Source organism: Lolium rigidum, chromosome 2 (assembly GCF_022539505.1).
Source record: "Lolium rigidum isolate FL_2022 chromosome 2, APGP_CSIRO_Lrig_0.1, whole genome shotgun sequence".
NCBI lineage: Eukaryota > Viridiplantae > Streptophyta > Magnoliopsida > Poales > Poaceae > Lolium > Lolium rigidum.
The window spans coordinates 274,449,781-274,521,869 of NC_061509.1; the positions used below are offsets into that span (position 1 = coordinate 274,449,781).

Sequence of the window (72,089 nt, forward strand, 5' to 3'; positions counted from 1 at the left end):
TGAACCGGCGCCGGCTCCCTCCAGGCGGGACCACCACAAGTCGGCTGAGCACAAGCCGGCAGACGCCGCCTCCAATGGCAGCCGGTGGGACAACTACCGCGGCAAGCGTCACGGCGACCAGCCGGACCGCCGGTACGGCTCCGCCCACATGGCCGCCGTGGCAGACAACGCGACAGGCGGCAGCCGCCGCCAGAAGCAAGACCGGCAATGGAAGCCGAAGTACACCTTCGAGCAGATGCTCGACTCGCCGTGCAAGTACCACAGCGGCAAGAACCCCTCCAACCACACCACCCGCGACTGCCACTTCATGAAGCGGCTGACAAGCGGTGAACCCCTCCCGCCTCCACCCCCGCCCCTCCAGCCGGCGCGGAGAACGCCAACCTCGAGCACCACGAGGCTAACCAAGTGCACCATGGCCGATATCTGGCCGAAGATGCTACCTACATCATCTTCACCTCCGAGCCCGAGGACAAGACGAGCCGGCAGAGCCGTTCCCTCGAGGTCAACGCGGTCATACCGCCGGTCCCCCAGTACCTAAACTGGTCAGAGCAGGCCATCACTTTTGATCGCCGCGACACACCGGCTGTCCTGCCGAAGCCGGGCAGCTACGCCATGGTCCTCGACCCCACCATTGGCACGACTCGGCGCAGCGTGCGTTTTTCGCGCGTCCTCATCGACGGCGGCAGCAGCATCAACATCCTCTACCGCGACACCGCCCGCAAGCTAGGCATCCAGGAAGCCGAGCTGCGTCCCACCCCCACCGTCTTCCATGGCATCGTGCCGGGCCACTGCTGCCAGCCGATTGGCCGGATCACGCTGGAGGTGATGTTCGGGAAGCCGGATCACTTCCGCACCGAGAAGATCGAGTTCGAGGTGGTGGACCTCGTGAGTCCCTACCACGCGCTCCTGGGCAGGCCGGCCTTGACCAAGTTCATGGCGGTGCCCCACTATGGGTACCTGAAGATGAAGCTGCCTGGCCCCAAGGGGGTCATCACCATAGCCGGCGACTATCGCCACTCCATGGACTGCGCCACGCAGAGCTCCAAGATGGCCCAGACGCTGGTCATCGCCACCGAGAAGCAGCTCATCCACGACGCTGTCGCCCTCGCCAAGGCCGCACAGACAGACTTGCCGGCTACAGGCAACCCGGCTGGGACGACTCACTTCCAGCCGGCCGACAACACCAAGAAGATCCTGATGGACCCGGCGCAGCCGGACAAGTACGTCACCATCGGTGCCGGCTTGAGCAGGAAATAGGAAAGCGAGCTCACCAGCTTCCTCCGTGAGAATCGGGACATCTTCGCATGGACTCCAAGAGACATGCCGGGTGTGCCGAGGGAGTTGGCTGAGCACCACCTCCACGTCCGGCCTGAAGCCAAGCCGGTGAAGCAGCCTCTCAGGCGCTTCGCCGAAGAAAGAAGGAAGGCCATCGGTGAAGAAATCGCACGGCTGCTGGCAGCCGGCTTCATCATGGAAGTGCTGCACCCGGACTGGTTGGCGAACCCGGTCCTGGTTTTGAAGAAGAACGGCTCCTGGCGCATGTGTATCGACTACACCAGCCTGAACAAGGCGTGCCCGAAGGACCCCTTCCCCCTGCCGCGCATAGATCAAGTCATAGACTCGACTGCCGGCTGTGAACTGTTGTCTTTTCTAGATGCCTATTCAGGCTACCACCAGATTCCTTTGAATCCGGATGATCAAATAAAGACTTCGTTCATTACCCCGTATGGGGCTTATTGCTACACGACTATGCCGTTCGGCTTGAAAAATGCAGGCGCCACCTACCAAAGGTGCATGCAAAAATGCTTGCAGGATCAAATTGGCAGAAACGTTCACGCATATGTGGATGATGTCGTTGTAAAGACCAAGGAGACGACTACCCTCCTTGATGACCTGAGAGAAACCTTCACCAATCTGCGAAGATTTCGGATGAAGCTCAACCCGGCCAAGTGCACATCCGGCGTGCCGTCTGGCCAGCTCCTTGGCTACCTCGTCTCTCAGCGAGGGATCGAAGCCAACCCGGAGAAGATCAGTGCCTCGGAGAAGATGGAACTGCCGCAAGTGCCTCAAGGACATCCAGAAGTTCGCTGGCTGCCTGGCCTCCTTGAGCCGCTTCGTTAGCCGGCTGGGGGAGAAGGCACTGCCCCTGTACCAATTGATGAAGAAGGCGGACAAGTTCGTCTGGTCACCGCAGGCGGATGAAGCCTTCCGTGACCTGAAGCGCGTGCTCTCAACCGCGCCAATCCTCGCAACGCCGGCTTCAATGGAGCCGATGCTGTTGTACATCGCAGCCACCAACCGAGTGGTTAGCGTTGTCCTGGTGGTGGAGCGCAAAGAAGCCGGCAGGGAGCAGCTGGTTCAGCGTCCAGTCTACTACCTCAGTGAAGTGCTCTCCCAGTCGAAGCAAAACTACCCCCACTACCAGAAGGTCACCTACGGCGTATACATGGCGGCCAAGAAGCTCAAGCACTACTTCCAAGAGCACCCCATCAAGGTGGTCGCCACAGCGCCCTTGGCGGAAATCATTGGCAGCAAAGACGCCAACGGCCGGGTTGCCAAGTGGGCCCTGGAGCTAGCCGCCCACACCATCCTCTACGAGCCGCGCACGGCCATCAAGTCGCAGATCCTCGCGGACTTCTTCGTCGACTGGGCCGAGATGCAATACTTGCCGCCGGTGCCGGATTCCACACATTGGAAGATGCACTTTGACGGCTCGAAGATGCGCAACGGCTTGGGAGCCGGCATCGTCATCACCTCTCCCAAGGGAGACCGGCTGGACTACGTCCTGCAGATCCACTTCGCCGCTTCCAACAATGTGGCGGAGTATGAAGCGCTCATTCATGGGCTGAAGCTGGCCAAGGAGATTGGCGTGCGTCGCATACTCTGCTTCGGCGACTCCTACTTGGTTATACAGCAAGCATCTGGCGACTGGGACGCGAAGGACGCCAACATGGCCTCGTACCGCTTCCATGTCCAACAGCTATCCGGCTTCTTCGACGGCTGCGAATTCCACCATGTGCCACGAGCAAACAACGAGGCGGCTGATGCCTTGTCCAAGATTGGCTCAACCCGGCAAGCCATTCCGCCGGGTGTCGCCTTGGCTGTTCTCAAGAAGCCGTCCATCACACCGTCACCGGACTCGGATTCAATATTCGTGCCGGCTGACCCGGGGGCTGCTCAGCCGAACCCGGGGGCTTCACCGCCCAAGTCGGGGGCTAACAAGCCAAACCCACCGGCTACCATGCCGAACCCGGGGACTTCCCAGTCCAACCCGGGGGCTTCATCGCCAAACTTGGGGGCTAGCAAGCCGAACCCGCCGGCTAGCAAGCCGAACCCGGCGACCATGCAGTCGAACCCGGAAGCTCCCGCGCAGGAGGCCTTGTTGGTTAGCGTATTCGAGATAAGATGCGTACCTTCATGGGCACAAGAATTCCTCTCCTACCTCACCGACGGTGTGCTGCCTGATGATAGAGTCCGGGCCGGGCAGATTGAGAGAAGGGCCAAGGCCTATACAATCATCAACCACCAGCTGTACAAACGCAGCGTAAGTGGGGTGTTCCAGCGGTGCGTCGAGCCGGCTGGAGGGATTGAACTCCTGCGGGAAATCCATCAAGGAGAGTGCGGACATCACGCCTCATCCAGAGCCATAGTGGCCAAAGCTTTCCGGCACGGTTTTTACTGGCCGACTGCGCTCAGAGACGCAGAAGAGCTGGTGAAGAAGTGCAACGGCTGTCAGCGCTTCGCAAAGAAGAGGCACCAGCCGGCTTCCGCCTTGAAAACCATCCCCATCACATGGCCGTTTGCCGTATGGGGCTTGGACATGGTGGGCCCATTCAGAACAGCGCGAGGCGGCATGACTCATCTCTTGGTGATGATTGACAAATTCACTAAGTGGATCGAAGCCAAGCCAATCAAGAAGCTGGACGGCTCCACAGCCATCACATTCCTCAAGGAAATCATCGTGAGGTTCGGCTACCCCCATAGCATCATCACCGACAACGGCAGCAACTTCTCCCAAGGCATCTTCTCTCGCTATTGCGGGGAAATGGGGATCCGGATGGCCCTAGCCTCCGTGGCGCACCCGGAGTCTAACGGACAAGTGGAGAAGGCTAACGGCCTGGTCCTAGCCGGCATCCGGCCCCGGCTGGTGGAGCCGCTCGAGCGAGCAGGCGGCTGCTGGATTGAAGAGTTGCCCAATGTCTTTGTGGAGCCTGCGAACAACTACAAACCGCTCAGTCGGCTTCACACCATTCTTCCTCGTATACGGGGCCGAAGCCGTCCTGCCGACTGATATCGAGCACGACGCGCCAAGGATCAAGCTCTACACAGAAGCGGAAGCCAAAGAAGCTCGCGAAGATGGAGTCGACTTGGTCGAAGAGGCCCGGCTGCTAGCCACGTCCAGATCTACTATTTACCAGCAGAGCATCCGACGCTATCACAGCCGGAAGGTCCAGCCCTTAGCATTTCGAGAAGGAGACCTAGTGCTCCGGCTGATCCAGCGGACAGCCGGATAGCATAAACTGTCATCCCCATGGGAGGGTCCCTTCATCGTGAGCAAGGCGATGAGGCAATGATTCCTACTATCTCATAGATGCCCAAGAGGCTAGAGAAAACAAGCCGGACAAGGCTGACGAGGAGACTAAACGTCCCTGGAATGACAACTTGCTCCGCCCATTTTACACTTGAGAGCAGGAATGTATGTATCCCTTGTACTCCTTTTGTAAGCTATGAAAAAGCATGCGCCAAGAGCGCCATCTCCGACAAGTTTTTCGCGTACTCTACTTTGTTTCGCCAGTTGGCTTACACCCTCTCACGTGGCCGGCTAAGTAACGTGATCCGGTTTCCGACAGCCGGCCTCCGATCCGACTACGGACCGCAACCCGGCTGTCCAGGTGGCGGGAGTAAGGCCTAGGGAGCCGGCACGCGAAAGACGACTAAGGGAAAGAGTGAAAGCGAATTGACTTATAACTTTTCATAAAAGTGCCGGATTGCCGAACTCGGCTCGTTCGGCTGAAATCACGTCGGCCTCACCCAGCGGCCCGCTCTTGATCCGGCGACGGATCGCAAGTCGGACGTACGATCGGCAAGAGCAAAGCCAAAGAGTGGGGCGGATGGGAAAAAGCGAACAAGTCGAAAGAAAGCAAGTCGGCACGCAAATGATTAACAAACACATTAAAGTGTAACATAATAAAAGGATAATAAAATTCATACATATGCACCCGGCATTCCGGGGATTTAACGAATTGTTTTTCAAAAGCAACACCTAAAGACAGGTACATCTAAGCACCGGCTGGATTAGAACCAGCCGGGGGAGCATCAGCGGAGCCGGCTGCCGGGTCATCCTCAGGCGCGTCCTTCGCCTCCTCGTCTTCCATCTCCTCGTCCTCGTCTTCAGACGGCGGGTTCGGGTCCGGGATGAAGAGGCCCTTGTCGACGAAGTCGGCAATGGCGCAGGCTTGGGCAAGCCGGGCGGTCTTGATCTCAGCCGGGAGAGCATCCTCCACGCCGGCCCACCGATACTCAAGCTGCCCAAGATCCACCTCGCTGTACCAGGAGAGCACGAAGGACAGCACCATGTCGGCCCCAGCGCGCGTGGCAGACTCCTTCCAGTCGAGGAAGCGATCGGGCGCCCGCTCCAGCCAGGCGATGAGGTTGGAGAGATCCTGCGGCAACGTCTCCGCTGGCCACAGCAGCTGGATCAGCTCCTCAGCCGCCTTCCGGAGCTCCCAGCCGAGCTTGGTGATGGGATCGACGCGGGCGGCCATGGATGCTATATAATCCTCCATGGTAAAGTACTCCGCGCTTCCCTCGCCAGTCGCCCGCCGCCTAGCATCGCGCGCAGCGCCAACGGCTGCTAGCGCCGCATCGTGCGCTTCCGGGAAGGCCGCTGCAAAGGAGAAGTGCGTCAGAAATCTGTCAAAGCCGAAAAAGCTGAAAAATGCAAATTTTCGAAGTCCTAAAGTAGGCCTGGCGGGCCGGCTGCCCCCAGCCCGAAGATGGAGATTTCGAAGAATAAAAAGCCTGGCGGCAGCCGGCACGAACCGACTGCCCCCAGTCCGAAGATGGAAATAGCGAGAAAACCAAAGTTTCCGCTGCCGGCCGCCTGCCCAAGCCGGCAGCCGACAGCCGACAGCGGAAAGCCAGCAAAGGGGAAGGAAAGAGAACAATAAAAAAGGCCTACCTGCCAAGCCGCGATCAAGCGCGCCAATCTCCTCCACCCAGCGTTTGGCGGTGGCCGACACCTCCGCAGACTTGGTGGTCACCTCCTCCTGAAGCGCAAGCCGCTGCTTCTCAACCTCATGCAGCCGCTTGCTCAGGTCGTCCACCTTCTCCTTCTCAGCCGTCCTGAGGAGGGCAAGCTCCTTGAGGTGGTTCTCCTCAAGCCGGCGCAGCCGCCCGGCTCCCCATCAGCCACCTTGAGCTTGGCGGCAGCAGCCCGGCCCGCCTCCTCGCTCTCCGCGCACTGAGCGCGGGCGGCCCGAAGGTCCGCCTCCAGCTGCGGGACCCTGGCGGCTTCAGCTGTAAGACAGCCAGAAAAAGCGTCAGCCAACCAAGATCAAACAAGATATCAAGTCAAATGGAGAAAACCTTACCCTTGACGGCCTCCAGCTCGCGAGCCAAGTCGGCCCGCTCAAGCTTGGCCTTGTGGTAGCGGGTCACGACGCGGTTGTACAGGACAGTACGCCGCTCCGTAACCGCCTAAGGAAAAAGAGAATCAGTCAACCAGACGAAACCCGGACCGGCTCCAAGCAGCCGGCCCACGCCTCGGAGGGCTACCAGGATAATAACCAAATTGCAAAAAGGCGAAGTACTTACCTTGCTGGCTTCCTCCAGCTTGGTGAGGTTGGCTGCGGTCTCAGCAGCCCTGGCCTTGAGGTTGGCCTGGAAGCCGGAGAAGAACATCTTCACCGACGCCACGCCTGGGTTCCCCTCCCGGCTGGTCACCTCGTAGGAGTCCGCGCTGAGCCACGCCTGCTCCATAGTGCTAGCCGAGCCAAGGCTGGAGTCGGAGGCGGATGCCACATGCAGAAGCCGGGTACCCTTGGCCACGTGAAGGCCCTCCAACGGCGCCGACGGGCCCTCCATCCTCACCAACACGCGCGAGCCGGTGTCCTCCGTGCGCGCCGGCTCGTCCCTTGCCGGCTCCTGCCTGGCCGGCTCCTCCCTTGTCGGCTCCGAAGATGGAGGCGCTCCGGGCGAAGCAGTCGGCCCGGTCGGGGCAGCCGTATCCGGCGCCTGAGGTGCCCCCTCCGGGCTCTCCTCCAACACCACCACGGCCGGGCGCGCCACCACCGCTCCCGGTCAAGGCGGCGCAGCCCACCGGCTCCGGCCCGGTCGCGGGCGGCATGCCCCTGCCGGCTCCGGCCGGCTGGGTCCAGAGACGAGCGCGGCGCGGGAACATATCGTCCGGAGTCGGGCGGCGCGTCGGCTCACCCCGTGCGCCGCGGCCGGCGCGCTGAAGCCGAGGCACAGCGAAAGAAGGCGCCCCTGCGGGAGCGGAGTGCCCGCGGGCGGCCACGGACGACCGGTGGCGGCGTGGGCGCGCGCACCGAAGGCTGCGGCGTCGGCTCCCTCCTTTGTCGCGGAGGCGGCGACACGAAGCGGGGAGCCTGCCGGGAGCCGCCGCCCTGGGTGAACTTGATGGGAGCCCTAGTCGAACAAATAAGAAAAAGATGAGTATAAAGAGAAAGGAAAGAAAAGGAATCAAACAAGAAGAGAAGGAAAACTCACCCGGCTTGCTCCGGAACCTTCTTCGGCTGCAGCCGGCGCTGCTTCTTCACCTTCGCCTCCAAGGCGGCGGTGGAGGAGCGGTCGCCGACCCGCTTCTTCCCCTTGGGCGCCAAAGTCGCCGTGGTGCTAGGCGGCCTCGCGCGCAGAGGCACTGCGGGGATCGGCCCCGTGGTGGACGTCGCCGGCTCGTCGTCCTCCTGCTGCTCTGGCGAAGGAGGCGGATTGTGCTCCCCTTGGCCGCCTTGGTCAGGCGCCTGCGGCAGATCGTCGTCGCTAGCCTGGTCGCCGGCTTGGTCAGCCGGATCGGCGTGATCCGGCGTCCACCTCCTTCTCGCCAGGTCGCCGTCCTCAACGTTCTGGCGGTCGAAGAGCTAGAAGACAGAAGAGATATAAGTAAGCCGCAAGCCGGGAGTTGGCAAAAAGCTAAGTCGGCCACGCGGCCGCAAGCCGGAAGTCGGCCAAAACAACGAAACTTACCAGCTCAGGCGGCGAATCCCGGTTGCTGGGCACCAGCCCATAGTTCCAGGCGTCCGGCATGTTGGCCTTGGTGACGTTGTTCACCCGGCGGGCCACCTGGGCCTTGGAGAGCTCCGCATTGGACGTCCGGGTTGGATCGAACCGGCCGGACATGTGCCCAATCTTGTGGGTGCGCAGCTGAAGCGGCAGCACCCGGCGCTCGGCGACGGTGCAGAGGAGATCCTCGGCAGTCAGCCCGCCCGCGACGGCGGCCCCCAGGAAGTCCCAGAGCTGGCTCACCTCCGCGTCCGGGTCCGTTGTTCGGGCGTTGTAGCCCCAGTTGATCCGGCCGACTGGAGGAGCCGGATTGTACTCCGGCAGGTTGATCCGGTCGAAGCCCGGATTCTCGTTGCGCACGTAGAAGAACGACATCTGCCAGTTCTTCACCGAGTCGACAGTCGGAATCTTGGGGAAAGGCGTACCCGGCCGGGAGTAGATCGAGGCGGCGCTGCAGGTCCGCAGATGGCCGTCGGTCGTTTGCGCCTTGATGAAGAAGAGGCGGCTCCAGAAGTCGATGTCCGGCCACAAGCCGGCATATGCCTCCATGAAAGCCACGTAGCAGCTGAGGAGGATGCAGGCGTTGGCCGGAAGGTGGTGCGGCTGCAGGCCGAAGTAGTCGAGGAATTGGCGGAAGAAGTTGGACGCCGGCAGGCCCAACCCGCGGTCGAAATGCGCGCCGAAGACGACGCGCTCGCCGGGCTCCGGCTTGGGCTCCACCTCCGCGCCGGGCGCCCTCGTGGTCACCGTCGACGGGATCCGGCGGAGGCGCACCAGACGCTCAATGTTGTTGACATAGGCATCCCAAATGGGCCTACCGAAGATAGTACCCGAGGTTTACTGAAGGCCCACTACCCAAAGAATAAGAAGATTCGGGAGCCCAAGATGTATTTAAGGAAAGATAGAGTTGTAATAGGAAGGGTTATTTGTAATCTTGCGGGATGAGTTAGAAACCTTCCCGGACTATGTAACTTGTACTACACGAATCCCTCGGCTCCGCCTCCTATATAAGGGGGAGTCGAGGGACGCAGAGAATCGAATCATTGTTTACAAACCCTAGTTTTCATAGTCGTCGAGTACTTTTCGGCTGAAACCTTCGAGATCTACTTGCCCTCTACTTCCAACTAAACCCTAGCCTACAATCCATAGGCATTGATAAGTTGATACCTTGTCAATTGGCGCCGTATGTGGGAATTAGAGGCGTAAGGATCTGATCTCGATGGCACGTTCAAGATCTTCGACATCGTCAACCGCAAGCAACGCAATGGATCGAGGTAAACAGATCGCTGCTGGTCCTGTCGATTTTGTTCCTCACCCACCCTCCCGTTTGGATGCATATGCGTATCTGGCGGAGCCCATGGAGATGCCGTTCGGAAGGTTTCATTTTCGCGTCGAGAAGGAAGGATCGTATCGTGTCGAAATTCCGATTTCGTCGGGATCGTCGGCGGTCGATTCCGATTTTTCAAGCTATACATCGTCAACCGAGTCAGGAGAAGAAGAAACTTCGTCGACACACTACGTCAGCACCAGAGCAAGAGAGAAACTCGCCAAGATCTTCAGCGACATGTCGTTTGAGTCATCTGCGGACTCATATATAGCGATGGCTCAAGCGATGTCGACGATTACGACTTCATCGACAAATCTATCACAGTGGGCAAGGTCTTCATCAATCTCAATGATGATGTCACCAAACCCAACATAGATCTGAATACAAAATATCATCAGATTTATGCCATTGAAGATCAAGAGGAAACGTCGGAGGCTTTCGACGATCTGGGAAATCCATACGTCGATCCCTCCAATCTGCGACAAGGTCTGGGCAATAAATACGTCGGGCCGCAGCCGCGAGACAGAGTTCAACTTTCGCAAGCAGCATGGGATAGAGCCGCGAGAGCTATGAACGGTTCAGAACCAATGGCCACCACAGCCACACCAGAGGAATTGCAAGCATATCAATATAGGCTCGCACGAGCTGCAAGAGAATTGGAAAAACAGACAGCTGAGTTAAACAGAAGAAAGGAGGCAGCTTCTGCATCTAGCAGGAGAAGGGCAGATCTAAGTCGACAATCTAGAACTTCGGGTGATAGCCACAGGGAGGCGCGGAACAGAGCAAGATCAAGGTTGCAACATATACCCGAGGCAGAAAGAGAGCACTTGGTCCAAAACCTCGACATGTCCTTTATGTCGATAGATACAAGAGGAAACATCATCCCTAAGACACCAGAGGCTGGGTATATGGCGACACATGCTTTTATCCTGGCATCTAAACCACCTCCAGGTGATCCAAGGGAAACACTATACAATATGGCGGTAGCAGGAGTTGGAGCTATGGGGATAGCGTTTGTATCAACGCCTCCCGAAGGAGCAGCAAGGCAAAATAGTCCACGACCTGCAGCAGCAACGGCGGCAGCACCGAAGGACCAAGTGGAGCAAGAGACACGACGAGCACGGGCAAGGGTCGACGGAGCGCGGCAAAGCAGAAGGGAACAGCGGCAATCCCCAGAGCTTAACGACGAAGATATGTGTGGCCTGCCGTGTTTCACGAGGAGAGTCCGAAAAACTCGAGTCCCTTCGAGATTCAAGTTACCCGACAACTTCAAGAAGTTCGACGGCCTTCAAGATCCGAGAGGATTGGCTAGTTGATTATCTCGAGACGAGTGAAGCTCACGGGAGGAACCGGGGCAACAGCTATGCAAAGCATCCAGGTGCATTTGAGTGGAGCCGCACGATCTTGGATATAGAAACTTACTCCGGGGTCTATCGACAGGCTAGGAAAGTTTCGAGGACGTGTTCGTCAAGAACTTCAGATCCACGTGCAAAAAACCTGCGTCGTTAGAGGAGTTGAGAGCATGTCGACAAAAGCCAGATGAGCCAATGAGAAATTATATCCAAAGGTGGAACATCATCAAAAACTCGGCAGAAAATATATCTGACGAGAGAGCAATAGATGCGTTTGTCGCAGGAATCAGGCGTGGAGATTTTGTCGAGGACTTGGGAAGGACCAATCCAAAGACGAGTATCCGCGTTAATGGAGATAGCAAACAGATGGGCAGATGGAGAAGATGCTGTCCACAACAAACGGCACAGGTCGCCGAGAGGAGGACCGTGGTCGAAATTACCAACCGAGGCGACGATTTCCTCGGCAGTACCCGAACTATGACGCTCCAGGGCAAATTTCGGCAGGTTTTCGGGCAAACACAGGAGGAAACAATAGAGATGATTATCAGAGAAGCAGTGAGCAGCGAGGCGATAACAGGGACGATTCTCGCAACAGGCAAAATAGCGGGCCTAGGTTCCCGAGGCCTTTCGTGTCCCCTGAAGAGATGATGAATGGGCCATGTCAGATGCACTTTTTCCTTGACAGTAATGGTAAAAGACAGTCAGGGCACCTGCAGAAAGACTGTCGAAATTTTCAGGCAATGCTAAGGTATGCAGAGCACGCTAACGCGCGGGTAACACAGAGAAATCCTCGAGAACCCAGGAGCGAGATTCACTTGCCACCACCTCCCGCGATTACAGACGACAATCGGCATCAGCTCAGAATAGCGGCAACACCTCCACCACCACCTTATGTCGATCCTAACTCCAACGGAGCGGTGTCGATGATTCAGAAGGGAAGGCCATCCAATAGAGCTCGAGAAAGTAATCTCACGACGAGTGTTTATGGCAGAAAAAATGCCTCCACCAACGGTCGAGTATCTTAATTGGTCGGGACAAGATATTGGCTTCACCATAGCAGATCATCCGCAGCAAGTTCCTCGACCGGGGCGGTCGGCACTTATTACGCCGGCGGTTATTGCGGGATTTGATGTCTCTCGAGTGTTCATAGACGGCGGCAGCAGCCTAAACCTTATGTATGCAGATACATTGAGGAAGATGAACATATCCTTAGCAAACTTGAAGCCAACAGACACAAGGTTCCACGGCATCACACCGGAGAAACCAAGTTATCCATTGGGGAAGATCAATCTCGACGTTCAGTTTGGAACCCTAGAAAATTATAGAATCGAGAGGCTGGAATTTGAAGTCGTGGATTTTCCGTCGCAATACCACGCTCTGTTGGGACGACCAGCATATGCTAGATTTATGGCGGTGCCACATTATACATACCTGTTGTGGAGGTTGCCTGGACCAAAGGGACCAATCACAGTCAAAGGAAGCTTTGCCTTAGCCGATAAGTGCGATAAGGATTTTCACCGGTTATCAGAAACTTTCGGGATGCAAGCTGAGTACCTGGCGTCAAGAAGTATGACTGACTATGACGTGCTGCCAGACGTTGGAAGGCCAAACAAAGAATCAACTTTCAATACCGAGAAAAATTCTAAGGAGGTGCAGATTCACCCGACAGACCCGAAAAAGACGACATCTATCGCAAACGACATGGATATCGCATAGGAAAGCGCGCTCGTCGAGTTCCTCCGTGAGAACTGGAAAATCTTCGCATGGTGTCCAGCTGACATGCCAGGAGTACCCAGGGAACTTGCCGAGCACCACCTAAACTTGGACCCATTAGCGAGACCAATCAAACAACCTTTGCGGCGTTTTTCGGAACCAAACCGCAAAGCCATGCTGTCAGAAATCAATCGACTACGAGAAGCTGGTTTTATCAAAGAGATATTCACAGAAGCCACATGGGTAGCAAATCCTGTGTTGGTGCCGAAGAAAAACACTAAGGTCCTTCGCATGTGCGTCGACTTTACGTGTCTCAATAAACATTGTCCAAAGGATCACTTTCCCCTCCCGAGGATCGATCAAATTATCGACTCCACGGCTGGATGTGAACGTCTTTCCTTCCTGGATGCATATTCTGGTTATAACCAGATCAGATTGAAAGAAGAAGATGAAGTAAAGACCGCGTTTATTACACCATACGGCGTGTTTTGCTACAGAACAATGCCCTTTGGTCTAAAAAATGCGGGAGCAACATATCAGAGGATGATGCAGAAGTGTTTGGCGACACAGATTGGGAAGAACGTGCAAGTATACATCGATGATGTCGTCATAACATCAAAAAGGGGGCAACGCTGATCGAGGATCTCAAGGAAACCTTCGACAACCTTGACAAGTTCTGCCTCAAACTGAACCCGACGAAGTGTTCTTTCGGCGTCCCAGCGAGGAGAACTTCACGGGGTTTCTAGTTTCAGCAAGAGGGATTGAAGCAAATCCCGATAAAATACAAGCTATCGTAACAATGAGGAAGCCAACAAAGTTGAAAGAAATACAGCGAGTTAGCGGGCGAGTCGCGGCCTTGAGCGGATTCGTCGCCAGGCTAGGGGAAAAAGCGCTGCCATTTTACGCCCTCATAAAGCAAGGAGATAAATTCCAGTGGAACGAAGAAGCGGACAGAGCTTTTGAGGACCTCAAACGCAAAATCTCGACACCTCCCATCTTGGTGGCGCCAAAAGAGAAGGAGCCTTTGTTACTGTATATTGCGGCCACACCCCAGGTAGTAAGCACAGTCCTTGTCGTTGAAAGGGAGGAAGAAGGAAAACTCCACGGAGTGCAGAGGCCAGTATACTTCGTCAGCGAAGTTTTATCGCCATCAAAACAGAGGTACCCTCAGTACCAAAAGCTAGCATATGGAGTGTTCACAACAGCACGAAAATTGCGCCACTATTTTTCGGCACACCCGATCATAGTGGTCAATGAAGCTCCCTTGTCAAATATACTAAACAATCCAGAAGCTACGGGTCGTGTCTCCCTTTGGGGAATAGAACTTTCCCCTCGGGACATCACGTATGAAAAAATAAAAGCAATCAAGTCGCAAGTTCTGCCAGACTTCATCGCAGAGTGGATGGAGCTGCAAAACACAGGACCCCCAGACTTGTCGAGAACCTGGACCATGAACTTTGATGGGTCCAAAAGACTAGAAGGAGCTGGCGTAGGAGTAGTACTCATATCACCTGAAGGCGACAAGTTGAAGTACATCCTTCGGATGACGTTCCCTAACGCATCTAACAATGAAGCAGAATATGAAGCCCTCATACACGGGATGAAGATGGCGAAAGCTTGCGGTGCAACTCGTCTAAAAATCTTTGGCGACTCACAATTGGTGGCTCAGCAAGTTATGAACCAATGTGATGCAGTCAATGATAGCATGGTAGCATACAAGGAGGTGTATAATGAGCTCGAGAAGTTATTTGATGGATGCGAGGTAAATCACATCAGTAGATTGAGCAACGATGAAGCTGACGTCCTCACAAACATCGGGTCGCAGTATTTTGGGAAGAAATAGCGGAGAGATCCACGAAGCCAAAAAGGTGCAGAAAAAAGCAAAAGAAGAGAAAACTTCGACACCCCTCACAGAAACCACGGAGGATGAAGAGGACCAAGAGCTTGTAATGATGGTACAAGTTCCTTGGATGCAAGCATATATATCATACATCCTCAGGAAAGAAATACCCGATGATCCAGTTGAGGCAAGGCGAGTAATTCGACGCTCTAAAGCTTTCACGGTGATCAAAGGAGAATTGTACAAGCGAAGTATTTCAGGCGTCCTGCAAAGGTGTGTTACACCCGAAGAAGGAAGAATAATTCGAAGGATGTACACGAAGGAATATGTGGCCACCACGCGAGTAGTCGAGCTATTGCAGCCAAGGTTTTTCGGGCAGGATTCTATTGGTTGACAGCAATCGAGGACGCCAAGGAAATAGTAAGAACTTGCGACGCGTGTCAAAGGTTTGCCGCGAAACCTCATTCTCCGACGGCAGAACTAACACCAATACCATTGTCGTGGCCCTTTGCCCAATGGGGACTTGATATGGTGGGCAAGTTACACAAATCCTGGCCGGGAGGAAAGGAGTACATGCTAGTAGGCTGTCGACAAATTTACAAAGTGGATAGAAGCGAAGCCGATAAATTCACCAGACGGAGCATCCGCAGTAAAATTCATAAAAGGCCTCGTCTTCAGATTTGGAGTGCCCCATAGCATCGTCACAGACAATGGCAGCAACTTCACATCCCACGAATTCAAAGATTATTGCAAAGAAGTGGGTATCAAGTTACACTTTGCGTCAGTTGCGCACCCGCAGACCAACGGCCAAGTCGAGAAAGCTAATGGAATCATCTGCAACGGCATTAAGAAACGCTTATTAGCGCCACTGGAGAAAGCTCGACACACCTGGCCAGAGGAGCTGCCCAGTGTATTATGGAGCATACGAACAACACCAAACACAACAACACAAGAAACTCCGTTCTTCTTGGTTCATGGAGCGAAGCGATATTACCAATCGAGATAGAGCATGACTCTCCACGAGTCGTAGAATATGATGAAGAGGTGTCGAGAAAAGCGCTAGAAGATGACGTCGATGCACTTGATGAAGCTAGAGATGAAGTACTTGTCTCGGGTAACCAAATACCAACGGGACTTGAAGAATTACCACGATCGACGTTTGCGGCCAAGATCTTTTCGGGTGGGAGACCTAGTTCTTCGGCTCACGCAAAAAAGTCATGAAAAACTCGAGTCACCATGGCTTGGCCCTTACATTGTCACGGAAGTAATCGGAGGAGGAGCATACGGGATAAAGGACAAGAAGACAGGGGTGGAGGAGCAAAACCCCTGGAACGTGGCGCAACTCGGGCGGTTCTACGCCTAGAGTTGAAATATAGTCCTTGTAAAACTTCAATGTACTTGAAACGCCCGCGAGTTTTCAGACTCACTCTTTTCCTTTTTCGGGGCACCGAGTGGGGCCGGGAAAGGTTTTTAATGAGGCGGGCTCGCGGTGCTGCAATATAATAAAGATAGTGTCAATATAACTTTTCTTTATCGACACGCTCAAAATCTTCGACCCGACGAATTTCAATATAGTTCCTCCAAAAAAGAAAAGCCTCGCCTTGGTATTAAAATACCTCGCGAGTCAATACAAATACAAAATAGTACTCAACAAAGAAGCTCGGGGGCTGATATTCGCCAAAACTACATATTGAATAAATGCCTTGGTTCAAAACCTCGCAATACACAAATACAGTAAATAGCCACCGAAAGACTCGGGGGCTAGACAAATATAGAAATATGATGATTGCTTCACAATATAATCACAATCATGGGTTACTAAGAAGAGTTATCTACCAAAGGAAAATAATTAGTCATGATTCAATATGTCATCAAGGGTAATTCCGTTTTCTTCAGGAGCAGCGCCAAGAAAATCAGCATAATGACCATCTGCAAAAAAGTCGGCATCCATCCGAAGAAGGTCTTCAATCATTTCTTCGGCTATAGGCGAAACCTTCGTGTTAATTCGGTCGACACCAACTCTTCGGCGCCTTACCTTCTCATGAACTTTCGCAACAACTTGGGTCGGGTCAAGCTTTGAGTGGCGGATCCGAAGCATGATAAGGGCAAATCGGCGCCGGCTACCGGTTGAGCTCGACAAAATCATGGATCTTGTGGGCATCCTTAAATTTCCCCATTAACTCGGGAAGAGTTTGTGGTTGAATGTTCCGAGGAAACATGGAGTTATAAACCATAGACAGGGTCCTGGTACAGAAGTCAAGGAAGTCGCGAGTTTGAGAGGTGCGATCCTGAAATCTGACAATCTGGCGGGTCCTCTGCGGGGTAGCCCAAAACAGAGAACCATGGTCAAGGGCAAGGTTAACAAGGAGGTTCGTCCTAGTATTTACCCTCTCTTCTTCGGCAACAGCATCAGTAAAGGAACCTATTAAAACAACAGAGCAGAAAACTTTAAGAGACGCAACATGAAGATGGAAGATATCGGAGGATGAAACAAGCATACCCGACATATCCGCACTGGCTTCATTCATTAACTCGAGCATGAAATTTTCTCGAGTAGTCGCCTTTTCAGCCTCGGAAGCAGCGATTTCCTTAGCAGCCACGGCCTCGCGAGCTTGCTGAAGTGCAATTTCTTCGGCTTCAGATGACTTACGAGACTTTTCCATCATCACAAGTGTTTGCTTCTTTGCATACTGAAGTTGCTGCCGAAGTTCATCCAATTCTTGCAGCAAGGAATCTTCGACAGGTGTAGTATCAGCAAGAGCTCTCCTTGAGCGAGAAGAAGAAGGCGAAACATTGGAAGGAGCGGAAGATGGAGTATAGTTATCAAATACCAACTGAAATTTAATAAAACAAGACAACATCAATCAACAAGCAAAGATAGAGTTTTCATTAATCTTTCGGAATAGTTACAAAGGCCTTACAGTGGAGCTAATGAAGTACATATCGCCAAATAACTACTTTGGCGACAAGAGCAAAAGAAACAGAGAAAGAAAAACAAAGAGGCATGCAACTAGACCTCCGGCCTTGATGAGCTAGGAGTTGAAGCTGGTTTGATCCCGAGATAGGCCAAGATTTTCTTCGTGTTGGGCTTGGCTGCCTTAATCAGCGACCTCCATCTTGACTGCTCTATCTGATCGGTGTCGCCAACTTTCATCCAATCAACAGTTTGTTGGCTGTCAGCAACCAGGGCAACAGTGCTTTCGACAACAATCTTCATATTTTCCTGGCGCATCTTCAGTCCAAGTCCTCTGATGAATTGAAGCTCTTGGCAAGGGCAAGGAAAGTCGGGGGTTCCTCTTTCTTCGGGAAGAAGTAGGGGAACAGCGTCGACAATCCTGCACTAGCATTTGCCACGCCTTCACGAATTTCGGATCCATGAAGCTCCAGATAAGAAAGTGCGTCGAGGAGAGGATCATTGTCGGGATTCTCCAGATCAAACTCTTGGTTTGTTTGGCCTGCCACAGGAAATAAACGTTGATCAAAAAACAAGAAACAGCAAGTCCACTAAAAAATAGAAGGGGTCGATAATATTACTTTGAGTGCGTCGACTTTGTGATTTCAGGCGCTTGAGGATCCCCTGCTCACGAGTAGCCTGTGCAGCTTTATGCTCGTTTAAAGCAGTTTCAGCATCCTCAAGTCTTTTCTGCAGTTCCTCGACACTAGCAGCTTTTGCCTTGGCTTCATCAGCCTCTGCTTTGGCTTCGCCAGCAACAAGTTCGGCTTTCTTGCGGGCCGCTTCACTTTGCTCTAGTTTCTGAGCAAGTGCGTCGGCACGCTTGTTGGCCTCTGCAAGTTTCTCTGTCGAAATAAAAAAGAAAAACAAGAAAGGTCAAAAAAGTCGCGACAAATGACAGGAGCAAGATGTCAAAAACAACGACAGCAAAAAAGTTATTACCTTCAGCTCTGTTGGCATACTCACGGTACCCAATGAATTGGGATCCGATGCGGATAAGCTCTTTGATCATGGGCTGTCAAAAAAGAACAAAGAAAGAAAAATATCAGTATGAAAACAGAGTGAAGGTGTAAAAAAGCAAAATAGAGGAAATATAGACAGCGGCAAGAAAATGAAAAAACTTACATCATCCAAGAGCAGGGTCGAAGAGCTGCCCAATTGAGGGGCAGGTTCAAGAATTGTTTCAATCCTTGTCCTTTTTGGTGAAGGAGCAAGGGGGCTTGATGGCGGAGTAGTGGTGACGACGTTTCGTTGAGGAGGCGAGGATTCTTCTCCTTCAACTAGCGTGTCCGAGGCAAGTAAAGTATGTGACGTGCTCGTCCGAGGAGCCACGTCAACAGTTGGTACTTCTTCCTCGTCATCACTGTGATTAAAAATCGACAGCATAAAAAGCAAGACAAGATAAACATTTCGAGTACAGAAATAAGGAGAAATAAAAATGACTTACGAGCTGATGAGGGATTCAATGCAAGGATCATAAGCTGCCTTCGGATGAGAAGGAACAACTTCTTCGGCTTTGGAAGTGCCGGAGTCTTTGACATCATTCCTTTTCCTTTTGCCTTTCGGGGAGACAGCGGGAGGAGGAGATTGTGCCGACGTAGTACCTTCGGAAGAACCCGCAGATTTTCGAGAATCCACGGGTTCATTCACAAAAGATGGAGCTTCCTGATTGTCATCGAGTGACAATGGCCCTTTCTTCGACTTCTCCACCTTCGGGGAGAGGAGGAAGCGAGACAAGGTCCGGATGATTACGTGCAAAACAAAACATGGAGCAATATCGAAATAAAGTTACAAAAAAGATAGCAAAGCAACAACAAGACAATTAGACAAAGAGTACCTCGGGAAGTGGATTGGCGGCGGCGAATGGCGTCACTCGACAAGAAGAAGGGACAGCGTCTTTTTTGTTGAGAGATGAAATTTTTCGGACAAGTCTTTCTAAGTCCTTGACCTCCAAATTCACCGACAGCCGATCTACATCCTTGTCGCCGGCATATTTCCAGAGAGGATGCTTGCGAGCCTGAAGCGGCTGCACCCTGGTCCTAAGAAAATATGCAGTGATTTGGATACCAGATAACTCCTTGCCGCGAGTATTTTGCAACTCGTGGATACGAGCCATCAAGGTCTCTGTCGACGCCCTTTCTTCTTCGGTGGCCTCCGCGTCCCATGAGCGGTGGCGAAAGATTTTTTCGGCGCCATCAAAAGGAGGGATGTTGTCTTCTGCACATCCGTGGTTCTCCTCCTGAATGTACAACCACTTCTTGCGCCATCCTTGAACTGAGTCAGGAAGCTTGACGTCGAAGTAGTCGACAGTAGGACGAACAGAAATTACAACGCCGCCTATATTATAGGCGACATTGGGCGAGCCATTGCGGCGGCAGAAGAAAATGCGCTTCCATAGCGCCCAGTTAGGCTGGACGCCAAGGAAGGCCTCGCACAAAGTGATGAAAATAGAGATGTGGAGGATATAATTTGGCGTAAGGTGGTGGAGTTGCAAACCATAGACAAAAAGAAGTCCACGGAGAAAAGGATGGATGGGGGCGGAGAGACCGCGGATGAGGTGGTCGACAAAGCTTACCCGGTACCCCATTGGAGGGGTTGGGTAGCTCTCCTCGCTGGGGAAGCGCAATGCCTGGGGTTTCTTGGTGATCCCCAGCTTCTTCAGCATGTTGACGTCTTGAGTGGAAATTTTGGATCTTTCCCACTCCGACGTTCCAAGATCCACGGCGGCCATGGAGGATTCCAGCGTGCTTTGCCTGGTCAACCGGCGAGGTGGCATCAACAATGGCGCAGGATTCGCAGTTTGGAGGTGAGGAGTTCAGGAGATTGTGGATTGCAAGGGGAAGTGCAGATGAGAGAATGAAGACGGCGCGGGCGGAAGTGTCCAAGGAGGAAGAAGATGAATTTATATAGGGGTGCGGTGAAACGATGAACCGTTGGATAAGGAAAATGTGTGACAGATGATAGCCACGTGGCATCAAGGGTAAATAAGTAATTCAACGTCGCGGAAGTTACGGTGCGTGTGCCAGAAAAAGTGGAGGACGTGTGTCCCACACTTGCACGACGTGTCAAGATAGTGGATTAATTGGGCCCGCATGGCGGCGAGAAAAGGCTTGTCGCAAATTTTTGACAAGCAATCGTGGCTATCGTCAGCAACAACGTCATCTTGACAGAGGGAAAAATTCGACTCAACAGCTTCATAAAAGGCGACACGGAAAAATAATGATTGAGCCTTTGATCAAATACAAGTTTCTGATCAAATGCTCGGGGGCTACTTTGGAAAAAAGAAAAAGATCTAGAAAGACAAAATAGAAGTGGCATGAGCCTATGATCAAATACAAATATTTGTTCATAGCCTCGGGGGCTACTCCCATCGGGAGCGCTGTTCGCGCACCCGAGGAATTATAAAACGTCGACAGATGAAAAAGAATATAGCGACATGAGGCGTGGAGCCTACAACCAAGAACAAATCCTTGGCTGTAGCCTCGGGGGCTACTCCCATCGGGAACGCTGTTCGCGTGCCCGATGAAATTATAAAAGAAAGAAAGAAAGAGAAAAAAAGAAAGATAGAAGAACAAAAGAGTATATTTCGAGTTATAACTAACTCTACATATACTCCCATCGGGAGAGCAATATAAGTCATCTTTGACTCGATAAAATGTGCCATTCCAACAGCCGGAAAAGCACTCGACAATATATTCTCAGAACGCCAAAGTTGCGATCAATTTCTGAATGCCGCAAATTTGCGAAGGTAAGACCCCGGATCCGTTCGCCGGGCGTGGCATCGCCGAAGACTGCGCTCTGCTACCTTTATCCGTATCAACAGATACGAAGAAAAATCCTAACGGACGCGTTAGGTACTCGATAAATTTTACTGGGACTCGACAGAATGGTAAGACCTTAAGCGGCGCCTGTCGAAGTTTACACCAGTATCCCGAGGTCATGTCCAGGGACGTGATCTTGAAGTAGGTTTTTGCGGATTGCCACGAGAGCAATTAACTTGTACCTGATCCGTCAGATGAACTAGCCCCAACTACCATTATCCCTGTACAATATAGAATTTTATGTGAAGAAATATAGAAAAAGTTGAAGCTGTCAAATAAAAATAAATGGTGGAGATTTTCCCTGACTCTACGATTCAAGCAAAATCTCGGGGGCTACTGACATAGGCATCCCAAATGGGCCTGCCGAAGATAGTACCCGAGGTTTACTGAAGGCCCACTACCCGAAGAATAAGAAGATTCGGGAGCCCAAGATGTATTTAAGGAAAGATAGAGTTGTAATAGGAAGGGTTATTTGTAATCTTGCGGGATGAGTTAGAAACCTTCCCGGACTATGTAACTTGTACTACACGAATCCCTCGGCTCCGCCTCCTATATAAGGGGGAGTCGAGGGACGCAGAGAGAATCGAATCATTGTTTACAAACCCTAGTTTTCATAGTCGTCGAGTACTTTTCGGCCGAAACCTTCGAGATCTACTTGCCCTCTACTTCCAACTAAACCCTAGCCTACAATCCATAGGCATTGATAAGTTGATACCTTGTCAGTCGTCCTCCCTCATGTAAGATCCCCTCCAAGACCCGCTCGCGCCGGCCATTGATGAAGAGGAGGAGGAAGAAGACCAAGAAAGGCGGAAGGGTGAAGAAGAACCTCGCGACGGCGGCGACGGCGGCGGCGGAGGACGCACCGTTGAAACGCGAGGCCCCGTGGCGCCGGCTCGTCGGAGTAGCGGCGGCGGATCGGCGGAGATGTGCTCGCCGGAGTTCGCCAGTGAGAAACGCTCGCGGGGCAGCAAGAGCTCGAGCGTGAAGAAGAGAGCGCGAGGAGAAGAAGTGCGGGGAGGACGAAGTGGGCAGTGGCCGCCTCGGTACCCTCCCCCGCGGCATTTACAGCCGCGCGCAGCGGACGGTTGGCCTCCAGGTGGCAGTCGTGGCCACGTCGCCTGGATTTATTGCGCCATAACTTCCCCCATGACCGCTGCAGTTACCGGAAACCGCCACACCACGTCCCCCACGACCGCACCGGATCCGGAGGAGACAGTGATGTGACCAGACGAACCGGCAGCAGCAGCCTGACGTCAGACCAGTCAAGTCGGGCGCAGGACCCGAGGCGGCGGAGACTCCGGCGCACTCAAGCCGGAGCCGGACATTAAATTCAATCCGGCCCCAAACTTTCCTAGCAAGGCGGAGACATCACCAAAACTTGTGAAAAAGCAAAAGCTGCAGAAGTGAAAATAGCGGCCGGCTAGGAGCAGCCAGCCGAAACGAGCCGGATGAGGGCGCAGCCGGCTGAATGGAAATTCTCAGTCGGCCCCTCCGAGTGCCTGATGTCTACGGGAGCTTCTATTCTTGTAGACAGTGTTGGGCCTCCAAGAGCAGAGGTTTGTAGAACAGCAGCAAGTTTCCCTTAAGTGGATCACCCAAGGTTTATTGATCTCAGGGAGGAAGAGGTCAAAGATATCCCTCTCATGCAACCCTGCAACCACAAAGCAAGAAGTCTCTTGTGTCCCCAACACACCTAATAGGTGCACTAGTTCGGCGAAGAGATAGTGAAATACAGGTGGTATAAATAAGTAGTAGCAGTAGCAACGGCGCCAGAAAAGTGCTTGCTGGCGTGTAGTTAATGGTGGTAATATTGCGGATAGTACAGATGCGATGAGAACCGTAAACAAGCAGCGATAGCGATATTTAGGAACAAGGCCTAGGGATTATACTTTCACTAGTGGACACTCTCAACATTGATCACATAAATAAATAGATAGATGCTAGACTCTACACCCTCTTGTTGGATGATGAACACCACTAATTGTGTAGGATTACACGAACCCTCAATGCCGGAGTTAACAAGCTCCACAATATTCAATGTTCATATTTAAATAACCTTAGAGTGCAAGATAGATCAACATAACCAAACAGATCACATCAATACCATCATAGTAATAGTTAACTTCACAATCTACAAGAGATCACAATCATAAACTACGCCAAGTACTACATGATGCACACACTCGCCACCTTTACACCATGCAGGAGGAATAGAGTACTTTAATAACATCACTAGAGTAGCACATAGATGAATAGTGATACAAAACTCATATGAATCTCAATCATGTAAAGCATCTCATGAGATCATTGTATTGAAGTACATATGAGAGAGATTAACCACATAGCTACCGGTACAGCCCCGAGCCTCGATGGAGAACTACTCCCTCCTCATGGGAGACAGTAGCGGTGATGAAGATGGCGGTGGAGTCGATGGAGGAGCCTTCCGGGGGCACTTCCCCGTCCCGGCGGCGTGCCGGAACAGAGACTCCTGTCCCCCAGATCTTGGCTTCGTGATGGTGGCGGCTCTGGAAGGTTTCTCGTACCGTGGCTTTTCCGTCTCGAGGTTTTAGGTTGAGGGGGCTCAAATAGGCGAAGAGGCGGCGTCAGAGGGTCGAAGAGGCGGTGAGATGATAGGGCGGCGTGGCCAGGGCCTGGGCCGCACCGGCCTACCTCCTGGGCCCACCAGGGCTCCCCTCTGGCGACTCTCGGGTGTTCTGGAAGCTTCGTGGAAAAATAGGATGCTCGGCGTTGATTTCGTCCGATTCCGAGAATATTTCCTTACTAGGATTTGTGAAACCAAAAACAGCAGAAAACAGGAACTGGCCCTTCGGCATCTCGTCAATAGGTTAGTTCCGGAAAATGCATAAATATGACATAAAGTATGCATAAAACATGTAGGTATCATCAATAATGTGGCATGGAACATAAGAAATTATCGATACGTCGGAGACGTATCAGCATCCCCAAGCTTAGTTTCGCTCGTCCCGAGCAGGTAAACGATAACAAAGATAATTTCTGGAGTGACATGCCATCATAACCTTGATCATACTATTGTAAACATATGTAATGAATGCAGCGATCAAAGCAATGGTAAATGACATGAGTAAACAAATGAATCATATAGCAAAGACTTTTCATGAATAGTACTTCAAGACAAGCATCAATAAGTCTTGCATAAGAGTTAACTCATAAAGCAATAATTCAAAGTAAAGGTATTGAAGCAACACAAAGGAAGATTAAGTTTCAGCGGTTGCTTTCAACTTATAACATGTATATCTCATGGATAGTTGTCAATGCAAAGCAATATAACAAGTGCAATATGCAAGTATGTAAGAATCAATGCACAGCTTCACACAAGTGTTTGCTTCTTGAGGTGGAGAGAAATAGGTGAACTGACTCAACAATAAAAGTAAAAGAATGGTCCTTCAAAGAGGAAAGCATCGATTGCTATATTTGTGCTAGAGCTTTGGTTTTGAAAACAAGAAACAATTTTGTCAACGGTAGTAATAAGGCATATGTGTTATGTAAATTATATCCTACAAGTTGCAAGCCTCATGCATAGTATACTAATAGTGCCCGCACCTTGTCCTAATTAGCTCGGATTACCTGGATTATCATCGCAATGCATATGTTTTAACCAAGTGTCACAAAGGGGTACCTCTATGCCGCCTGTACAAAGGTCTAAGGAGAAAGCTCGCATTGGATTTCTCGCTATTGATTATTCTCAACTTAGACATCCATACCGGGACAACATAGACAACGGATAATGGACTCCTCTTTTATGCATAAGCATTCAACAATTATTAATTTTCTCATATGAGATTGAGGATATTTGTCCAAAACTGAAACTTCCACCATGGATCATGGCTTTAGTTAGCGGCCCAATGTTCTTCTCTAACATTATGCATGCTCTAACCATTTTAGTGGTAAATCTCCCTTACTTCGGACAAGACGGACATGCATAGCAACTCACATGATATTCAACAAAGAGTAGTTGATGGCGTCCCCAGGAACATGGTTATCGCACAACAAGCAACTTAATAAGAGATAAAGTGCATAAGTACATATTCAATACCACAATAGTTTTTAGGCTATTTGTCCCATGAGCTATATATTGCAAAGGTAGAGGATAGAAATTTAAAGGTAGCACTCAAGCAATTTACTTTGGAATGGCGGAGAAATACCATGTAGTAGGTAGGTATGGTGGACACAAATGGCATAGTGTTTGGCTCAAGGATTTTGGATGCATGAGAAGTATTCCCTCTCGATACAAGGTTTAGGCTAGCAAGGTTATTTGAAACAAACACAAGTATGAATCAGTGCAGCAAAACTCACATAAAAGACATATTGTAAACATTATAAGACTCTACACCGTCTTCCTTGTTGTTCAAACTCTTACTAGAAATTATCTAGACCTTAGAGAGACCAATTATGCAAACCAAATTTTAGCAAGCTCTATGTATTTCTTCATTAATAGGTGCAAAGTATATGATGCAAGAGCTTAAACATGAGCACAACAATTGCCAAGTATCAAATTATTCAAGACATTCTACCAATTACTACATGTAGCATTTCCCGTTTCCAACCATATAACAATTAACGAAGCAGTTTCAACCTTCGCCATGAAAATTAAAAGCTAAGAACACATGTGTTCATATGAACCAGCGGAGCGTGTCTCTCTCCCACACAAGCATTTATTCAAACAAAAACAAAAACGAAAGCAAACAGACGCTCCAAGTAAAGTACATAAGATGTGACCGAATAAAAATGTAGTTTCAAGAGAAGGAACCTGATAATTTGTCGATGAAGAAGGGGATGCCTTGGGCATACCCAAGCTTAGATGCTTGAGTCCTCTTGAAATATGCAGGGATGAACCACCGGAGTATCCCCAAGCTTAGACTTTTCACTCTTCTTGATCGTAGTATATCATCCTCCTCTCTTGACCCTTGAAAACTTCCTTCACACCAAACTCGAAACAAACTCATTAGAGGGTTAGTGCATAATCAAAAACTCACATGTTCAGAGGTGACACAATTATTCTTAACACTTCTGGACATTGCTCAAAGCTACTGGAAGTCAATGGAACAAAAAAATCCATCCCACATAGCAAAAGAAGCAATGCGAAATAAAAGGCAGAATCTGTCAAAACAGAACAGTCCGTAAAGACGAATTTTAAAGGGGCACCAGACTTGCTCAAATGAAAATTCTCAAATTGAATGAAAGTTGCGTACATATCTGAGGATCACTCACGTAAATTGGCATAATTTTCTGAGTTACCTACAGAGAATTTTGCCCAGATTCGTGACAGAAAAGAAATCTGTTTCTGCGCAGTAATCTAAATCTAGTATGAACCTTACTATCAACGACTTTACTTGGCACAACAAAACACAAAACTAAGATAAGGAGAGGTTGCTACAGTAGTAAACAACTTCCAAGACACAAATATAAAATGGAGTTACTGTAGCAAAATAACACATGGGTTATCTCCCAAGAAGTTCTTTCTTTATAGCCGTTAAGATGCGCTCAACGAGTTTTAATGATGCATTCGCGAGAAATAGTATTTGAAGCAAAAAGAGAGCATCAAGAGGCAAATTCAAAACACATTTAAGTCTAACCCACTTCCTATGCAAAGGAATCTTATACACAAATGAATTCATGAAGAACAAAGTGACAAGCATAAGAGGATAAAACACGAGTAACTTCAAGATTCTCAACATAAAGAGGGGAAACTTAATATTATTAAGATGCATATAACCATATTTCCCTCTCTCATAATAACTTTTAGTAGCATCATTGATGAAATCCACAATATACCCATCACTTAAAACATTCTTATCATGGTTCATATGCATAAAAGTATCATTAATTTTGGCATAAGAAGAATTCTTCTCATTAATAGTAATTGGAGCAAGATTATTATCAAGAATTTGAACATGGTAAACAAGTTGCATATTAAGGGAATTGTTTTTGGTAATCCAATCATGACTATGACAAGTTTCATAAGGATAGTTATAACCTATATCATAGCATTCTTTATAATAATCATCAAAGGTCGGAGGCACGGTGTCATCATAAGAAATAGAATAGTTATCTTTCACGATCGGTTTATCCGTGTCCATACCATCATTGTTATTAGAAGGAGATGTATCAAACACATAATGATCAGTAGCAAAAGGATTTTCAAACACCTCTTCCCCAAGCTTAGAGCTTTCTATATCATTATGGGAGGAAGCATGGATAGCACTGACACTATGGCAATTATTATCATCATTTTCAGGATTAGTTTCCCAGAGATTTGCAATATCAAAAGCAGTGTGCTCATTCAAATCATGATCACTAATGTATGTAAAGAGCATAGGAAGATCATCGTATTTAGATTCATTATCATAATAATCATTAGGAGCAACATACTTACGGTTACCTAGCGTTATCTCGTTCACGCGGGAATATGCCGTTACCTCTTTCTTTTTATTCTCCTTCTTCTTCTTCTTCTTCTTCTTCTTCTTCTTATTCTTCTTCTCTTCCTTCTCCTCGTTCCCTTCTTTAGGAGGAAGAGGCTTGAAGGGTGTCTTGTCCGCATAACCTGATTTACTTTTAGAAACAATAGAAGAAACTTGGGAGGATCCCTCCTTTTCATTAATTAGTTGAAAACACACAGCGGTCCTATCATATTTTGGCAAGGTGTCATCTTCTAAAATATTTTGTATGTAAGTATTTGTATGGCTATTATCAATGCAATAAGAAAAACACCCATGCAGGACATCATCAATATCAAGATCATTGATATCTAACAAAGAAATTTTCCTTGATAATCTTCACACCACAAAAATAAAGTGAGTTCATCATGCTGATTAGGAGTAATTTCATTATCACAATACAAATTTGCAGCACTCATTGGGTTCAAATTATCATTGGAGGAGCATTGAAAATTAAAATGACCCACTATATGGCAAAGTTCACAAATAAAAGGATAGAGGGCACACACTTTTTTACCGAGATCATCTAGAGCCCTCAACCACTTTCTAGTTTTTTCATTAATATGATGGATACAATATTCATCTTTGATTTGATTAATTCCACAAGGTCTATGCATTCCACAAAAATTAACATGCTTATAGGAAATAGCATTCTTAGGAGTTTGAGCATGCTTATTGCAATCATTAACAACAATTTCATTCTTCATACAAAGCTCTTTAAAAGGTTCATGATACTTATCAAAATTCTTTTTAGGCAATTCAAAATGAGAAGCAAAGGCTTTATAAAGATTTGCAGCAACTTGAGAGTCAAGACCATAAGTAGCACTCATATTTCGGAATTTATCAGTATTCATAAAAGCTTCAACGCATTCATAATCATAATTTATACCTAGACTCTTTACCTTCATTGTTCTCCCATCCTTCAGCGTTCTCCTCAATCCGATCAAGAAGATCCCACCTAGCTTCAACCTCCTTGCTTGTGAAAGATCCCTCCGAACAGGCATCCAGATAGTCCTTGTGTTGTCCTAAAAGCCTCGCATAAAAATTGTTAACAATAACATTACGGGGGAGCTCATGAGTGGGACATTTGAGCATTAGTGATTTCAATCTCCCCCACGCTTGAGAAATACTCTCTCCATCACGAGGATAAAAGTTATAAATATAATTCCTATCAATATGCACTTCATGAGGAGGATAAAATTTAGAATAAAAGAGAGATGCAATTTCCTCCCAACCAAGAGAATGACTATTCTCCAACAATTTATACCAATGCGCCGCTTTACCGGACAGCGAAACGAGAGAATAGCTTCTTCCTCACTTCATCCATAGAGATACCTGCACACTTGAATAACCCGCATAATTCATGCAAAAACAGTAAATGATCTTCAGGATGGACAGTTCCATCCCCTTCATAGCGGTTATCCATAACACGTTCAATAATTTTCATGGGTATCTTGAAAGAAGTACTTGCAGGTAGGTGGATTTAAAATATCGGAAGCATCATTAGAGTTATCGCATATGGGAGATAAAGCATTATCAGAGCAAAATATTTCTTCAAAAGCTGAAGAGCAAAAAAGATTATTTTTATATAAACTAGCTTCCCCAAGCTTAGACTTATTCATAGCATTAGTAGTGATTGCGTTCATACTAATAACATTGCTACTAGCATGCAATTGAGGCTCCATAGGTTCTTTAATTTTCGCATCACACAATTCATGTCCTAACTTAGGAAATAAATCAAAAAGCTCATAGTTGTATTCCATTATGCCTAACTAGTGTAAAACAAGAAACAAAAAGATGCAATTGCAGGATCTAAAGGAAATAGCTTCGAGCACACACACAATGGCGCCAGAAAATGCATGTTACACTGGAACCGGAGTATGAGTGCCTTTTACCTTTCCTCCCGGCAACGGCGCCGGAAAAGTGCTTGATGTCTACGGGAGCTTCTATTCTTGTAGATAGTGTTGGGCCTCCAAGAGCAGAGGTTTGTAAAACGGCGAGCAAGTTTCCCTTAAGTGGATCACCCAAGGTTTATCGATCTCGGGGAGGAAGAGGTCAAAGATATCCCTCTCATGCAACCCTGCAACCACAAAGCAAGAAGTCTCTTGTGTCCCCAACACACCTAATAGGTGCACTAGTTCGGCGAAGAGATAGTGAAATACAGGTGGTATAAATAAGTAGTAGCAGTAGCAACGGCGCCAGAAAAGTGCTTGCTGGCGTGTAGTTAATGGTGGTAATATTGCGGATAGTACAGATGCAGTAGAACCGTAAACAAGCAGCGATAGCAGTATTTAGGAACAAGGCCTAGGGATTATACTTTCACTAGTGGACACTCTCAACATTGATCACATAAATAAATAGATAGATGCTAGACTCTACACCCTCTTGTTGGATGATGAACACCACTAATTGTGTAGGATTACATGAACCCTCAATGCCGGAGTTAACAAGCTCCACAATATTCAATGTTCATATTTAAATAACCTTAGAGTGCAAGATAGATCAACATAACCAAACAGATCACATCAATACCATCATAGTAATAGTTAACTTCACAATCTACAAGAGATCACAATCATAAACTACGCCAAGTACTACATGATGCACACACTGCCACCTTTACACCATGCAGGAGGAATAGAGTACTTTAATAACATCACTAGAGTAGCACATAGATGAATAGTGATACAAAACTCATATGAATCTCAATCATGTAAAGCATCTCATGAGATCATTGTATTGAAGTACATAGGAGAGAGATTAACCACATAGCTACCGGTACATCCCCGAGCCTCGATGGAGAACTACTCCCTCCTCATGGGAGACAGCAGCGGTGATGAAGATGGCGGTGGAGTCGATGGAGGAGCCTTCCGGGGGCATTTCCCCGTCCCGGCGGCGTGCCGGAACAGAGACTCCTGTCCCCCAGATCTTGGCTTCGCGATGGCGGCGGCTCTGGAAGGTTTCTCGTACCGTGGCTTTTCCGTGTCGAGGTTTTAGGTCGAGGGGGCTTAAATAGACGAAGAGGCGGCGTCAGAGGGTCGAAGAGGCGGTGAGATGACAGGGCGGCGCGGCCAGGGCCTGGGCCACGCCGGCCTACCTCCTGGGCCCACCAGGGCTCCCCTCTGGCGACTCTCGGGTGTTCTGGAAGCTTCGTGGAAAAATAGGATGCTAGGCGTTGATTTCGTCCGATTCCGAGAATATTTCCTTACTAGGATTTGTGAAACCAAAAACAGCAGAAAACAGGAACTGGCCCTTCGGCATCTCGTCAATAGGTTAGTTCCAGAAAATGCATAAATATGACATAAAGTATGCATAAAACATGTAGGTATCATCAATAATGTGGCATGGAACATAAGAAATTATCGATACGTCGGAGACGTATCAGTGCCGTCAAGTATATTCGAGAGATCAAAAAGCCAGGAAAACCTGCCTAGGTCCCTCTAAACGCAGGACCTTGCCAGCTTCGGGGGCTAATGTCGGGGGGAAGACCCCGGGTAGGGCAATGGACGCGGAGCAGCCGGCTGGCCACTGGCCGGCTCGCGGCAAAGGCCGGCTGAGGAGCAGCCGGCTGGAGCCGTGGCCGGCTGGTCCGGAAGCCGGCTGGCTCTAGGTCCTAGTCGGCCTGGCTACGGCCACCGATGCTGTAGCTGGGCCGGCTTCTACAAGTCATATCCGACTGGGGGTCTGTACCTCAGACCGACTCGAGGCTGGCGAGTCTTGCACTAGAATGAACCGGGTAGGTGGTCCGGGTTCGTAAGTCCACGCTGACTTCATCTCCCGTAAAGCGCGGGGCACTGTGGAGCAATAGTGCCACGCGCCGGACAGGCCATCATGGCGTACGTCAATCCGTACTGGCTACAGTGCTTGACGGCGACAGGGACACTTCCTCTCCATACCGCTGACTTCGGCAGCCGGATGGGACAGGCCATGAGGCCTCAACGGCTCCCGACGTCGGTGCCTCGGGAAGGAGCGGAAGCCGGAGCCGGCCAAGCCGGCCAGTAGACTATAGGGTCTTTTATGTAAAGTGCCGGTGCCTATATAAGCCGCACTACCCCCTCTCGTGCAGGGGATCGATCATTCTTACTCCATTTCCACCCTTAGCGCTGCCCTGTGAGAGAGATCATCATCTCCCTTAGCCTCCCAGGAGCAGCCGGACACAGCTCTAGGAGCAACATTGTATTGTGTGATCACCTTATACACTCATAGCAGGAGTAGAGGTGTTACCTCCATCGGAGGGCCTCGAACCTGGGTACGTCGCCGTGTCGCTCGTCCCCATACCCGCATCCGGATACCGCCGTGAGATCTCCTAGGAACCACCTTCGTTAGCCACCCTATGGCATATGCCGTGACGATACCACGACACGGACGCGCGGGCGCGGTTTGGGTCGCGCGGTTGGAGATGCCCTAACACAGTTGATGAGGCATGTGAGAGCATCTATAGGGTCATTTTGGTCTTGGACTACACATCTGAATGTCACCACAATTGCACCGATTTCTGCATTTGAATGGGGTCACACGCGCCAATCAGCTCGCTTAAGCAAAAGTTCATTCAGAGAAAAGAGTGAATGTGAAATTCTCAGTATTCATTTTGTTAGTGTGAATGTGTGATAACCGCAATAAAATATCATTATGGTGTTGTGAGGCATCTGTGGCCATTGGAGCCACTAATTTGTGTGACCTGTGTCTGACTGTCAGCTCCATGTCTCCATCCGCAATTCCGCATACATGCGACGGCACAGGGCACATGAATAACGTATGACAATGTTGTGCTTCCTTTGCAGCGCGATCGCCGTGGTCTCCCTGGTCTGCCCTTCGATTCTCTATGCTCGGTTTGGTGAGGGATGGGAAGCAATGTGGCTCGGACGTGGCGGATGTCGATCAGGCGTAAGATCAATAACGGAACGTTCGTCAAACATATTTCCCCTTTTCTTTTTTTCCTTGACCTGTTGTATTTTCTGAATTTATGTCTTTTTCTTCAGTCTAGCACACACTGTCTTTTTTTTTTTGAAACACTGTCTATTTAGGGCATCTCCAGCGGCGCGACGCAAACGGACGCTGAGCGACCGTTTGTGTCCGCCGTGACCGGAAATGCATCTGGGGCCTGTTCCAGCAGGGCGACGCAAAGTGACCGGGCCGTCCGCGGAGACGCAAACCTGGCCCAAATATGCGCCAGGTTTGCGTCGCGGCGGACGCTCGGCGGTCGCTCCAAGCGTCCGCTCGCGTCCCCACGGGCCCTCATGGCAGCGACCTAGGTTCAATCGGCCTCCAATTCACAACCGCCGGCGACCAACCGCCGCAATGGAGCGCCGAACCGCCGCGGAAGAGCAACCGCCGGCCTCTTCGTTTTACGCGCAGCCGTTAATCCGCGCACATTATAACCCCGCGTCTACGGTAATTCAAGTTCAACCGCCTCCTTCTTCTTCCTCTTCTTCTTCTCCAACACCGGCACGCCATGAGCGACTACACGCTGCCGTCCGACTCGGACAGCGAGGGCAAGTCGCCCGGATTCCTGCATTGGTGGGAATCGCCGGCGACGGCAAGCGATCCGGGCTCCACGCCCAGCTACCACTACAAGAAATCTGCCATAATATGACGTTTTTTTTATGACTGGAAATCAAAATGTCATAACTTTATGACGTTCCTAGCTTTGACCGTCCTTGGCCACTCGGGGGGGCAAAACCCTAGAAAATCGTGACGTTATTGGGCAAAAACGTCATTGGCAATTTAGGTCAAAACGTCATTAGCAGGCAAAAAAAATCTAGCCAATCAGAAGCCAGGAAACAACCTACCAAGGATCAGCCCCAGATTTGGATCTCAACCGTCCAATGAATCCAACGCACCAAACATGAACCGAAATTGCTGCGCTCGATTTTCCCATTGGCGCCTAAAAATTTTGGGCACGCGCGCCCCGACCAGTCCAAACCACTCCAACAAAACTGACCCAGACCGCGCCGCCCCAAGACTACCCGCGCAAAATTACCCCAAATCCAACCCCATCCGCACCCCCGGCTAGGGTTCGAGCCGCCGCCGGCCACTCCAGGCGAGCCGCCGCCGGCCACTCCAGGCGCGCCCCCGGCCTCTCCCGCCGCACCCCGGCTTCTCCCGCCGCACCCCCGGCCTCTCCCGCCGCACCCCCGGCTTCTCCCGCCGCGCCAGGCTCCTCCACGCCGGCCGGGGCTCGCCGCTTCCCCGCGCCGTAGGGACGCGGGCTCCTCGCCGCCAGGTTCACCGCAGCGGAGCTCCGTCCCCTCCCCCCCAGACCCACGCCGCCCCTGCATCCCCGCGCCTCCGCGAAACCCTAGAGGAGCGGCTGCTTGTCCGGCGTCGAAGACCACCGCCCTCTGCTGGCCCTCGCCGGCGGACGCCGTCCGGGCCCATGATAGGCCCTCCTCCGTCTTGAGCTTTACCAGCCACGGCCTCCCATGGCGACGGCAGGGCGAGAAAGCAACATCAGCGGCACAGGATGAAGACGGCGCTGGATCTTCTTAACGGCGTCCGTGTCGAGCTCGCCGGCCACGGTAATCTACCGATCCCCTCTCCTCTCCGGCACCTGTACATCGATTTAGTCTTGCTCAAGTCCGCTCCCGTGCAGCAAATGAAGAGGAGCTCAAGGCCGGCCTCCCCCTGCCCGTGTGTTGTCGTCGGCACAGCCAAGGACAGGCGGCGCATCGACGCTGGCATCCACCCGACCTGCTGCTTCCGGCTCTGGCAGCGAGGGCAACTTCAGCCTCGGAGCCAGGGGCGACAAGATCTGCATAGTCCGCACCGACCAACACAATGACGCGCAAGTAGTACACACTCATCCCCAAGGTCGATTATTAGCTCCTTTTCTGTGTTCTTTGCTTGAATTGATTTGCTGTGTTCTGAAAGCATACTTGTGTTGTTACATTATTATCTGTAGAATTTCATGCTTCAGAATGTGAACCTGCTCATATTACCTATTCATTCAGAAAAATTGGAGCAGCTTGTTAGTAATTAGAAAATTAACAGCTTGTTACCTTCTGAATGTGTTGTTTAGTTATACAGTCTGATGCTTAAGATTACAGCACTACAAGTTAGTAAAATGTGTTGGTTCTTGTTTATGGGCTAGTCAAGAACATAAAATTCGTTCTCAGTTGCCCTCTCCTACAGCAGCGTCGTGCTAAATCGGAAGGTCTCACTTTCTCTCTCGGTGACTCCCTGTTTTCTGTGGACTGCACCGTGTATGTCTGCATAGGAATTTGTTTTGTTTTTTCCTTACTAGTAGTTTGCTGTGACATTAAGATGTTGTGTTCTGGTTTCATCATACGTAATTTTCTATCCAATGAAAAGATAATTGGATGATATATTGATTGGCTATGAGGACATACCAGATTTATTAATGAGTTCTGGATCTGGAACCTCCTCCATGGCGATTATTTATGCTATTATTCGAGCTTGTGTTTCTACTCTTCCAGGAACTTAGAATTCATGATGGCTTCGATTTATTTGCTTCCTGGCATTACTTTTGCTGATGCTAGTGACATCCCTGCATTTTTCTTTGGCATCACTTTTGCTGATGCCTTTCTAAATTAGCGACGTCTATTTATTTCCTCGGCAAAGTAACTCATGCAATTACCTGAGTGCAAGCCAGAGGTGGTATCGGCGGTGATTTTTCCTTCGCAGACTCTAGAGTTAGACTCATTTAAATCCTATGTTTTTCTATTTCGACATGTTGATGAGCATACTGCAAATCAAAGAGGTTGTCGACATGGAAGAATCAACTCTTACTACCATGGCCCCTTGCTGGTGGGATGCTAAATGAAGATCTTGTATGCATGTTAATTCCATGTCGTTCTTGATTGTCCTGGTACAAATTATCTCTGACCAACTCAGGCTAGCTCTTGATTGATTTTAATTGCTGGTTATGTTAATTCCATGTCATTCCTGTTTGTCCTGGTACAAATTATCTGACATAATTAGAGTTATCATTTATCTTGCTTGTTTTGAACTTGCTTGCACCTGTGGTATTGAGTTAGTTAGCTGCTGTTTTAATATATATGAACAAAACTGACCCAATAGAATTAGCTCTGTAGGTGTGTCAATGAAAAATATATATGAATTATTCTTTATGAACTTTTGGAGCTCATTAGAAGCTTGTGCTTTCCAGTCAATTGATTGCAATAATAACTGTGTGCAAAATTATGAATTGTTATTTATTCATGCACAAGGTAAAGATTAAATAATGAAACCACAATTGCCAAACATTTTGATGGGTTTATTCATAACTTATTGGCCCATGTGCTGATATCTTTAGTACATGTAAGTTGATGAATACTAGGTTTAAGTCCAGCTATCTCTTATCATATTGATTTCTATTGTTTGGATACATTATGCAAGAAGCTCAAGAGAAAGAAAGAAATACGAATTGTTCTGTATGAACTTTTGGAGTTCATTAGAAGCTTGTGCTTCCCTGTCAATAGGTTGCAATAACCGTGTTCATCTTTTCTTGTAGTTTATTTGAAAGATTTCTTCTAATTGCAGAATTGGTCAGCTAGTGGGCTACTTGAGAAAATGAAGGGACTTTCTGAAAGAAGGAAGCTGGAAGATTTGACAATTGGCCCAGTCCTTACTGTGAGTGACCATCTTTATTGATTAATCTGTTATCATGTACTATTTTAGTAGATCTATTGTCATGCTGTTGTTTTTGGTAGCATTTGTTCAAAACTTGAGCTGAGCTATAAAGAGCCAGCTAACAGCAATTGTTTCCTGATACTTTGGTAGTTGTGATAATCCAAACATCCAGTAGTTTGTCAAATAAGAAAACTGAATTTACATCAAATAAGATGAACAAGAAAGGAACTTGTCTTTGCACAGTATAATATGTATGTAGAAAAGAACATGTACTCATTTAACACCTACTAATTTGTTCTAAACTGTTGGTGCGGTTGCCCAACTGGATGACAGTACAGTAAGTTTCAGGAATGAATGCAAGTCGATCAGTACCATCTAACAATTTATTCTAACTTAATTGGATGTTCCCTCTGTATTCATGTCGAAGCATATGAACTAGAATGGGACGATGGATCAACATGACGCCTTGACCCATGCCACTTGCGTCCTAGTTTATCGTTTGGTTTCAAGTTTCAACACAGAATGAATTTATCACCCTTTTCTGCTCATTCAGGTTACAATGCCGAGGAAGTGTCAAAGGCAGCTGCACAGGCAAAGAAGAAATCCAAAATTCTGAAGCCAATCGTGAGGCAAGACCCTCCGATCATCCACGAGAACAGGAGGGGGCTGCTGAACTCTCTTGTATATGAATCTGTTGTTAGTGTCTTTCTTGTATATATATCTGATTTGTGAAAATATTGTAATATATTCAGTTACTGCTCTTATATGGATGATTTCATCATGTGTTGATGTTTATATATTGTCTAATCTTGTTAATATAAACCTGACCAACCCAAGAATAAATGGATCGTAAAAGGCTAAGGCCCAAATAGAGAAAGGCTGTAAAAATGGTGAGGCCCAAAATAGAAAAAGGGTGCAAAACGGCTAAGGCCCAAAACAGAAATGGACCAAAACAAAGGCCAATGCTTATGGTAAAAGGCTGGAATTATTGGGCTCGGCCCATGTAGAATACAGAATTGGACCGGGCTGATTTTGAATTAAGACATTTTGGTTTCGTCATAATTTTGCCACGTCGGATTGCCACGCTGGACTCGGGGGCAGGTGCCCATGACGTTTTGGGAACGTCATGCCGTCAATGACATTTTAAAACGTCACAAAGCTCTACGACGTTTTCAAGTGGAATGTCTTAAGCAGTCACTGCTGACTCCCAGCTTTCGACGTTTTGAAAAGCGTCACCGTAACGTCACAAGTAGCCATTATTGACGTTTCAGTGACACCTCTATTTTGTCAACTTATGGCAGATTTCTTGTAGTGTACCCTACCTCCACACCGAGTGAGGACGAGGAGGAGGGAGGCGGCAATGGCACCGAAGGCCAGGAGGAGGACGAAGGCGGCGCTGCCAGCGACGCCGACGACGAGGAGGAGGGCCAGGAGGAGGAGGAGGACTCCGACACCAAGGCGGACGACAAGGCGGCGGCAACGAAGAAGTCCAAGGCGCTGGCGCGGGTGGCGCGTCGTCGTCCGTTCACCGACGACGACGACGAAGACGACATTTCTTCCAACTTCAAGTCCTCGACGGGCGCGTCGTCCTCCAGTTCGGACGACGAGGTGACAAACAAGAGGCGGAGGAGTTTCCACGACGACGACGACGCAGGGCCTTCGAAGAAGAAGGCCAAAAAATAGTTTTAGTTTATATGTTTTTCAATTTATTCTTATTTGTATGTTAAATATGTTTGAATCTAGTCGATTGACGTATCCGGTTAATTGTTTAGGCTATAATCTATTCGATTTGACCAACATGACATCATGAGTTCGTCTTTTTCGCGTTTAACTTGATCATTCAACTATAAAAGTAGCACAAAAAAAAAAGTTACATGTCCAAAATGCGTCGGACCACTGGAGGCAGCCCCCGACGCAAACGGACATTTCGCCTCTTGCGGTCAATTTGGCGTCCGTGGGGCGACGCAAACGGACGCTCGCAGCCACTTTTGAGCGTCCGTTTGCGTCGCGCCGCTGGAGATGCCCTTATTGTCGGTCTAAATGAGGAAGACTGAAGTTTTCTTCCAAACCTAACACTGTCCCAGGACAGGTGAAGTTGGTTGCCGGCACGCTGCCTCAATTCCTCTTTGCGGGCAGGCATTCTCCTGTGAGGTCTCATTCACGTCCAGTGTTTTATTTTCCTGTTCTAGTGGAAAGGTCGTTCGTGCAGAATCCGAGCATATATGCTTGTCTGTTGCTACCTGTAACAGCTACTTACCTGCAAAAACTGCAGCCATGTGAGGTACTGCGTATCGAACCTCTTTGGTTTCATAGAGCAAAAGAAACCAGCTAGGAATCAGAATCTGGTTTTGAAATTAGAAACAAGAAGATACTGTTTAACAGAGCATCGAACATAACAGATTTGACTATTTCCATCATTGTATTGTATCGCATCCAGGATTTTCAAGTATCATGTTTGACAACTGAAACAGTATTTTGCTTAGGAAATAAAAACAGTCTTTAGGGCATCTCTAAGAGCATTTCCAGCCGCGTACCCCAAAGTGATCCCAAACGGCACCGGATCGAGTGTTTGGGGGACGCGTTTTCTTCGTGCCACGTTTGGGGGACGCCGCTCCCCAGCCGCTCCCCCAAACGCAGCCCCAAACTTGTTTTCACATTAAAATACTCCTTTTTTTATTTTTTTATTTTCATTTCACTAAAGAGGAGAAACACTATACAAACTAATACATATTTGGGAACATGATTTTCCACAAACTAAGACATAGTTTGAAACATGGTTTCCACAAACTAATACATAGTTAAAAGATTGCAAAATAAGAAAACCTAACTAGTGTTGGCATTCCAGATTTCGTATGTTCGCTGCCAAGAAAGAACACTCACTCTCTCAGTAACCTAAACTGGAAAATCCAGCTGGTAATGATATACAGAAATCTCAGTGACAATTTTCGCTGCGAAGAAAGAACACTCGGCGTGTTCAATCGTCCTCCTCTTCGTCGTCGCCGGGTAGTGCCGGCGGCAGGACGTGTCGTCGAACACCTTCACGCTCATATCCACGTCGCTTAGGTAGGAGAATGTGAGCACGCAGCCGGCTTGGAGGTCGTGGTAGCGTGCTAACTTCTCCCAGCCGCTGTGGAGGTATATCTTGCCGCGCCCATCGAAGAGTACGTCCACGGGCCACCGGCAGCAGCCGCAGCCAGCCTCCCGCGGATGTAGTGCGACAAAACTCGTTGCCGGCGACGAACTTGTCTGGCAACTTTTGGATGCCGAGTGGGTCGCCATTGAGGACAATGACGAACTTGAACAACACTTGGTGCTCTTGCTGCAGAGACGACGATGAAGTTGACGATGTTGTAGGCGACGGCGATCGTCAGCTCTTGGTGCTCCAGCACGGCCACGGTGACGACCACGCCCGCGACCTCGGCCTCTGCCTCTGCCTCTACCAGCCATGGCCCACGGCTTTTGAGATGGTGGCGGCTAGGATTGGGGAGAGAGACGTTAGGGTTTGTGTGTGAGGGACGATGCGAGAGCGCCCCTTTTTATAGGCCGGAGGGAGGCGGGGCCGCGGTGGCGCTCATTAACGCCGGCACGGAGAGCTAGGCGCGATGAGACGCATCGCCGCGCCTCTACGGAAACTGCACCGTCGTTGTGTGCCAATAACTTCCGTCGCGAGGTAGGCGACGGTTAGGTTAAACTTGAATGTGCCGCTGACGCGTTGGGACCGCGTCTCCTCGCCTCACTTTTCGTTGTGTCCGGCGTGCCCGGAGCGTACCCTATGGACCGGGACGGGCTCGGGGCGCCGGACAGGCGGACACCGTATTGGGCCACGCTGGATGGCAGGAGGCTTTGGGGCGCGCAACTGGAAACAAAAAATTGTCTAGCGGGCCCAAATACCTTTAGGGGATGTTTTGAGGTACGCGGCTGGAGATGCTCTAACCGATCCCCAATACAGCCGTAGAGGAGCAAATTTGCGCCGCTAACGGCCGAAATCGACTCTAACCGAAGCCCAAAACAGCTAGAGGAGCTGAAATAAGAGAGTGACACCTTAAAAAGAGAGGCCCCTCTCCCATATTTCCTCTTCGCCCAACTCGGTTCCAAAAACTTGAGCTCCCGCCAAGCAGCCGTCCTCCCGCCCAAATTCACCGCCCGTCGTTGCAGGCGCCATAGATCTCCCCTCCCTCGGCCGGAATGGCACCGGAGCTTGTCCCGGGATGTCCGCCGGAGTTTTCCGCCGGCGAAACGCCGCCCGATTCTTTAAAAAAAAAAGGGAAACGCTGCCTGATTCGACCCTCACGACGTCATCGATGCCGCGGAAGAGGTTAGGCAATACCGGCATGGTGCGGCCGGTGGCGATTCCCACCAAGGCCACCGGCAAAGTCCTCGGCCGTGGGCAAGCCGCCCCTAGTGTCGGTGTTGAGCGGCCCGCGGTCGCGGAAGGCGGAAGCCGACGGCGGCGGTGGAAGCACATTCGCAGTCGGTGGCGGAGAAGAAGAAGAGGAAGGCCGCAGCGACATCGACCTCGACGCCTACACGCAAGGCCAAGGCTTCGCCGGCGTTCTCGACGACCACGCCTTGTCCGTCCCAGAGTCGCGGGGGTTGATGAAATGCCCGAGTCTCAATCAAGTGCGACCAAGATTGGGGTGGTCGAATTCATGTCTCCATTAGATTCTTCAGACATTCTCTTGTGAGGTCTCATTCACGTTCAGTGTTTTGTTTTCCTGTTCTAATGGAAAGGTCGTTCGTGCAGAATCCGAGCATGTATGCTTGTCTGTTGCTACCTGTAACAGCTACTTACCTGCCAAAACTGCAGCCATGTGAGGCACCGCGTATCGAACCTGTTTGGTTTCATAGAGTAAAAGAAACCAGCTGGGAATCAGAATCTGGTTTTGAAATCAGAAACAAGAAGATATCATCGAACATAACAAAATCGCCCCTTTCATGATTGAACTGTATCGCATCCAGGATTTTCAAGTATCATGTTTGACAACTGAAACTGTATTTTGCTTGAGAAATTAATAAAACAGGTCTGCCATATGTTTACACGCTCTGAAAGGGAAACACTGGAAAAGAAAGAAGGAAAAGTAGTATATATATTTTATATATTCATTCGTAGTATTACAAGATGCCTGTAGCACAAGGTTTGCAGATGCATAGCCGAAATCTCACAGGAAAAAAACATTCTCAGAATCTAGCGTCACGTGGTGGTCAATGAGAGGCTCAGAGCAAAATCTTGAGACGCTTCACCGACCGCGCGAAATCCCTGAAAGAATGAATCACAGCAAGATGTCAGTTATTCAGTTATCATCCCCACCGATCGCAGTGAAACGGAAGCGTGAGAAGGGGATGAAGAAGAACTTACTCCCACGGCACGTCGCCGACGAGCATCCAGTCCCCGTCCGCGTCCTCGTAGGTGACCACGAGACCGTCGGCTCCACCTCCACGGCCACCATCCGCGATGGTCTCCTCGTCGCTCGTACCGACGCAGCCTGCCTGGTCGGCGGGGAACATGCGGGCGAGCGTGGCGAGCAGGTCGCCGTAGGAGCCGTGGAGGGAGACGTCCACCTTCCGCCCGATTGCCGCGCCCTCCTTCCGCACCTTCACGTGCCTCCCGCTGCTGGACACCCTGCTGCGCGCCGAGCTCACCGGCGGCCACCCCACCAGCGCGGGCTTCTTGCTGTTCTTGATGATGCTCCCGCCGCCGCTGTTGCTGCTGCTGCTGCTCCCGTCGTCGAACAGCGGCAGCGTCGTGGGCGCGGCGGCGTCCTCCTCGAACGCCTCGCCGAAGCCTCTCTTCCTGTCGGCGAGGAGACGGCCGGTGCTGTTGGGCGGCGCCAGCCCGAGCTCCAGCTCCATGCCGATCGACCGTATCGTGTCGATCACGGCTAGCTGTTGGTTGGCTGCGATTCTTGCACTGGCCGGACCGGAGAGAATATCTTTTACGTCTGATGATCGGTGGTGGCGGGAGTTGTGGGTGGGGGAGAATGAGATGCCGGTGGGGTGGGTGCGCGCGCATATATACCATCGGCGGGAGCGGAGCAGATCGGCATGGAGAATCGGCGGGGGGCAGCGTGTCGGGGGAGCAGGGGACCCAGAGGCGGGCAGCCCTGTCGGCCTGCCTGCCCAATTACGGAGCGAGAGTCTGCTGATTTGCTTTGGTTTCCCGTGGCATACCGACACGGCCGCCACTTTTAATTTGCGTCGTGTCTCGATGGTTATTGGTCGATCGCCTGAATCCGGCCGCGACTTTGCTAGCCTTTTCAAATGGTGAGTGTCATTGTCACTAGAAGCATTTCAGTGTAAAACTGTGTACAGTGGGCTGCCTAGGAGTAGTCTGATACAGCTGCAGTATTTCTAGTGAAAGTTGACTACTGTTGCAGTAGAACACTGAGTGGGATCGGCAGGTCAGGGCGTCGTGTCCGTGGGTATTATCGGTTGGTCACCGTTGAAGCCGGCAGCGGTCGGTGTGCGGGCGTGTGGCGTCTCGGCCGGCCAGTGACGGTGGGTGTTTCTTGTGGGCGGTCGGCGGCACGGCCCATGTGGCGCGCCGGACACGCGGTCAGCAAGTCCCTGTGTAGAAGTCAAGCCGGCTTGCTCCTTGGTGGATATCTCAGTGTGGCCTGACACATTTTTTTCCTTAATATTTTATATTAAATATAATTTTACATATGAGTGAAACTGCAAAAGATACTCCCTCTTTCCATTAATTGATGTCGGAAGGTTCGCCTAAATTTAAATGTATCTATGCACTAAATAGTGTTTAGATACATTTAAATTTAGACAAAACTTCTTTAGACATAAAAAACTAGACATAGGTAGTATTAACTTTAAACCCTAGAAATAGGCTTTGTCAATCTGAAAACAACCAACCATGATCACAACTATGGTGTGGCAGCGCCAGCACGGAATCCCACAAGTCACAGCAAGGTCGTCCCATCGGGCAAGCTCGAACTGCTGGATGGCCATCTTGAAGGAGTCAACGTCATCCAACTCGGGTGGTTGCACGGGGACTCCTCCTACTTGACGGCCACCAACTCTCGAGCGTGTCATCGCGGGGCTCCTCGCCAGTGACACCAATGTCGGCCAGTTACGGCTCCTCGTCCACACCATCGTCGACCTGCTCCCACTCGTCATTGCCGAGGAAGGCGGAGCGGCGTCACTGGTTGAACTCCCGCTTAGGGGACGTGTCCCATGCACTCGAGTTTGGGGAGTAGACCCTCTCCCGACGGTAGTAGATCCCGCTATCGCCGGATCTCTTAACGCTGCACCGGCTTCCCGTGGCATGGGCGGTATCGAAACCCTGCGTGCATTTAGGTGCCACCCGTTAGAGAGGTGGATGTCGAGCCACGCCACTGGCCTCTTCTCGTCTCCCATGGCGCGTAGGTCACCTCCACGGAGACGTACTGCCGGTTGCGCTCCCGTGGCGCGCACATGCAAAGGCGGCGGCGACCCACGATGACGTGGCCCGAACCTCATGGTCATTGTAGCCACCCTTCCACTAAAGCCTCAATTTGCTCATTGTTGCTGCTATCGGTGGTCTGGGGAAATTGTTGCAGATACTAATTTCATTATTTTTGTTGCAGTTAAACGGAAAACACGAGACAAGAATTATGATACTGTACAGTACAAATGAGCAGCTTAGAACTGCAGTGTTCGCACCAGGATTAGTCCGGACGTGTCTAGTGTTTGGTTGTTCGGTCATTCGACAGCCACGTTAGAATGATCGTTTTGGCCATGACTAACTCGCCACGTCGACGATACAACTCGCCATTTGTTTAAGCGCGTGCCCCTAGCACGAGATATTCGTCTCCATCCCACTATCTATTGTTTTGTCCAACTCGTCTCGCTTACTCCAATGCCTTGACATAAATAAACAAACATACACTTTTTTTCCTGCTTTTCTTTCCTAGTAGAGCATAAATGGCAGATCTTTTCCATCAGAAACATTCCACACTCATACGTGCGGTGGCTGCTTGGAGAGGAAGGGAGAATGCAGAATGGGAGATGGAGCTGGGTCGTCGGAAGCTGCCGTATCCGGCGTGTCCCCGGGACAATGGCGGATCTCGTGGGCAGTTTTGTCTACCACCGCTCGGCGTATTCCCGCGCTCCGCGAGGAGATCCTGCTGAATCCTGCCGAGCCGATCGAGCGCCACGTCGACAACACAATTTGCAATTTGTTTAAGCACGTGATCCTAGCCTCCTACCACAAGTCAGGCTGCAAATGGGCACGGACTGTCCACGGCGCCACTACCCGTGCCCACTTATATCGTGTCTAGATGCCCACAAACAGTGTTTCTTTAGTGGGCAATCATGGCCAACGCTCTCCGATTAAGTTCACTTAATTCCTTCGCCTACACTTTCCTTGCTTGCTCCGTAACTGACGGGCAACCACGACCCATTGCTCTCGCCTGGAACACGATGATGGCTGCGCCGACGAATAAGTGCGGGACTAGAAAGAACTTCCCGAGCGCAACCATGCATTGAGCATTTTCCAGAGCCAAGAATATTATAAGAGTTCAACTGCCATATTGGATGGAGTCCAAATGCTCCGTCGACGAACAACATCACGCCAGCCTAGCAAGCTCCATCGTCATCCGCATCAACATGTCGTCGTGCTCCTTCATGGGCCATGACCCGCCTGTCGTTGTCCTCGACGCCAAGAGCTTCCCCGTCATGTTCGATGTCACCAAAGGAGAGAAGTTCCACCAGATACTGGTTACTGAGATACGTGAGGCTGTGACCGACGCTGGCGGTTGTGGCCCCTTAGCTGCTGATCATTGTTTTGGCTTGTTTTAACGAGCTGACATACGCCACAGAAGTAAGCCGACAAAATCAAAATCATGTTTAACTAAACGGCACAAGCGGCAAGCCCACAGACCGCCATGGGCATAACCACTTAAGGCATGTTTGATTAGTATGAAAAATGTAGGAATAGGAAAAATATAGAATTGCAATGTTATGCTCACTCCAATTCTACATAAATTCATACGAACCATTTTTTTATTCCACCATAGAAAAAACAAAGGATTACGAAATTGAGGCATGAGTGGATGTTTGATTTTCTATGAAATCTTGTGCAAAGGATTCTTTAGGAAAAAATTCTATGAAAATTAATCAAACCATAATCATAGGAAAATTTTATATAAAATTTACTCCTACAAAATTTCCATAAAAATCTTTTGAATCAAACAATCTCTACAGGGCGCTAACCACAAGATATTCGTCTCCATCCACTGTTCTTTATTTTGTCCAACTCGTCTACACCCAGGGGAACACTTTCATGTGCCTCGTTTTTTGGGGCATAAAGGGCAGATATTTTTTCCAGTGTTAACAATCGCGTACTAGCAAAGCAGCAGTGGCTTGGAAGAGAAGGGAGATGGAGCTCGGAAGCTGCCGTATCCCCGGGACAATGGCGGATCTCGTGGGCACAGTTTTGTCTAACACCACTCCGTGAGGAGATCCTCCGAATCCTGCCCAGCGCATGCAACGCACACGGATTTAGTTGTATACTTGCTCTACTAGATCATGCAAAATCGGAAAATCCTGAACCAACGGTAGACACGAGCACCCCATAGCTGGAGAACAAAACGGTTAATTGTCTGAAGATACGGGCTTCTCCAAAGACCAGAGAACACATTATATTGAAGCAAAATCTACGTGCATGTGCAGAACATTCCTGTCGGTATCCTCTACTAGGCAACTAGGACATGCAGGTATCATTATCGCTCGGTGGTAGTGATTTCGAGGTGATCGTGTTTTTTTAAATGTTTTGTCACTTTCATTAATTAAGAAGTTTTAGACTATTTTCCTAGCATAAGCCTTAGAACTTTGAATAAAACCTACTCTCCCACTATTATATTACTCAATTTTTTTTTGCATCAGCGAGGCACCATGCTTTCGCCTCTCCTTTAATACGCGCAGTCACTATGACCGCAGGGAATCAAGGTGTCGAAAAACTGTAGCATTTGGCTCTTTCCAAATTTGCCAAGATATAAGCATGACCATTGAAGCCATGGCCTCTCTTTTCCCTTTTGTAGTGCCACCTTTGTGCACCAATTCTCAACAATATCCTCATTGTCCCACTAAGCCACGAAGTTGTCATTGATGTCGCACCATGAGAGGATCCCTTTCTAAATCCTTTTGAATCTACACCTATAAACAAGGCGTGTCGGCGATTCTTGAACTTGGTTTCAGAGGGGCAATTTCCTACAATTTGGCCATCCTCTTTTGTGAATTCTATCTGCCATTCAAATTCTATTTTGCATAATCAATCAAGCAAAAAAATTGCACTTTGGAGGGGCCCAAACTTTCCATATGGCAGCACTCAAGGGTTGTTGAAGTGAGACCTTCAAATTGCATTTTATATGCCGATGATGCTGAGTATTTCCCATCATTGGTGAATTTCCAATGTATTGTGCCGGCCTCCTCATGAACAAGGTGGATGTGGAGAGCATTTCCCATAGTGTGACAAATTGTTGTATGTCATCCAAGTCGAAATCTCCAGCTGTATTAGTTTGGTCTACCCAAAAATTGTTCTCCATTGCTTTGTGGACCCTACAATTCTTTTTCTTTGATATTTTGAAGATTTTCGACGCGATGTCCTTTGGAAACATTCCATTTAGCCATGGGGATGTCCATTTGTTTTTCCTTTTCACCATTTCCCACTTTGACCACCATCGCCATGGAAAAAAGCTCTATCATTTTCATTGCAACAAGGATTTCCAAGGCCAATCCAAGCCTTGGTCTTAGCGCGAAGGAAAATTTATCGAGGTGGAGAATACTAAGATCTCAAAGCTTTGTTTGGCGACAAACCCTTTCCCAATTAACCTTGCATTTCACACATATCACCTTGTCAAAACCCACCCACAAATAGACTCTTAGAAGGACAATGATTCTCTTTAGGACTTCCTTGGGGAGGTCAATGGAAGTGATGTGATAGATTAATTGCTTGGACGTGAGGACGACCCGAACCAAGACTCGCCTTGGGGGACATATTGATGTTTATCCAATTCTCGGAGGCAAACTTTCCAGCAATTTTATTTTCTAGACGCTGTAGATCCACTCTTGTAAGTAGAGTGACACTCAAAGGTAGGCCCAAATAACGCATTGGAAATGCCGTTCTTGTAGTCGGAAAAGGATGAAGTATGTCATCAAGATCAAGGTCCTCACATGAAATGGGCAAATTTTGGCAATTAGCAACCAATCCGGTAACATTCTCAAAAGTGCCTACAACCAACGGTTAGGTTGATCGCCCGAAACCACGTTAACTTTTTTTGCCAGTATTTCTTTGTCTTCTCCACCTAGATTTGTTAAACAATGTTAAATTTTGGTTGTTTAAAATTTGAGGTACTACGTGGCATATTTACCCTATAAAGTAGTTTATGATATTTTTTTCTCGCGCAAGATCTATAAAGGATTGTCGGAACGGTTAGCCCACCCGAACGGTGTAGCCCCACCCTAAAGGTTGCCCCTCACAATGCTAGGGTTGGCCTTCATTGGAGAGAGGTTACGAACCGGTCGGTACGATCCTTGGTGGTGGCAATCCACTTAATTTTCTTAAACTTTGAAACAAAAATATACTTTCACCATATTAAATTAATTATCATAGATTTATTTAGATTTACATGTATCTACACAATAAAATGCATATCTAGATAAATCTCAGTCGTATCAAGCTAATCTGTCTCAATTAATTTGAAATAGATGGAGTAGTTGATATGGAAACTGAAGCTTCAGACCTGGACTTGACTTTGCTCCGTGTGGGCGACTGGTCATATGCCGTTCTGAATCCTCCTGTCAGGGTCCAACCCAGCAACGACCCAGACATGGGCATCACGATGCGACGCAAGAGGCCCAAGCGCCTGGTCCAGCCCAACAGGAGGCACATTGGCCCAGACTGGGTCCAGTAACGAGCACGGCATTCGCTTCTTATCCTCCAAGGCAAATCAGATCAAGGCATCCTCGGGATCAAGGCGAAGAACAACGGCGGCTGGAGTCTGTCTCCTTGCAGTAGAATAGATTTCTATTTCCAGTTCATATAGTTGTAATCCAAATCCTGTGAACTATCGTCACTATCTGCTACTAAATCGAGAGTATATCGAGTGAGACATCAGGTACCTAACATCTGGTATCAGATTGCCGTTTCGATCCACCAAATTGTCTTTCGTGTTCATCAGTCTGGAGACAAGGAAAAGAGCAGGGGATCGTCGTCGCCTACTGCAAGCAATGGATCCGTCGCTCCGCGAGTACCTCGATCGTATGGAGCTCAACGCCAATACTCGGGTGGACTCCATCATCACGACCCAGCACGGGCTGTCGCAACAGCTCGCCGCGCAATCGGTTCAACTCCGCGATCTGGCGGACTGGCGGCCAGATCTGGAGGCACGCCTCGCGTCTCTCCAGGACGCGGTGGTGGAGCTGCAACGCGCTCGCTCGTCGACATCATCGGGCGAGGGTGGGACAGCAGCGGCGCATCTCGCTGTTGGAGCTAACCTTGTTGTATAGGTTTAGTGTCATGTTTATTTCTTATTACATGATGTTAGAACTAGTTGTATGCATGTAAACATGGCAGAGAGGCATCGGCAAGAGAGCACAGCACGCAGCGATAGAGGGAGTGCAGTGCAGCGGCTAGACTGCCAGCCAGTAGTCGAGTACTTGCATACACGTATTGTTCAGATTAGTCAAGTGTTAGTTAGTGGATGCTACATGCATGGATCAAGATGGTCAGAGTTGTGTGGCCGTTAGCGATAGGATCAGCTAGCTGTTAGTGTTGATCGTGTGTGTAGTTAGTGGAGTAGAAATAGGATAAGGCCGTTCTGCCTGGCTGTGTATGCGTGCGTTGTGGGCTATATAAGCCATGTAATCAGCAGCTGAGTTCATTGTGGAGTTTAGAACAAGAGAAAAGAAAGTACAAGTGCGGTGCTGCGAAAAATACTCGTGTGTTCTTCTCCACCATATGTATGTGTGTTGTATCTTGGGCCAAAACTGTCACTTGGTATCAGAGCCAGGGACGGGGAAGGTTCGCGCACCCCGTCATGCTCGCCGGATCGCCGTGCTGGCTCAACCTCGCTGGGACGCCGTGGCCGGAGCCTGGCGTGGCGAGGCGGCCGTGAGGTGGTGGCGCAGCAGCGCGTCGTCCACAAGGCCAGCAGCACCGTCGTCTACCCGCTGTTGACGGCAAACTACTTCGAGTCGGCGCTGCTGTGATGGTCGTCGTGGAGTTCTCAAAATAAAAGACAACAAGGTTAAGGGGGTGATTGTTGGAGCTAACCTTGTTGTATAGGTTTAGTGTCATGTTTATTTCTTATTACATGATGTTAGAACTAGTTGTATGCATGTAAACATGGCAGAGAGGCATCGGCAAGAGAGCACAGCACGCAGCGATAGAGGGAGTGCAGTGCAGCGGCTAGACTGCCAGCCAGTAGTCGAGTACTTGCATACACGTATTGTTCAGATTAGTCAGAGTGTTAGTTAGTGGATGCTACATGCATGGATCAAGATGGTCAGAGTTGTGTGGCCGTTAGCGATAGGATCAGCTAGCTGTTAGTGTTGATCGTGTGTGTAGTTAGTGGAGTAGAAATAGGATAAGGCCGTTCTGCCTGGCTGTGTATGCGTGCGTTGTGGGCTATATAAGCCATGTAATCAGCAGCTGAGTTCATTGTGGAGTTTAGAACAAGAGAAAAGAAAGTACAAGTGCGGTGCTGCGAAAAATACTCGTGTGTTCTTCTCCACCATATGTATGTGTGTTGTATCTTGGGCCAAAACTGTCACTCGCCGCCAATGCCCCGCTTCGACGCGACGGGGAGTCCCACGGGCCCGCTGGCCACGGCGTTGTCACTTCTCCCGGGGGTTCTCCGGTGATGAACGTCGTTTCATCGCCGGAACTCCCGGTCACGGGTATGCACTCTCTTCAACAACCACTCGCTACTGCTGCTCATGACCCCAATTTCGTCACCAACCAACTCATGACTGCCATGGGATCCACAGCACCGGCTATGCTTTTTCCTCGTCCTTCTGTATTGACATCTTCTGCGCTATTTTGGGCACCATGGAGTTTTAAAAATAAATTTCATACTAAATGGTTGTAGTTATTTATTTAGTGTGATTAAATTACGACCTGAACTGATAAATTATCCCATTGCTACGTTAGCTCAAGAAACCAGTACAAGAGAATGTTGCTAATGGTTTAATATGACATTCTTTACTATATTGTTTGAAAAATCTTATAGGAAACAAATGCATCGACATATTGCACAAAGATCTTTAACTTGAATCTCCTTAAAAGTGAAAATAGTAAAAATATAGAATTGCATGTCTCCTAGGATAAAGCGTTTGTACATTGCATCAATCCATTGTAACATATATTTGTGTTGTATTTTTATTTGCTTGCGTATAAGTAATATCTATAAATACTTTTTTACATATCTCTTACGCATTTTGTATAATTAATATCTACTAGCTTCTAGTGTATGACTAGGAGTATGGTTCAAAAATTATATTTTGCAAAAAATCATCATTTTGTCCACTTCATCCCAAATGAAAGCAAGCAAGTAGGAAGTAACAGTAAATAAATTCAAATAAGTTCACGCCTCTGTGACACTTTACCAAAGTACGGAAAGGATCACATTATGGAATATAGTTCATGAACAATCACACAAACAAAGAAATAAATATGAGATTTTGCAAAAAAAAAAAATCAGTGAGCAGCTTGATCACAGTGGATTATATTTTGCTTTCTTCTTGAACATAACCCTTCTCTTTGGGGCCATGACAGCCAAGTCAGCCAACATGATCATGTTCTCCGTGGAAAGTATCTTAAGCTCAACTTACTTGGCTCTTGCCAATGCATTGGACTCTACTCATTTTCCTTGATCTCTAACTGCATTAGTCTCATCAATGTCAAGCTTCTTTATTTTGTACTGGAGTAAAGTTCTTAATTTGTTACCCCTTCTCGCAATGTTTCCTCTCATCCGTCTTGTCATTTGACACCTCCTTTGTCGGTTATCAACCCCTTAATCTCATGGAGGACGGTTGCGGTCGAGCGGATTCTTGAGCCCTTTGAACGGTCCCAAGATTTGGGCCCCCACGTCTGAGGATGACTCGGACGGAAATCTTTCAGATAGTGCTTGCGGGGTTTCCACGCACACGGGAGCCGCTTGTGTGGAGCATGGGTTCGCCTACTGATCAACCTACCAACTCTTTTTTACCTTTGAGCCTAGTTAATTTGTTTTATGAAATTATTGTATATTATTATTAAGTTGGTATGGGCTTGACTTTGAGGAACCGGATTTGCAATCGCTTGGGAACTGTTTTTCCGAGGAGGAAGTGAAGTTTGTGATCAACCAATTACCCGGGGATAAAGCTCTAGGGCCGGATGGGTTTACCGGAGCTTTCTATAAGCATGGTTGGGGCATTGTTGGTGAGGATGAGATGCGCGCCATCAACCTCCTCGGCAATCTTCATGTGTCTAACTTTCATTGGCTTAACTCTCAACTCTGCCAACACCGCGCTTTTGCCCCAAAAAGATGGCGCTGAGGACATCTCTAACTTCCGGCCTATTAGCCTCACATGGAATTGCAAAAATCATCATGAAGATGCTCTATATTAGACTTAGGCCACTTATGGATGACCTCGTGTCCAAAGCCTAAAGTGCTTTCATTAAGAAGAGAATCATCCACGGCAACTTCCTCTCCTCTTCAAGCTTGATATTTGCAAGGCCTTTGACTCCGTGCGGTGGGACTATATTGTTGATTAGCTGGACGGCGATATAAATTCCTGCCCACCCTTGCCGTTTTACTCTGCCTCTCCACAATAGTAAAGCATGGCGCACACTCGCCTCCTCCTCGTCCTTCTCGGTACCGCATTGCCACAGCTCTTCGCCTCTTCCTCTCCTTTGCAGGCACCCTGACGATAAATTATCACTGTTACAAAGTTGTACTAAATCTAAGTCAATTAAAAGAGAACGGAGGGAGTAGCTAGCACGGGTAACAATGCCGACATTTCTTTGTGTACATTGCAGACTGCAGAGGTGGGCCAGGTTGGCGAGGAACTACGGGAGGATCGGCGGGCCGGGCAGGGACAACCTGATGGAGCAAGAGGCGGTGGTGCAGCTACTCAAGAGGAACGGCATCACGACGGTGCGGGTGTGCACTGCACCGCGGTGCTGAGGACCTTATGCCGAAGCTCCTCCCGGCTGTGAAGAACGTGCAGGCGGCGCTGGCAGCTTGCGTGAAGATGACCACGCGCGCCGATGGCGTTCACCGCGCTCAAGGTGTCGTTCCCGGGCTCGTTCCAGGGTGACATCGACCAGCCGGTGATGAGCCCCATGCTCGACTTCCTGAAGCAGACCGGCTCGTAGGTACCTCATGGTCAACATCTACCCGTACTACACCTACACGTCCCAGCCGCATGTGATCGACCCCAACGCCGGCATCAGCTACGCCAACCTGTTCGACACCCAGCTCGACGCGCGCCGTGCATGGACCAAGGGGATAATCTCCGATAGATCGATCGGTCTCGCGCGTACGTACAGGCAACGAAGCAGCTGGTCAATACTTACTTTGTTCGTGTGGTTGGCAGCAGGCGCGCGTGCGGCCGTGATTGATTTTGGAGATTGAGTGCCTAGCTGTCCTGTCCTAGTCCTACCATGACACGGACTCGATCTTTACACGGTTTTTTTTTTTTTTTTTTTTTGGAAATTGATCTTTACACGGTTTAACTAGCACATGCCGCGACTAGTACTAGTATAGTATACTACTACTACAGAATTTGATTAGTCCCACACGGCCAACCCAGCCGCGCACGCACCGGCTCAAATAGGCACGCCTCTGTGATTCTACCGGCCAAGCGCGGTGGTGAGCGCTTGTGACTCCAGCTTAGGAGGGCCAAAGAGTTGGTACGGCTGGTCGGCAGGCTCGAGCCCATGCCAGGGTCTTGAGGTGTACCGTGGAGGGCGCTGCACCGATCGTGGATCGGCCCAACACGGGTGTGCACACGTCTAAGCTTGGCTTCCCTTAGACAACTAACCAGCAACCCGTGGAGGCCGGCTGTGGTCGAGCGGATTCTCGAGCTCTTTGAACGACCCCAAGACTTGGGTCCCCAGGCCTGGCACCCCCCACGTCCGAGGATGACTCGGGCGGAATCCTTTCAGATAGTGCCTGCGGGGTTTCCACGCACACGGGAGCCGCTTGCGTGGAGCATGGGTTCGCCTACCGACCAACCTGTCAACTCTTTTTACCTTTTAGGATGGCCAGATTAATTCATTTTACCACCCTAACCCTAGATCTCGAGGTAGCTTTATTAGCCCATAAGGACTTAGGACAAGTCTTGGTTGTGTTGGGCTCTCACGGGGATGTTAGTGTGATCTAAAAGTTGGGGCTTGGGAGTATTAGGTATGTGGCAAATACTTCGAAAAAAAAAACAATTCAGCCCGTCCTCGTCCCCCCGTGCGGGCGATAGGCGGGCGACTCCTTCGTTCCAGACAAACCAAACCCCTACCCTCCCTCCTTCCTTGCGCCGCCAGCGGCGTTCGCCGGGCAAAGCCTGGGCGATGCCGGCGGCCTTCCATTACCTGCGTGCGCGGAGCTCATCGCGGGATGGGGCTCTCCGCCGATGGTGCGCTTAGGAGTGAGTTTTTTTGGCTAGCGAAGCGGTCTGCAGCGTACAACGGCGTTGGCGGCGGCAGGAGCGGGCGGCCAGTGGTGCTGCGGGAGGTGATGTCCGGGAGGAGGCCATGGCAGTGCGGATCTGTTGGCCCAGATCGCCCCCCAGATCTGGGCCAGGTGGGGCCCTGCCTCGGCGGCCTGCTCTGGATGATGCCGACCTCGGAATGCCAGTCGTCGTCGACGGCTTTACCATGGGTCCTGGTGGGGCTGATGCAGGGAGGGTGGCATGAACGTGTAGGTTGTTGGCGGCTACGGACATGGCGTAGCAGCACGGTGGTCGGGCTAGTTGGACCTGCTGGGACTGACAGGCCTAACTACTGCGTTCGGTCAGCAACCGTATTCGGTGGTGGAGCGAGGCTGATCTCCATCAACTTCGGCCGCCCGCACATCGCCCAATTCCCCGGGGCATGGCCTACCCAAGGTATGGTCGGATCTCCTTCCTTCTCGCCGGCGTCGCCGGCCACGACCATGTACCATGACAGCTACGCCGCCGCCGGCATGGCCGGGTTTACGCCGTCGCCGATGGTGTACGATGGTGCGATGTACGAGGGCATCTCGCCTGCCCTGATGCGTGGGCCGCTCCCCTTCTCCAACCCCGGGATGCCGGCGCCAAATGAGCCTGTGATGCACGAGATGATCACGTCGGGCTCCATGGCCGCTGCGGCGAGCCCGAGCTTCACACAAGAGGAGGCAAGGGCGGCGGAAGTCGTCGCCTCGCGGGGTGGCTTCAACTCCAACCTCGACCAGGGCGATCACCACGGTGATGAGAACGACGGTACCCAATACATCGACAGAGAAGATGAGTCGACCTGGACGTCGACGAAGAGGAAGCGCCCGAAGCGCCGTGAGAAGGAAGAAGACCTCGCCACCAGCCGAGCCGCGGATCAAATGGACGGACAAAGAAGAGGAGTGCCTCGCCGAAACTTGGATGACGGTGTCTATGAATGGCATCACCGGCGTGAATCAGAGCTACGAGACGTACTGGCAGTGGGTCAAGGTGGCGTTCGACGAGCGCAAACTCGTCGACCCGTACTTCAACACGACGGTGATGGATCGCGGCGACAAGGCAATGGGCACCCATTGGGGTATCGTTCAGGCGGCGTGAAGCAAGTGGCACGGCGTACAGGAGGAGATCGACAAACATGCCGTGAACGGCGAGGACTTTGAAGCAAGGGTATGCTCACTTGTCGTGGTTCCTCCGTCGACCCTACATCGCCTAATCGCCGGCCTGTTTTTTGCAGATGCGGCGGGCGCTCGACTTGTACGCGACAGACAACGGCGGCCAGATGTTCAAGTACCTCAACGTGTTCGCCCGCATTGAGAAGTGCGACAAGTGGAAGGCGGTGCGCAAGAATCTCGCCAACAACAAGGGCGAGCAGTACAACCCCGACGCTCCAGCCCCTGCCGCGTTGGCGGGCCGTCCCGACCTCGGCCAGAAGAAGCTCAAAGAGCAGAAGAAGGCCGGCCATCCAGCCGACAGGTTGCAGGCGTCCTTCGACAAGTGTTGGGCCGACGCGAGGGCGCACGCCACCGGGAGGGACGACAAGCACGGCGTGCGGTGGAAGGCGACGCTCGCCAACCAGGACGTCCGGATTGCCTTGCTCAAGGAAACAGCGGAGGCGAAAAAGAGGAACACCGACCTGGCGTTCCTGATCGGCGGCAACGACGCCAACATGGACGAGAAGACGAGGGCTTGGTACGACACCCATCGCCAAGACATCCTCCGACCACCGTCGGCTCCTTCGTCCTCCGCTTCGACGTCTACTCCCGCCGCTTCGACAACTGCAGACGCCGATGCTTCGCCTGACGCCATGTCAGACGCCGATGCATCGCCCGATGCCGCGCCAGAAGCCGTTGCTCAGTACGGGACCACCGATGAGCCTGTAGTCGTCTAGTTTCGATTGCCGGAATGTGGCTGATCCGATCGCCGGACATTGGCGATTCTTTTATGTAGCGGGAAGACAATATTTGAATCTAGCGCCGCTAATGGACGAAAGCCGGGGGTGCGGTTGAGAAAATGTTGCCCCACGCCCTTTTTACATCCAATCCGAGTTTGTTAAATTCGGATTTTTCGCCCCGGGGGCGTCGAATGGCTGGGATGCTCTTACTTGGTTCGCGTGGTTGGCAACAGTCGCCCGGGTGGCCGGGATTGAATTTGGTCCTGGCTGTCTTGTCCTGTCCTACCTTGATACGGACTCTTTCGCGTGGTTCGCGTGGCTGGCAGGGATCATATCTGGGGAGATTGAGCGCGTTGTCGTGTCCTACCATGATACGAACTAGTTACACACAGTTTAACTAGCACAGGCCGCGACTAATACTACTCCCTCCGGTTCATATTAATTGACTCTAAAATGGATGTATCTAGACATATTTTAGTTCTAGATACATCCATATTGAAGTCAATTAATATGAATCGGAGGGAGTACTAGAGAACTTGATTAGTCCCACACGGCCAACCGAGCAACGCATACACCTGCACAAATAGGCACGCCCCTGGGACTGTATCGGCCAAGCGCGGTGGCGAGCGCTTGTGACTCCAGCCTAGGAGGGCCAAGAGTTGGTACGGTTGGTCGGTGGGCTCGAGCCCATGCCAGGGTCTTGAGGTGTACCGCCTAGGGCGCCGCATCGACCGTGGACCGGCCCAACACGGGTGTGCACACGTTTAAGCTTGGCTTCCCTTAGACAACTAACCAGCAACCCGTGGAGGTCGGCCGTGGTCGAGCGGATTCTTGAGCCCTTTCAACGGCCCCAAGACTTGGGCCCCCAGGCCTGGCACCCCCCACGTCCGAGGGTGACTCGGGCGGAAACCTTTCAGATAGTGCCTGTGGGGTTTCCACGCACACGGGAGCCGCTTGCGTGGAGCATGGGTTCGCCTACTGACCAACCTGCCAACTCTTTTTACCTTTTGGGATGGCTAGGTTAATTTGTTTTACCACCCTAACCCTAGATCTCGGGGTAGCTTTATTAGCCCATAATGAGTTAGGACAAGTCTTGGTTGTTTTGGGCTCTCACGGGGCTATTAGTGCGATTCAAAAGTTGGGGCTTGAGAGTATTAGGTATGTGGCAAATACTTTGAAAAAAATGATTTGGCCCGTCCTCGTCCCCCCGCGCGGCCAACGGGCGGGCGAATCCTTCGTTCCAGACAAACCAAACCCCCACCCTCCCTCCTTCCTTGCGTCGCCATCGTCGAATGCCGCCAGGCAAAGCCTGGGCGATGCCGGCGGCCTTCCATTTCCCGCGTGCACGGAGCTCAGCGCGGGATGGGGCTCTCCGCCGATGGTGCGCTTAGGAGTGCGTTTCGTGGCTAGCGGAGCAGTCTGCAGCGTGCAACGGCGCTGGCGGCTGCAGGAGCGGGTGACCGGTGGTGCTACGGGAGGTGATGTCCGGGAGGAGGCCATGGAGGTGCGGATCTGCTGGCCCAGATTGCCCCCCAGATCTGGGCCAGGTGGGCCCCTGCCTCGGCGGCCTGCTCTGGACGATGCCGTCCTCGGAATGCCAGTCGTCGTCGATGGCTTGACCATGGATCCTGGCGGGGTTGGCATGAACTTGCAGGTTGTTGGCGGCTGCGGACATGGCGTAGCAGGACGGTGGTTAGGCTAGTCGGACCTACTGGGCCTGACAGGCCTAACTACTGCGTTCGGTCGGCAACCGTCTTCGGCGGTAGAGGATGGCTGATCTCCTCCTAATGGTTGCGGCCCTGTTCGAGGCTAGATCTGGCTGTCAAGGACCGCGGTGGGCGACCAGCGGGAGGCCACGTGCCACCTGCCTACTGCTCTTCTGCCACACATGCGAGTTTGTTGCTGGCCTACCTTCTACCTTGCTCGATCCGGAGGCCATACGGTCAGCGGTTTATTGATCCCTTGTGCCAAGGTCGTGGACACCGGGGTTGCGGCCCCGGAAGGTGGACTGCGCGGACGTCTCTACGGCGAGCGACATGGCGGTGGTGATGGCGCTCCTATTTGGTCATGTGGATGGCGAGGAGCAGGCGACATGTTTCCGGGTGTTGGTGGCGCTTCGGCGAAAATAGCTCCCAGATCGCGTTCAGGAGGCCTGGCTCACGTCTGAGATACCGTGCGTGGCGTGAAGGTTTTTCCGGGCGAAAGCTCAGCATTTCGACGCCAACGACGGCGACGCCTGCGGGTGTCGTAACCCTCTTGGGGGCGTCGTTGTGGTTACCTTCTCCACTTAGGGCTCCGGGTGAAAGCCCTTGGCCGAATGTCTGGATGACAGCGACACATCACGTCATTACCCTCTTGAGGGCGTCATCGTGGACCTCCGGTTCCTCTCGGCCTTGTTCCGATGTTTTGGGTGGCAAGTTTTGATTTTCCTTTATTTTTTATTTATCTTAATGAGGATTTCCTCATCACCTTGTATCGGTTCGGCCATTGTGGCTTTATTTATAAAGCGGGGCAAAAACCTGTTTCGATGAGTATTAGCCATGTGGCATCCTGGACAAGCTGTAAAATGTTTTTCTCCAGTTCTTAATAAATAGGCAGTGCTCCAACCGGCGTTAGCAAAATCCTACCGCGTTAGCAAAAAAGAGATGAAGGATATGAGTGAACAAAGATGGGTGGAGTCTTGCAAGCATGCAGAGGATCTTCTTCTTGAACCAGTAGCAAAACCACACTGCAAGCTGGTCTTTTGAAGTACATCATTGCTGAACTGGTATTTATAGCCAACACTATTTACAATGAAAATACACATATTTGCAACGAGGGAGTGTCATCGGTTTTCCTTTGCTGCTAGTACAACTGAAGGGGGAGGACGAACAATTTTGATTAATGTGCACCGGACATGAAACACATTGCATACTACTGCTATACAATATGTTGGGTAATCCTCTGTTGTCTCCGTGCCCTCAAATGGGAACAAGAGCCCCCAAGAAAAGTAGAACAAACAAAAGAAATCCTCCTCCGCCACAAATACTTGTTATAAAGACAACTATCAGAACACAATGCTATATGATACCAACAAAAGGCACTATAATCCACGATGAAAATTGCTGACTTGACCTTGGTCCAACAAGTCCTCGTTCACTTTGAAGACATCCGGAGGCACATAGCAAGCGGTTTCTGCATGCCCGTATTATAGATATGTCAAAGATAAATCATCCATAACAATGGGGCAGACAAGAGAAGTCCAAAATATTGAAGGGGAGCCAGACATATTCTCTGACCATGACACTCCACGAAGCGGGAATCATGTTTATGCATCAAAATGCGCTTATTTATGCACAAAGGTAATTGCATTGTATGGCAAACAAGGTAAATAACTGAGGCAATGGGGTATAAAAAGATAAGTCCAAAACACCGAAGATAATACAGATATACTTTGTAGTTATGGCATTCCACGAAGCAGGAGTCATGTTGGTGCATCAAAACGTATTCATTTATGCAGACCGGTATGGCATTATACGACAGGAGAGGTAAACAACTGATGCAATGCCGAACTGTTTTCTTAAAAGCGCTAGTCTAAACTTACAAGCACCTGAACTATAAAAACTCTGCAGACTAAATATACCTGCCACCCTGGTATGTACATGTTGGTAGCAGAAACATGGATGGAAATGATGTATGCTTTACAGAATACAACTAGCAGTAGATGGAACATTAATCCCACATATCGCAGGTGGAAGGTGTATGGATGACGCCTTAAAATACAGTTCAATCAAATTATTGATATAAAAGATGAGCCCAAAGTAAAGGATGCGGGACTATACCTGCCTATGTTGATTATTGGTGGCATTCAACCCATGTGTGATTGAACCCTTTCCACTAGCTGGAACAACGTTGCCACAAGCTAGATCCAGTCGTAATTGGATGAACTGCAATTTTTGAATTGCACAACATAAGAAATATTCACATCAGTATTAAGAAATTATTTTAGCCCTTGTCACTATAATAATCAAGGAACTATAACAAAGGTACAATACCGAATGTAATTGGTAACCCGAAAGAACAGCTCAACATAGGATAGGATATTACCTTTGGATCAACTGCCGTAAGTAGTAGACCTGTAGATGTGAACCAGTTGATTCAGTTTTGTGATTGAAGGCCTAGAGCTTGTGAACCAGTTGGACATTCAATAAAAATTGTATCTGTAATTCATGATTTGACTACCTGTAAATTTTTGAATGTTCGACCCAGAAAGGAACCAAGAGCCAAACCATAAATCTGGAAAAATACTCGTATCTGAAGTTCCACACATATTTGCAGGCATGTGGTATCAAATTCAAACAAGTGTCAAACAGCATGAAAATAACATTTAAATCAAACCAAATTATCCCAGAACAAAACTGAAAAATATAATGAGTTCACTGGAATTGGAACGATATGCGTGGAGCATCCCATACATGTGTTTTCAGGAATTGGAACGATATACGAAAAAGTCATCATTGGAGCATCTCGCCCCTCAAGGAAGCAGATTTTGTACGTTGCACCATTTCAAACAAGTAATCTGGAGAAGTCTATCATTTAAAACTCTATGCATGCTCACTTGTGGTGTCAAACTCAAAGTTGCCGACAGCATGAAAATAGTTTCCAGAGTCAAACAAATCAACAAAGAACACTGAAATAAAAAATCCCTGTGCAAGCACTTCGCAACACAAAAGAAGAACAGAACTTGTCAGTGTCTCTTCAGCTCCACAAAATATGCAGCATCCCATGGATGCTCCTTTTCAGGAATTGTAACGATATATAATGTGAAATAAGTCATCACTGGAGTGTAAGGAAGCAATTAAATATGTTGCACTATTTCGATCCAGACTACTCCAAATATTGACAGAAGGGTTATATTTCAAGCGAAAGAAGTCTACATAACCCCCTTAGGTTTCACGTTTGGAACGGTTAACCCCCTCAGGTTTCAAGTGGAACACATAACCCCCTCAGGTTACATTTACCGGCTAATTAACCCCCTGAGGCTGGTGATGGCTGTTTTAGATGACGTGGACAATGGTTTTGAGCCAGGTAAGCGATTACATTTTTTTTTTCGATAAAGGATGCTTTATTACTTCAAGAAGCAATTACATCCAGCCTCTGCATAACCAGGATGCACACAGCCGTTTGTTGTCTCAAGTGACCAAAGTTACAAAAAAACAAAATAGGCGAAATACATATCGGAACGATGAATCATATAACGCCTAAGAGCTAGATGGAGCAACTATCCGTAGACTATGCTGCCACCCATGTAGGGAAAAAGTATCCCTCGCCGTATCCTCCAACCGTGTACAGACCTCCGTAAACAGGTCTCGGTTCTCCACACGCCGAAGAGGTAACCACGAACGGAGAATACCCGTGCATCCGTAGATAACCCGCAACAAAGAGCAATTTTTATCATTAAAGATTTTGTCATTTCTACATAGCCGGAGCGCCCGGATAATCGCTAGCGCCCCCATCCTAAGAAGCATTTTAAACCTTGAGCTGATACCATGAAGCCAATTGCCAAAGACATTAGCGACACTAGTCGGAGGATACAAGGTAGACGCTACTTGGATGACTGACCATATAGATCTCGCAAACTGGCACTGGAAGAATAAATGATTGATGGTTTCATCATGATGACAAAAAACACATCGTGTACTTCCGTGCCAATTCCGCTTAACAAGATTGTCTTTGGCGAGAATAACCCCTAAGCGATTACATGGACAGTGGAACACTTAACCCCAGGTTTCCTTCCTTCTTTGCTGTGCAGATGCAAGGCGCGCGAGCAGGGCAGAGCAGAGCAGGCGTGCGAGCAGACATGCACTCCTCGTTGGGTCGCTGCAGCACCGCCCTGGGCAGGTGTGCACAACCGTCGCCACCCCGAGGCACCGCTGCTGCACTGCCATGGGCTGCTTCACCTGGAGCTGTGTCTCCACCTCGAACTGGCAGGGACGACGCTCACCATTGAGCCACCGCCGTGCGCCATCCCAGTCGCGCAGCAGAGGCAAGGGGTCGAGCATGTCGTACACGGCGCGGAGGAAGCTGGATGGGTCGCAAACGGGACGCACCTCGTTGGATGTCCAGGGCAGCTGCTGAATCTCGCCCCCTGCCCTCTGCCCCTCTGAATCTCGGGCTTCACACGGTCAGGGATGGCCGGCGATGAACAAGAAGAAACAAAAAAAAAATCAGAAATTTAGAACTGAAGACTGCATCTAGTATGCCATACAACTATGTTCTTGTCAAGGGCAGCTGCTGAACAAAACAGAATGTTCCCATGTAAGGCCTACAAGTGAAAAGTCGAGATAATGCTTGTGCAGTAATGGGCTGTAAACAATCTGCTGTCGAGCTAACTCCAAGTCTTCAACCAACAAGTGAAAAGTTTCTGAATTAGTTTTACACTCAGTCTGATTTCCCGGACACTAAGTGAAAAGTGAAAATTATACAACTTGTGTCAAGCTGAGGTCATAGACTTCAGTACTGTTTTCGTAAGAAAAAGCCACCAATTTCACCAACTAATCATAGAAACCGGCAAGCACAGACATCACAATTTCAGCAGCGGCAAGGTCTAGTACCGTGATCGGGCAGCATGTCGATGACCTTGGCGTTGCCGCTGCTGGCGAAAGAAGTCTAGATAACCCCACCTATGTTTCAGGCGACGCGCACCATCTATTCTTTGAACAGATTCAGTCAAAATCCTCCAAACTCCAAAACAGTATTGAAGAACTGTAAAAAGAACCTAGCTTTTTTCTGTCATACCCGGTAATCCAAACTCGAAATCACCTATTGTCCCACAAAATCGGCAGAGAAACAAGCAGTACTGACACCAAAACCTACCCCAAATCCAGTCCCCCGATTTTCATACCCAAGTCATGAAGTCAACCCGTCATCGAGCCCGTCCTCTTCCAGTCCGTCCTCGAGTCCTCTCCACAGAAAGAGCAAAAGGGGTAGCAGAGACGAACGGAGCGGCTTGACCACCGCCAGGTGCCAACTCCCCGAAAGTGTTGCCTACACGTGGACCAAAACCGCCCTCTAAAACAACCATTAGCCTCAAAAACAGCTTGGAGGGGGTAATTTAACCGGTAAGTCATACTTAAGGGGGTTATGTGCTCCACTTTAAACCTGAGGGGGTTAAACGTCCCAAACCTCAAACCTGAGGGGGTTATGTAGACTTCTTTCTATTTCAAGCAGCACACACGTTTCACCCGGTTTTCCCTAATTTAACAAGGTAGCTCTGCTTAATTAATAGATGGAGGCCGTTTAAAGAAAATCAACGAACTGTTGGCAGCATGCAAATAATTCACGAATCAATCAACTCCCATTAAGACTACCGAAATAAAAAAGAGTTATCCAAGAATTGGCAGAAAAAAAAATTGAACTCCTCAAGATGCCCCTAATTAGTTATCACTGGAGTATGCCACACAGTAAGCAAGCAATTCACTACACTGCACTATTTCAAACTAGAAATATAGGCAAAGGGGGTCATATGGGAAGCACCGCAGACATTTTCTTGCAGTTATTGAATGCAACCAAATGCCGACAACATTTGATAGTTCTGAAATCCGATAAAAAACCTCGAAGAGCACCACTGAAATGAGAAGAGTTCACCAAACATTGAGCCACTAACACACAAGCTGAGATTCCCAGAATGTGTCTTTAGCTCCACGCAGCATGTGGCATCCCGTGTGAGATTGGTCATCCCTGGACAAGGAATCGGATTCAATACTGCATAAAACGAAATGGATCTCCCTCAGTTCGCTGAGAAATGCCACCAAACAAACGGACCACACGAGATCAACTGAAAACTAAATCACCCGAGATGAACAATGGGAAGCAACGCGTCCAATGTTCCTAGGAGTAGGTTAATTTATTCGTGTGAAGCAGGAGGAAAGACGCGATACCATACTAATCCGGCGTAGAGGGCTTCCGCCGGAGTGGCTAGGCGTATCGCAGCATCGCCGTGAGCTACAGAACCGCGAGGCGAGGCGACGCCAATGGGGTTGGGCCTCGAGAGGCCCAGCGACCCCGGATCGTGCTCTACTGCTCAGGCCTGGCCCAAGTAATACGTGTTCTTTCTAGTAGTGCTGCAATAAACCAGAATACGTCGCGCCGATTGATTCTGAAGCTTCTGCAGCCGCCTCTTGCGTTCCCTCATCTTCTGATGTCTGATCTGCATCTCATCTTGTTGCTGTGGTGAAGCCGGCGATGGAATCACGGCCGGTGACCATGCCAAAGGCCTTGAGGGAAGGAGCGAGGCGTCTCCACCGTGGCCTCTCCGACGATATTGTCGTCTGGGAGATCCTCGTCCGCCTTCCTACCAAATCCCTCCTCCGCTGCCGCGCGGTGTGCCGCGCCTGGTGTCTCGCCACCTCGACCCGCCTCTTTCTGCTGGCCCACCACGGCCGTCAGCCCTCCCTCCCCATTATATGCGCCTCCCAATACCGTGGTGGTCGCCACAAAGCTATCCTCGCCTTCCATCGCCGGGCCGCCAGCACCCAGCTCCAACCAGTTGCCCGACTTAACGACTCCTTCTGCCTGGAGGCCTCCTGCGACGGTCTTCTTGTCTTCTCCATGCCTGGCGGGGTTTTCTCTGTCTGCAACCCGGCTACGCTTCAGCATGCTCCCCTCCCGCAACTTTCAGGCTTTGGTTTGATGGGGATGTATCCGCACCGCCCTACCGAAGAGTACCGGCTGTTACTGTACAAGTATACCGCTGCTGGAACAATTGGCCGCTACGTCTACACGGTGGGTTCCGACCGTCCGCCAAGGTACATCGGTCTGCTAGAGTTGACAGCGTCAGCATACTACTTAGCTCAACCTGCGCTTGTCCGTGACAGCCTGCATTGGTACCCAGTGCATTATGGGAGGAGTGACCCACAACAGCATCAGACCGGAAGCAAAGTGGTCGTAGTATTTCACACCATATCCGAGTCGTTCCGTCAGATGCGTGCTCCACTTGTTCCTGCCAAATCACATGTCTTTGAGATGGATGGCATCCTTGGCATCTATAGCTATAAGGTTGCCACACAAATTGTTGATATATGGATTTTGCAGAACTATGAAAACGAGCTTTGGACGTACAAGTACAGCGTCAAATTGCCAGCTGCACGTATCCGGTGGCGGTTTGGATGGTTGGGTGACAATTGGCATGTCAGCGTTCACTCGATCGATGGCAACGTCCTTTTGCTGGTCAGTCATGGCGGGTGGATGTTTTATGTTGACGTTAAAGGCAAACTGGTTAAACACTTCCGTCGTGATGGCCAAGGTGTCTATGCTTCTAACCTTGAGTTGAAACAAACTCTTGTTCCACACACCTTCTTCATGGCACTAGATGGTAATGCTCTGAACACTTCGCCTTTCGTCTAACAGCCGTCGAGGGAGGTTGTTCTTCTCAACGGCCTAGTTGTCATATCCTATCCTCAAGAATTTGATATGAACTGAATATAGTATGAGTTCGTTGGCTTCTTCTTCTTTTTTGCACTCATGCATATAGCGTTGTTGCCTGGAATATATGGTTGTTTTTCTAGTCGTTCGGGATGAAGTGTCCAAGTGTAGAAGTATGGTATAATTACTAAGTCATTTTTCTCTGCTTTTGAAATGAAATATTTGCCAACTCTACAGCCTCGTGCCTTTATTTCATCCTCCCTGCCTCTCTGATTAGGTAGATTACGTTTTGTAATGCATAGATTGCATGCTAAAAATGTCCAGATTATGCTTATATTTTCCTTACTAGTCGTGCGCGTGTGTGTACCTATAGAGGCCAATAGGTCTTTTTGAGTATCATGATCTCAGAATCGATCAGTTTCCTGATGCTGCTTGTCGAACCTATTGTTCCTGAATCCTGGTGCTATATGTGAAACTGCTATTCGTGATGCTATTTGTCAAATAGACAATGACCTTGGTCAGACTATCATTTTGATTATGTGACATCTGTTCAATTTATGAAATTAATTCATCTAAGTTAGGCTGAATGTTTCTTTGGAGTAGTGCACTGATTTGTAAAAACTAGCACTTAATATTCTAAAAATACTGTTCATACGTGGAGACAAATAAGATCACACATATCATTGTAGAGAGAATTCGAGATGATTATATTCGTTCCGTTCAAAGGAGTTCAAGTATTTCTAGGCACTACAGCATGAAATTCTGAAATATAATTCTGTGCTTCAATCTAGACACCGTTTTTCTTTTTAGGGTGCTGTGGGCAAATGTTCTTGGGTAGTTCTAATTTTTTGTTTACTGCTCTGTAACTTGGAGTGATTTTCACGTGGATGGCCTGTGGGCTGTTGATGGCCTGGCGCTGCAGACGCGCCCCGCTTTTTTTTTATTCGCAAAAATTTATAGCACCGGCGAACCTAACACGCTGCGCCAGCAGTGGTTGCACATACCGCAGGGGAACACTGTGGCGCCCCAGCGGTACCCAAGAATCTCCGGCGTGTTCCACTAGCGTATGCATGTGCGCCGGCAGTAGCAAAAAAAAGGTGCACCGGTGGTAGGCTATTCCCTAGTAATGGCAGTTGCATTGTTATGACTTATGAGTGATCTCTTATTATTTCCCTTTGGCCGCTAACCATTTTAAGGATTAATACTTCATGCAATGCAAAATCTGAACCTTAGTTTGAGAAACAAAACTTGTACTAATAAGCACAAAAAGGGATTTTTCGCTGTCTGGCTCAAGTCCCACATATATAGTGGTCATGTCGAGGACAGACACTTTCCTTTCCTCGGTCTCTCCTCCGCTCCTCTGTTTGAGAGTCGTCTCGGCTCTTCCTTCCTTTTCCCCGGCTCGCTCCTCTCGCCTCGCCACCGGCGATGCCGGTCGGTGTGGAGAAGGATGCGTAGCGCGGGCTGTGAATAGTAGAAGTAGGATTAGATTTAGGTTTGTTGTTCGCTTTATGCGAGGTTTCGTGGCGTATGCCCGCTTCTTTTTCTATTTCCCCTCCCTTCTTCTCGGTGGATTTCCGGCGACTTGCAGTGGCGCCGGAGCCGGGTCTCTCCCTTTCTGTCTCATAGATCCATGGAGGATCTTAAGCAGAGATGGAGACACTCGAAACCAATCAAATAAAACCGTCTGCTGTATCCTCTGCTTTGCAGATCGAGAGTTGGAGTGCAACGCTTTTCCTCCGGCCGTGGCGGCGAGGAGAGGGGATGCTGCTGCTACTCTTCCTCTAGATCGGCGAAGTGGAACTGGAGCTGGTTCGTCCTTGAGTTCAAGCGTTGACGTGGGGCGGCGACTACAACGCATCTCCGGCAAACTTGCATGGTGCAAGCTGAAGCAGGAGCGGCCTGGAGTCAGTTCCTTCATCAAGCGCTGCCTCCTCTTCTTCGAGCACGGATTTTGTCTTCCTCTGGCCGGCCGTGGTGGCAAGGTTAGGAAGAAGATCTTTTGCTTCGTGAAGTGGCTCGTGCTGCATCCTGGAGTTCCTCACGCGGTGGACAAGTTAGCCGATGCGTATCTGTGGCCAAGACGGTGGCCGAAGTTCAACATCCATGGCGGAGGCCTTCTCAATCAAGCGCCAGTGCTCGGCGACGTGAAGCTGCCAAGTGGTTCGTCCCCGGCTGCCTCTCGTTTGCTGGCGTTTGTGGTTACTTGCCGGAAGGGAGAGTCCGAGCATCAGAGCTCCGATGATCTTGGCGTACACGCTTGGAGATCGCCGGCGAGATGTGGCAGAGGTACCCAAGGACCTGATTGCGTTCTTATTTCCAGTTCTAGGGTGCTTTTTTGTAAAATCGAAGGCCCTTTCTTCGAATTCATGGTCTTTTAGGGCAAGAGTTGTAAAGGGCGTTCTTGTAATTTGTACCTGCCACGGTGATATATGAAATCGCAGCACAGGGGTCTTTTGACCCCACCCCTTGTTCAAAATATATAGCTGGGGCAAGAGTACATGTAGAAGTAAACACTCTAATCATTTGTTACTGCATATAATGTATTATGTGTCATTGCAGTGTTTGTTAGGGTGGATTTATTCATATTAAGTTAGGGCATGTTGTGCCTTTCTTCTAAAACCATGTAGGCTCGAGGAGAGTAATAAATAAGCTCACCGTTGAAGTAACGAGAATTAGACGTGGACTTATATTTGTCTTGAGAAAGGAGTTGTAGTATTCTTGTAGAAAAAGACACAACCTGAACATCTATGAACACCATCAGTTTTTTGTGTGCTTCTTTTTGATCTGAATAGAAAGAGCTCTGGTTGTATTCATTAAACAAGAGGGGATTCTTTACATGCCTGAAATCAGGCAGGGAAATTCAACGAAAAAGTAAAGGAAAAAAAGGCCATAAGCCTAGCAGACTCCCATTTACGGAAAGGAAAGTTCAGTGAATGCACATTTCGGAGCATTAAATAACCTACCTCACTAAGGGAGGAGATGCTCACAGAAGTACATGAATATTCATGTGTTCCACACATTAGTATTGAACTAGCAAAAGTGCCCGTGCGTTGCACCGGAAATAGCGAAAACTCAAACAATGCTTGTACGTGCCATGATCGACTAAGGGTGTGTTCGGTTTGAGAACCAAATGGAATGGAATGTCATGATCTCGTTCTTAAAGAATGGGTTGGTTTTATTCCTATGTTGTTCGGTTGGAGATGCAGAATGAGAAGTAATCAAGAAAAAAAATCTAATTTAATTCCCATCTGGTACAGTTTCGCAATCAATAACAAATATGCATGTAAATCAACCTCCAAATCTGTCATTAACTTCTACGATTAGCAATAAATGTCTCAATCGACATGCAAATTGACTGCTCGGCGTCGTTCCGCTGCCATGCGCCCAGCCGCTCGCCCGCCGCCGCACTGCTGCCTTCCGGCCGCCGCCGTCCAGCCGCTCGCCCGCCGCCGTTCCACTGCAGTGGGTCAACCGTCCACGAGGTGGTGCTGATGTCCTGAACACGGGGTGGAGGACCTCGACTGCGGAGCTCGGGGCGGCGGACATGGTGGCCGAAGCGGGATGGGGAATCTTGGGAGGCAGGCAAGGTCGTCGGGGCGGGGCGGGGTAGGAAGCTCGGAGGGAGACGCCGATGCCGCGGCTGTCTGTGACCTTCTCCACGCCGCCGCGGATTATCTGTCGTCGCCCTGCTGCTAGGCGGCCCCGCCGGCCGCCGGTCTAGATCGAGACAGAGGGCAGGTTTCTGCGAGAGAGAGGGACGAGAGGACAACAAAGTTTGTGGAGAGAGAAGCAGAACCAGGTAATTCCTTCGATTCGGTGGAATGAGCAAATTCCGAATCTGAGGGGAATATGCCATTCTAGGGAACGAGTGGATTCCGGTTCCAGTTTCTACCGAACACGAGAATTAGGTCCAGGTGCAGGTCCGACCCATCCCATTCCACCCCATGACTCAAACCGAACACACCCTAAGGTTATCACATTTTCGCATATTCATGACAAACATATTTAATCCTAAGAAGATGTTTAATATCACACATGGTTGTCGTTACCACCTCTATGTAATTTAAACTTGTTGCATGCTCCATTCGATATTGTAATTTTACGAACTTGATGTTGCTCAACAGAGGTCGCCGATTAGAAAAACGATGGATAGAGAGTTTTAAAATTGGTTACCCAAATTTTGGCTCAACGTAATTGGACATCTTTTCGATCGGGAGGCGTCGCAGGGAGGTGTCGCAGTATCTATTTTCTTGGCCGCGTCGCAGCCTCGCATGGGTACTTTTTTATCTCGTCCAACGACACCGATCCGATCTCGATCACGATCACGATCAACCAATCCAATTTTCTTGGGGGATATGGAGTTGTGGTTCACCTTCAAAATTCTTTTCAAAACCAATATTCCACACGGAAGTGCGCATTAAAATAAATTAATATATGCTCACAAATCTCAACAACAATACTATATGATGTAAAGTGTGGCTACAACTATTTTTTTTTCTAGTTGAAAGTGAGTTTCAATTTAAAAAGATTAATTTCTAGTGGGCTACAAATGAGTTTTTTCAAATTAAAGAAGATTGTAAATGATTTTTCTAATTGCAAATCTTCCAAAGTCTAAATCATGAAATTACTGACATGCGATGTCCTGTAACAAAAAAATTACATAGAAGAAAACAAACAACCGTGGTGTGCGGTTTTTAGATAAATGAACAACTGATGAAGATAAGGCTCTCTATCCATCGTTGTCCTCTGCTCCTCTCCCATCGCGCGTGTGAACTTTGGAGCAGCATCTGCCTTTATGGAGGAGCAAGGCGGGCCCGTCCTCGAGAGGAGGGCTTCAGGCGGCTGCGCGGGCCTCGGGCACCAGAGAGGATCCGGGATCTCCGGTAGTCGCCGTAAGTCCTGCCTGTACTCCGCCCCGCCCCCAACTCCGGCAGGCGCGCCGCCATGCTCCTTTTTTTTCGCAGTGGAGCTGGCCGGCCTTATTTTCTCTGCTCCCCTCCCGAATATCTCGATTCAGCGCCCCTCTATGCTCTATGTTACTTTAAGATTGCACTTTTTGGCTCTCCCTTTCTCATTCTGCAGTCCATCATAGGTTGTGTCTATTCACGATCCGTGCAATCCTTCCTTGCATTCTCTCCCATCGAGAGAAGAAAGGAGCTGCTGGTTGGCTTGTTTGACTCCCGACTCAGCTCGACAATCAGCAACTTGGGATGCTATATAAATCGGTGGGGTTTAATTTAACGAGGCGAGGTGGGACTATCGTCTATCAAACATAGTACAATTTTGGTTACCTTGTAATCCTGTTTCTTTACCGGTTGAATAATGGACCATATTTTAGCTACGCGGCCCAGTACGTACAAAGGCCCACAGAGAGTCATCGATAGTGGAAGGAAACAATCGATTCTATTGGTGGGACGAAACAGACCCAACCGGTACTGACTTATGAATGGCATGGTGGGTAATTTTAGTCAACTTTAAGGGTAGTTTGAAGTTGGACGAAAAATCTGGGGAGAAACCTTCCTTCCTTTATTAGTAGGTATAGATTGTATGAAAGCATTATACTGCATGGTTGTTGCACCACATAATATCAAACTTAAAAATACCGTTCCTACTTAAGCATGAAAATAGAGATCAAACATGACCATGATTCAGAAAAAAGATATATGCTTGAGGCTGACAAAGGAGTAGTGCCCATACATTGCTAGCTTCCTATTGATATACTCCACACACCGATAACACGAGTTTTGCACTTAGGTAGATCTCATTTTCCCATGTTGCTGAAACCACAAGAATCTTAGTACTTGGAAGCATCGGAATGAGTGATTGTACGGAGTTAGATTTCTACATCAAGTGACGAGACCATGATGCTCGGTTAGACATGTACTCTTGTATAGCCTCTAGGGTATCAATTACTCCCTGGGTTCATCGCACTCCAATCTTCTTCGAGCCTGAGAGGTTTTGTTGTGGACCTATTCCGAGGGATACAATATCAGGGTTCAGGAGTCACTCCTAGTGGAAGGGGCACATGGCTTTCATTTTGGTTACCTAATTCTTACTGTATCGGCTTGATCAAATCAAATTTGTTTTGTATTGACATCTTCTATGCTATTTTGGGAAGGATCGAGTTTTAAAAAAATCATACTAAATGTTTGTAGTTATTTATTTACTATGTAAACTAGTATATTATCTCATTGTGACGTTAGCACAACTGGTTAGATGTCTGATTTTCTTTTGGATGATATGTTGGACCTCAACCTGATTTAGTAAAGGCATAGATTTTGGGCATGCTCCATTCCTTTGTCTTTTTTCATATTGCACTGTTCAACCTCGGTTGGACGTCTGATCGCATCATCCATATAAAGAAAAAGTCCTGGGAAGCCTCCATAACATAAAGAAAGGCTGGGAAACATTTGTGCAGTCTTTCTGGTAAGCCAGTGACGTTAGTTTCCTCTCTATATATTGATATTGCCATTGACATAATTATCACCGCAGGTTGAAAACCATCCATGCCCAGATTTTGTTGACAGACAGTGCACTTGGCTATTTGCATATTAACCTTTATGGCCGTTGCGGTCTGATCATGCATTGCTTGAAAAGAACCTTATAGGCTTCATTTTATAGATTCCTTTTAATTCACTTTCTTTCTTAAGTTTTCAGTGTTCCATACTTCAGTTTTCACTCACTCTTCAGTGTTGTATTCAGTCATGTTCTTTTTCATTCGCTAGTTATTTTTTATCTTTTCATTCGCCCTCTTTCATTCATCATCTCTAACTCATGACTAAGGGATTTAAATTTTTCAATCTTTAGCAAC

At 49.4% G+C, this 72,089-nt stretch overlaps 1 protein-coding gene and 1 long non-coding RNA gene across 2 annotated transcripts; one reads left to right on the forward strand and one right to left on the reverse strand.

Moving 5' to 3' along the window:
* Window positions 1-34,057: 34,057 nt before the first annotated feature.
* LOC124688830 lies at window positions 34,058-37,125 on the forward strand. The gene is made up of 4 exons (XR_006998634.1): window positions 34,058-34,244; window positions 34,319-34,536; window positions 36,229-36,318; window positions 36,872-37,125. It is a non-coding gene; the product is annotated as an uncharacterized LOC124688830 (long non-coding RNA).
* Window positions 37,126-41,330: 4,205 nt separating this feature from the next.
* Window positions 41,331-42,279, reverse strand: LOC124688831 (auxin-responsive protein IAA9-like). The gene is made up of 2 exons (XM_047222456.1): window positions 41,675-42,279; window positions 41,331-41,575 (listed from the first exon to the last, which is right to left on the reverse strand). The coding sequence occupies exons 1-2, from the start codon at window positions 42,166-42,168 to the stop codon at window positions 41,533-41,535; spliced, it is 537 nt and encodes a 178-aa protein (XP_047078412.1). The 5' UTR covers window positions 42,169-42,279; the 3' UTR covers window positions 41,331-41,532.
* Window positions 42,280-72,089: the final 29,810 nt, after the last annotated feature.

Coding starts and splice junctions, on each gene's coding strand:
- LOC124688831 (XM_047222456.1), bottom strand. CDS start 42,168: ATGGAGCTGGAGCTCGGGCTGGCGCCGCCCAACAGCACCGGCCGTCTC. Junction 41,576..41,674: donor GTCGGCGACGTGCCGTGGGA/GTAAGTTCTTCT, acceptor TCATTCTTTCAG/GGATTTCGCGCGGTCGGTGA.